Source organism: Adiantum capillus-veneris, unplaced genomic scaffold (assembly GCF_014529385.1).
Source record: "Adiantum capillus-veneris isolate H3 unplaced genomic scaffold, ASM1452938v2 Hic_scaffold_325, whole genome shotgun sequence".
In the NCBI taxonomy this organism is placed as follows: Eukaryota; Viridiplantae; Streptophyta; class Polypodiopsida; order Polypodiales; family Pteridaceae; genus Adiantum; species Adiantum capillus-veneris.
This window is the reverse complement of record NW_028221436.1, coordinates 4,333,782-4,405,870: the sequence shown is the minus strand read 5'-3', so window position 1 is coordinate 4,405,870 and position 72,089 is coordinate 4,333,782. Positions and strand designations below refer to the sequence as shown.

The window sequence follows — 72,089 nt, the reverse complement described above, 5'->3', positions numbered from 1 at the left end:
GCATTCCCCGGCTCTGAAGAGCATTTAATATCATCATTTTCAAGAGCTTGGTCTACTTCACATTGATCAACTCCAACTTCCATTTCAACCGCTCCAACTGCAAAGAAAACCGGTGTTTGGTCCTCTAATATTGGGTCAGTTTTAGGGATTTGGTTTCCAGTGGTGGAAACTGGCATGACTTCCTCATCACCGGTCATTGTCAAAGTTATTTTATGGTTGTCGACAAAACTATCTTCTGCATCTAAAACTCTTGGAGTTGAAATAGATAGTAGATGTTGAATAATTAATGCACGGTACCTTTGTAAATATTCCAAGGTATAATCTTCCTTAGCATTCTGCAAAACTAGGTTAACTTATGGTCAATACTTCAATTAATAATAGCACCAAGTTGGTCTAAACCATAGCATGGAAATACCTTAGACATAAATGGATTCAAAGCAAAACAAATCTGTAGTATGTACTCTGCGTAGAGAAGACATCTCGAACCACAAGAATTTAGATCTGTTTGATTAGGCACTTCGACAACTTTAAAGGCTGCCTTGTAGAGTTCATGATTTCCACAAAGCCTTCCATAGACTTGAAGTAATCTTTTTACACATCTATGAACAATGAAAGTTATTTGTTATTAACAATATTGAGGTCATCATCCATAGCCCAAATAAACACTCAAGGTTATATCAACACTCACACTCTTATCTTTGAATGTGTTCCTCGTATGGAGTTGATAGTCCATACCACTTGTTTGTACAGTTCAATGCATACAAGGTTCCAATGATTATTTGGTTCGTATGGAAACACCAGAGTTGTGACCTAAAGCATTGGACATTGGACAAACCATCTCTCCAATGTGCCATGTGGGGTGTTTTTTATTTGGAGTGGCACAGACAACTGTGGATCTAAAACATGTCTTTCAGTATGGGTTTGTTGAGGGAGTTGGCTCTTTATTAAGCTACAATTAGTAACAAGGATTTCATTAGTGACCAAATACAAAAGTAAAGGATCTTAAAGGTAGAGAAGGGCACTTACTTTAGGCATAAATAAACAATAGAGTCTGTAATTTGTGAATTGGGATCTTTCAAAATCCCAATATCAACAGAATCCAAAGCTAATTGCCGAGTATCATCAGCAAGGGGAATGGTTGCTAGCAGTCCTTCTTTCATGGAAAGTAAAATATCGGTGTTTCTTTTATTTAGATCTGTGGTAACTAGCCCATAATTTCTCCTCTGTGCCTCTTCATCAAGCAGCAGTCTATATCTTCTTTAATTTCTCTGCTTTCAGGTAACGTCTTTCTTCTTACTCAGCTCTAGCTCTAGTGTTCACATCATGAGTAACCTCATGAATCTTAACCCCATGCTCCCGTTGGCCTGGGGGTATTAGCAATATATCCTTCATTTTACCGTCAAGAAACTCATTAGGGATGAGGAGCTTATCGTATCTCCAACGTACTCTCTTGAGCGTCTCATTGTCCTTGTCCATTATTGTGACCCGATGAGCATGAGCAGCAACAATGGTGATATCATTAAAGTACTATAGTAAAAAATCTTCTATCACTTCTTGAAGACAGAGTAGGGCAACAACCTTCCATCTCATTGTACCAGCACATGCTTCCTCGCAAATTTGCCTTACTGCTCTTTAAAAAGGAAATTTAGGGACACAAAGCTCAATACATTTCTGAGCTTTTCTGATCTCTCTAAATAAACCCATGTTTCTCTAAATATTCTTCATTCTTGGTCCCTTCAATATCTTCATTGGTTTACCTGGTCTTTTCTTCTTACTAGCAGACCTTCACATGCTTTCTTTGCAAGCCCTGGTCCTTTCCCTGCCTTCCTTGCTGTTGCCTTTGTTCTTGCCAGTCCACTATAAGAGAGAAATGTAAGGGATCTCTCTCTCTCTCTCTCTCTCTCTCTCTCTCTCTCTCTCTCTCTCTCTCTCTCTCTCTCTCTCTCTCTCTCTCTCTCTCTGTGTGTGTGTGTGTGTGTGTGTGTGTGTGTGTGTGTGTGTGTGTGTGTGTGTGTGTGTGTGTGTGTGTGTGTGTGTGGATCACGGCGTGCGGGGTCAAAATTGAGAAGGGAACATAGCCTATCGTGCACCGTGTTCCAATTTGTGCTCTCTCTCTCTCTCTCTCTCTCTCTCTCTCTCTCTCTCTCTCTCTCTCTCTCTCTCTCTCTCTCTCTCTCTCTCTCTGGGTGGATCACGACGCGCGGGGTCAAATTTGAGAAGTGAACATAGCCTATCGTGCGTTGTGTTCCAATTGGTGTCTCTCTCTCTCTCTCTCTCTCTCTCTCTCTCTCTCTCTCTCTCTCTCTCTCTCTCTCTCTCTCTCTCTCTCTCTCTCTCTCTCTCTCTCTCTCTCCCCTAAATCACACTCTGGGAATACCTCTCTTGGTGGATAGAAGCGGTTTGAAATGAGTATACGAGGCGGATTCCCCTAAGTGATGCCTTCAATGGGTTGAAAACGCTTGAAGGAGTTTTTTTTACCTTTGTAGGTCTTCACTCTGTGTCTTCGTCAATATCAATTGTGCGCCTTGGTTGCAAAGATCGTCTCGAATGATGCAAATCTCTTTGGTTAGGTCTCTCTCTCTCTCTCTCTCTCTCTCTCTCTCTCTCTCTCTCTCTCTCTCTCTCTCTCTCTCATCATGAATCCAAGTGTGCATTTGTTACCATAAATAGTACCCCTTTTTGTTGGTTGTAGAAAAATCATTATTGTGGTCGTACCATCCATTTATTGCATGTCTTGCTAACACGTGTAGGATATTATTCGGTGTGCTTCATGAATACCGCTAAAAGTAATGTCTATTATTGTATGAAAAGGAGAGAGAGAGAGAGAGAGAGGGGGGGGGGGGGGGGGGGGGGGGGGGGGGGGGGGGGGGGGGGAGAGCTACTACCTCAGCCCGTTCCTGGACCAACGACCAAATACAGCTATCGAGAGAGATTTAGAGGCTAGAGAGAGAGAGAGAGAGAGAGAGAGAGAGTTAAAAAGGACATTGCCTCCTTCAAAGTGCAAGAATCAAAAGCGTGAAGACCAAGAGCAACATTCCCAGCCCTGAATCTCTATTCCAAGAGCAATGTCTCGTCTTGGCAAAGGTAAATGCAATCTCTTTACACCTATTTGGTCAATAGCTTAGTTGTGTCTAGGATTTGTGCTACAAAATGTGAAAGGCAATTTAATATTGAACCTAACAAAATTGGATCACGGCGTGCCATTAGTTTTATCGAGTTTCGTTTATGTACTCTGCGCGCCGTGATCCACTTTTTAAAGTGTACAAGGTTTTTTTTTCTAGAGTATAAAATTCTTTGATGTTTTGGTAGCTATTACTATGTAAAAAGTAGGTATTGTATTATAAATATGTATATGATTATTAATTACTGCTTGCTTTTGGTGCTTTCCTTCAATTGATGTTTCTAGATCAGGCATGAAAATTGCAGGAGACCTTACCTTGCCTGAATGATTGGCTTTTGATCTTTACAACTATAGAGCAATTTTTCATTTGATCAATCATTATGCAGGTCAAAAGTTTAGGGGCCCTTCACACAAACCATCAAAAGATGCACATATGCTAATCACAGCATGCCAGCAGTTTTGTGGAGTTTTTTTTATGTACTCTGCGCATCGTGATCCACTTGATTGGCTTTTGTTATTCACAACTATAGAGAAATTTTGCATTTGATCAATCATTATGCAGGGAAAAAGTTTGGTGTCCCTTCACACAACCATCAAAAGGTGCACATATGCTAATCATCTTGTGTTATTGTCTATATGATCAGTAGGAAATAATTGTGAGATACCTAGCTATTGTTTGTGTTGAAAACTTATATGATCATGTGGTGCTCTTCTTTTTATTTATTTTTGAAGAAACTTATATTTCTCGGTATGAAATAAATGGAAGGATTAAGATCTCTTAGGAGGAAGAGGCAGAAAATAGATCTTGAGCGCATCGTTGTCCAAGGAAACGTTCCGAGAAGACTTCCAGAGCTGTTAAAAACTTCAATGAAGAGGAATGTAGACTTCACATAACCCATTGATAGATCTGGTGCAGAGCCTGGAGGAGCCTGATACTCATCCATTTGTCAAAATGGAGTCCCCTTCTAATCCAAATTTACTTTATTGAACTCACTTAAGAGAGAGGTGGATTTTTCAACACCTACTTTGGAGAGTGCCGAATGTGTTGCAACAATCCCAAAGGAAAAGGAGACAATTATTTAGGAACACCCTACAGTGATTGATGAAAGGATTTTAGATTTTGGAGTTTCTTTTGGGAATGGTGATAAGTTTGACTTGGTCTCCTGCATTTTTAATGCTCCATTTAATCTTGATGTGTTTATAGTTGAACACAATGAGCACTTGAATCTGGAACGAGAGAAGTTTGAGCTTCATACTCAAAAGGACAGGGTTAATGTTGGTGAATGGTGGTAGTCCATTTAAAAGATTGTGATCCTAAATGACAGCCTTACAAGAAGTATAATCAACTGCCTCTTATGTACAGACCCCATTGGTGCAGCTTACATGAACGGGAGTGCAAGCTGGTGAGAGGCGGAAGTGAAAAATAGACCCAGTGGCCTCTACACCAAGACTATGCACAATGGCCTCATCATGGGGGATACACAATAGGGGCACCACCTAGCAAGATATGCGGCTAGGACGCATACATATACACAATGAAGCATGCCATGGAAAACAATTTCAAGATCCACGCCCAAATATGGAATGGGGTGGTCGGAGAATAAGGTGAGAGGAGTGGTGAATGAGTGAGAATGGGCTTGCTACTCGTGCATGTTAGTAAGGAAGATAATGAGGTAGAGGAAACTTGCGACTATGCTCACTTATCATACAAGAGGTGGCGAATCCGCACACCTCAAGATGGAAGTAGCAAGATGATAGGAATATGAGAGGGAGAGAGAGAGTGTGTGTGTATGGTGGTGAATCCGTACACCTTTACATAAGCAGAAAAAAAAAGGCAAGGAACAAGCATATACCATACTCACAATGAGATGTATCCAAAGCGACACAAACTATGACACCAAGATGGAGTGTGTTGATTGCTTGCAAAAGATGAATACAATAGGTACAATATTGCAAGAAAATGAGAAGGGGACAAGATCATAGGAGGCATAATGGAGAGATGGGAGTTGATGGTGAGGAATATCATGAGTGTGTCCACCCTTCTTCTTCTTGAAATTGTGCCTTCAACCCTTAATTACAAGTGGTGTGGAGGTGTGGTGCTCATCTTTTTTGCATGGTGATGGTGATGATGATGGTGTTGTGATTATGTGATTAGGGTTCATGCTACAAGCATGTAGCACAAGAGTGTGTATGGATAGGTGTGTGTGTGTGTGTGTGTGTGTGTGTGTGTGAGAGAGAGAGAGAGAGAGCTCTCATGGCCTCCTTATATAGGGAAGGAGGGAAGGTTTTAGCAATATTTCTAATATAGGTGAGTGTCCCACTCTGGTGACTAGGAAAATGGGGTGCATGTGACTGTGGCTCCCATCTTGTCTCCTCATTATTTAAAATACCAGAGTCAATAGAGAGAGAAGAAGAGAGAATGTGGGTAGTATGTAGAGGATAGGAGATATTTACAATAGTCTAGCTTTGGCTAGACATAAGCTTATTAGGTAGAAAAGAGAGAGGTAAGAAATTTACAAGAGAGGTTGTCGAAGGTGGATAGTTGTTGATGAGGATGGATCCTCCAAAAATGGTGATAGAATCACTCTAGACTTACCAAGACCTCATTAAAAGAGCCTTGTCTCTTGTAATCATGCTTGAAGACTTGTAGAACCATAGCCATTCTAGAGGGAAGAAAATTGGGGATGGCTTGTGTCACCATTACACGAGAAAACTGGGGTCCACTACAAAAATCATATCGCCGTGTTCATAACTCTAAAAATTCTGAAAAAAATTGAGCTAAAAGTTGAGATCATGAGCTACATCTTTTATGTTGAACGCTCCTTGAGATTCGGGGTTCTTCTTTACTTAAAAAATTCAGCCAAATAATGTATTATTTGTGGCTGCAAAAGTCTTTTGGTGGTCCCCTTTGAGTGGACTTCTCTCTTTCCTTCAAGTGTAAGCTCCTTCATGTGTATGAAAACATGACCTAGAGTTTTGAAAAGATTGGCAATCATCTAGATGGAGGTATTATTGAAATTTGAAAGTGGGGTTGAGGTTTGAAAATGAAAACTAGTGAATAAAATATTTGGTAGGGTGGAATAATATACATACATGAAAAATATATTAGAAAATACTAAAATATATAATGTAATTTAGAATATATATATTTAATATTTAAGGTCAAAAGAGAGATCAACAAAGAAAGCTTACTTATTTATGCTACATCGTGATTGATTAGCATAAGTCTTATTTATTCAATAAAGGCTAAAACGTTTGTGAAAAAGGAAGAAAAAATCAAAAGTAACTTATATAATAGGAAATATTTTGGTAAAAGGGCAAAGATATCTGGGGGGTTTCCCATGCATGGAAAAGCTTGCCTCATTAGCCCTCCCCCGGAGGCTAGAGGTATTCATGCCTCTAGCTCTATACTTGAGCATGTTGAAATAGAGTAAGATTTCTCCTTGGTGGCTGGTAGATCCTTGTAGGGAATAATGGATCCCTTTGAAGCATGAGGCTCCCCAAAGTTCTTTTCGGTGTCCACCTGGGTCCCACACTAAGCGTAAATCCGTTGTATGCAATAATGTCCTCTTCAGAAGATCACACTTATAATGATTCTTGAGTCCACAAGCTGCACAAGAACTCTTGCATAAGTGATAGAAGGTATGGAAAGAACTTGATCAGTCCTTGAAGGTATTCCAAAGCGGGACCATGCATGGCTTCCTCGTCCAGACACATAGCCAAAAGGGAGTAAGAAACCATAATCCTCATATCTTGCTTGTTTTCCTTCTTCATGCCAAATTGATAGAGACCTATTGCCCACATGGATAGATTGCATGGTTGATGCCTATTGCACAAGAGAGCCCACCATGTACAAAAGATAAACTTCAAACCACATTTTGAAAAATGACTCCATGTTACCACCAGTATGCAAAACCATTCTTCCTTGATTGGTGTGTCCTAGATTGATTCCAGTGGTTGTTGATATCAATCCTTCCACTCTTGTCGCAACCCAACTTAAAGAGCTTCCCAAATTAATGTTACACACAATGTTCACAGTTAGAAAGGAAAACCTAAAGTGCCAGTAGACCTCAATTGCATTTCTCTGCATTAGTCTTTCACCAATCTCGTGCCATAGGGGTAGTTGAAGTGTCTTCACCACTTTCACATGTGGTTGCAAATTTGAAGGGTCCACCTTGTTGTGGTTGAATGTGAGGCCCATTACCTCAATGGAGCTATCACTTCCTTCACTCCCTGTTGACTCCTCTAAAGTGGTTGAAGAGTCACCACTAGAAAACTCATTCATAGAGGTTTCTAGATCCATGTCGTATTGGCGACCTGTCTTCATGTCATAAAGTATTGGCTTCCTTTTTGCATCCTTCATCTGGATTATGCCGGTGTCCCAGTCCTGCTTAGCTCTCATAGCCATAAGCCAAGGCCTCCCTAGAATGATAGGATAGCCCTCCCCTTTGTGTGGCATGACAAAGATGTCCACATCTACCTCGGTGTTGAATGCCTTTATCCTAACTGCATTTATGACACCAACACATTGAAATTTTAAATTATTTGCCATTTTGGCTCGGCATGGTGCCGGCCGACTCACCTCTAAACCCACATGGTGCATCATTTTTTCACTCATGACGCATATTTGTGCGCCACCATTGATGTAGATATTGGAGATGTGTTGACCTTTGATGTAAGCATCCATCACTGGTAGTATGTCATCTAGATTCCTCCCAAAGATAGCCCCAGCTATCTTTGGCTTTGATCGTCTCGTGCTAACCATCTTTGTCCATTGTCTCCTCACCCTAGGTGCTAGGTGGAGTAACTGGGGCCAGGTGATTTTTGGGCCCTGCACAGAAACATCTTGAACCAAATCATATGGTTTAGAACATTCACCCAAAGAGAAATCTACAATGTCAATTTTACATCACGGATTTTTGCTAGATTCCCCTTTAGTCTTCATCTTTTCTTCCTTTTGGGAAGATTCACCATGCCTAGCGCATTTTACCCCTATGGAATCTACTCCTTTAAACTTGGTATTACCTTTTGCCACTCCCTTGATATCCTCCTCCACTTTCTCCTTTCCTTTACCTTCAAGACTGATTACGCTTACTGTTTGATTGCCAACTGGTGGTGGGGGTAAGGGTGGAATGAGAGGTTGTGGTGGTGGTGGTGGTTGTGGTTGAATGGGTGGTTGTAGGATTTGCACGGGTGGTGTTTGTTGTGGTGCCCTCGGTGGTGGTGGTCTTGCTCTCGATGGTGAAACCTGGTTTTGCCTGGCTCCTCTGTTGAAATTTTGCCTCCTTGGGTGTGGACAGTAGTACATGCCATGACCATCCTCCCCACAATTGTAGCAGTGGTATTCTTGGTTTTGCCTTTGTTGTCCTCTTCCTTGCTCTTGGTTGCAATTGTGTGCATGCCCTTGTTGTATCAAATGGACTCAGAGATTCTCAAGTTGATTGGTGATTCGATTGAGCAGGTCTTGCTGATCTTCAATTGGTTCTTGTGGTTGAATCCTCTGGGTGGCTATTGTAGGTGGTGCTAGAGGCGATCGGGTCCTGAAGGCTTCCTCTTCATCGATATTCCTGGCTTGTAGGCACAACTTCTTGTCTTTAAGGTGGGCCACTTCAACTGCTATCTCATACGTAGCAGGACACCTTCCCTTCACCTTCTCTTTAAGAGTTGGCCATAACCCAGCCACAAACTGCTCCTTCTTTAGGAAATCAGGTGCCCCCTCATCCTCTCTTAGCGATGCAACCCATCGCCCCCATAAATCTACAAACTTTGACTCATATGATGCATATTCTAGCATACTGCCCTGCTTCAACTCTTTCAACAATTGCCATAGCTTCTCTGATGTTGTGCCCTCTCCAAAACGCTTGACAAAGGCTGCTCTTAATAAGTCCCACCATTCCTTGGTTGCTTGTGCCAAGGCATTGTACCATGATCTTGCCTCCACCTTCGTTAGAAGTGGGAAGATGCGCAAGCGCGAAGCATCATCATCTCTCGTAGAGATGACACATGCTATTTCCAAGTTGTCTAGAAAGTCTACAGCATCCTCACCCACCTTACCAGTAAAGGTTGGAAATGCTACACTTGCCATTGTGAGAGTGAGAAAATTAACTTGACTTAGAAATATTTTTTTTAAAAAAAAATAGAGATTCAATACATGGGTGCTCGGTAGATGGAAAACATACTATACAAGGATGAAAATAACTACATCAAAAGACACTTCATGATTAATCATAGGGAGGATAAAGGGTAGAGAAGAGGTGTTTATCTCTTGCAGTCGTTCTCTACCAAACATGGTTGTAATGATCTGCTGATAAAACATCTTGTGGTCCAAGATTACTTTGATTGATTGAATTCGTTGTGGTGCATAAGTTTGGTTCCTTGCAAAAGGTTGATGTGCTGGGTCCATCACATGATAATTCGGAAAGGCTCTCTCCTTTGTGGTGGAAGGTTATAGTCGGAGGTGTAGAGCTCTTGGTAGTCGAGGTCAAATTTATAGTACCACAGGACAAGGTTGTCTTCGTCTTCTAGCTCTAGGACTGCCCCTCTAGCAAGCTCTTGGAAAAGCTTGAACTCTCTCTCTTCGAGCAACTTCACTTTCCTGCAAGATAGAGTGCCATCTAGTGTATACACAGGTGTGATGAGGTAGGTGGTGAGTCTTACCACTTGTATTAATCCAAGTTGGATGGATACATAGCAAGCTGTAAAGTCGTCATCATAGCCTTGATTTACAAGCAACACCCCTTGAAGGTGGAGGGTCTTGTCTTTCCGCCAAGCAAAACCAGTGTCAAAGACTTTTTCGATGACAAGCTCCGCCACTTCACTCGGTAGACGACGTAGAATCCATGCTACTATTTCTAGTTCCTGGCTCATGAGATGAGAGTGAGGTATAGAAAGGCTTTGGAGGATTTACCCTTTTGTTTTGGAGACGGGGTGATTGTCGGCGCTGGAAAACCCTTGAATCTTTTGGTGCAAGGGAGAGGGAGGGACCACGCATTCGTAGTAGCTTCCTCAAGTTGTGAAGGCTTGTTGTGGGCGTAGGTGGAATAGGTGGCAAAGATGTGGACGTAGATGTAGAGAAGCCTGGTGCTACTTGAAAGCCTAGTGATGTGAGAACGCCTGTGCGGATGTCGAGGGAGAAAATGATGGACTTTTCTTCACTTTGGGTTGCACTCATGTCGAAGGTGTGGTTTTTGGCTACAATGTGAGCATGATGCAGCTTGTGCCTTGCTTTTACTCTTGCGGAGATGATGAGAAATGTAAACAATCTAAGTAGGGAAAGAGGGTCTTACCACTTCTTCTATGCTAACAATACAACACCCTGGCAAGAGTGTCTTGATGACTTGTGTCAAACCTGCTTGAAGCTCCTCCTCTTCGGTGGTCCAATTAGAGAATTCAAGAAGCCACTCGTCCATGAAGAGAAGTAAACATGTCAGCCTTGTAAGCTGAAGGTTTCAAGAGCCCTCCTCCGTGGGGGCACCAAATGAGAGGTGGAAGTGAAAAATAGACCCGGTGGCCTCTACACCAAAACTATGCACAATGGCCTCATCATGGGGGATACACAATAGGGACACCACCTAGCAAGATATGCGGCTAGGACGCATACATATACACAATGAAGCATGCCATGGAAAACAATTTCAAGATCCACGCCCAAATGTGGAATGGGGTGGTCGGAGAATAAGATGAGAGGAGTGGTGAATGAGTGAGAATGGGCTTGCTACTCGTGCATGTTAGTAAGGAAGATAATGAGGTAGGGGAAACTTGCGACTATGCTCACTTATCATACAAGAGGTGGCGAATCCGCACACCTCAAGATGGAAGTAGCAAGATGATAGGAATATGAGAGGGAGAGAGAGAGAGTGTGTGTGTATGGTGTCGAATCCGCACACCTTTACATAGGCAGAAAAAAAAAGGCAAGGAACAAGCATATACCATACTCACAATGAGATGTATCCAAAGCGACACAAAGTATGACACCAAGATGGAGTGTGTTGATTGCTTGCAAAAGATGAATACAATAGGTAGCGTATGGCAGGAAAATGAGAAGGGGACAAGATCGTAGGAGGCATAATGGAGAGATGGGAGTTGATGGCGAGGAATATCATGAGTGTGTCCACCCTTCTTCTTCTTGAAATTGTGCCTTCAACCCTTAATTACAAGTGGTGTGGAGGTGTGGTGCTCATCTTTTTTGCATGGTGATGGTGATGATGATGGTGTTGTGATTATGTGATTAGGGTTCATGCTACAAGCATGTAGCACAAGAGTGTGTATGGATAGGTGTGTGTGTGTGTGTGTGTGAGAGAGAGAGAGAGAGAGAGCTCTCATGGCCTCCTTATATAGGGAAGGAGGGAAGGTTTTAGCAATATTTCTAATTGAGGTGAGTGTCCCACTCTGGTGACTAGGAAAATGGGGTGCATGTGACTGTGGCTCCCATCTTGTCTCCTCATTATTTAAAATACCAGAGTCAATAGAGAGAGAAGAAGAGAGAATGTGGGTAGGATGTAGAGGATAGGAGATATTTACAATAGTCTAGCTTTGGCTAGACATAAGCTTATTAGGGAGAAAAGAGAGAGGTAAGAAATTCACAAGAGAGGTTGTCGAAGGTGGATAGTTGTTGATGAGGATGGATCCTCCAAAAATGGTGATAGAATCACTCTAGACTTACCAAGACCTCATTAAAAGAGCCTTGTCTCTTGTAATCATGCTTGAAGACTTGTAGAACCATAGCCATTCTAGAGGGAAGAAAATTGGGGATGGCTTGTGTCACCATTACACGAGAAAATTGGGGTCCACTACAAAAATCATATCGCCGTGTTCATAACTCTAAAAATTCTGAAAAAAATTGAGCTAAAATTTGAGATCATGAGCTACATCTTTTATGTTGAACGCTCCTTGAGATTCGGGGTTCTTCTTTACTTAAAAAATTCAGCCAAATAATGTATTATTTGTGGCTGCAAAAGTCTTTTGGTGGTCCCCTTTGAGTGGACTTCTGTCTTTCCTTCAAGTGTAAGCTCCTTCATGTGTATGAAAACATGACCTAGAGTTTTGAAAAGATTGGCAATCATCTAGATGGAGGTGTTATTGAAATTTTAAAGTGGGGTTGAGGTTTGAAAATGAAAACTAGTGAATAAAATATTTGGTAGGGTGGAATAATATACATACATGAAAAATATATTAGAAAATACTAAAATATATAATGTAATTTAGAATATATATATTTAATATTTAAGGTCAAAAGAGAGATCAACAAAGAAAGCTTACTTATTTATGCTACATCGTGATTGATTAGCATAAGTCTTATTTATTTAATAAAGGCTAAAACGTTTGTGAAAAAGGAAGAAAAAATCAAAAGTAACTTATATAATAGGAAATATTTTGGTAAAAGGGCAAAGATATATGGGGGGGTTCCCATGCATGGAAAAGCTTGCCTCACTGGTTCAAGAATCCTTTGGATTTCAAATATTTCTAAATGGATTAATTACAAGTCTTATAAAAGATCCTAAGGAGGTCATGGAGGAACACGACTTACCAGCAGATGAAACAGAGGGAAAGGATGAGGAATACATTGAAGTGGCAGAGATAGAGGAGTCCATTGACCTTGAAGAAGAAGCAAAAGAGGTGGAACGAAGCAAACTTCTCTCTGGGAAAACCTCAGATATCAAGCTACCTCTAGATTCGTCAGGTTTCAATGAGTGGCAAGCCACCTTAATGCTACCAGGAGTGCCAGATATTTCCACTTATATACTCCCTTGAAGGGATCTGTGTATGTTTGGGACACAGGTTTTTCATGAACCATTATGAAGGCATGCTATTAGTAGCAGGCTATTGTAAGCAAAAAGCATTATACAAGACTACTAGAAATCTAAAGAAAATGAAAGTCATGTTTACAACCTTGGTAAGGTTTCATCCTCATTTGTGGGAAGAAATTCTCCAATTGCATCACAATGTGCTACTATCTAATGTCGTTAGAACTACCACTCTAAGAGTTATCTACTTCTCCCTAAAAAAGTCTCACTTTCAGTGTTGAATACCTCACTCCCTTAGCTACTATGTAACAATTGCAAGTACTACCCTTCCCTTTCCAACTTTTGCTAGAGAATAGCGTCCCATGGATAGACATATCTCTATCCTTGGTCCTCTTCTTGGCTATAGTTGTGCATTGATGTTAGACATTGTAGAATACTTGAGATCAAGGTTATTCTTACAAAAAACATTTTGATCCCATTGCAGACCATACATCTTTGCATCCATTGACGTTTTGGAAGCACACGTGAAGTTTGGAGGCTAAAAACATAGATAATGGAGAGAATGCACAGGTGAAGTTGGAGGCATATAAATAGATGATGGAGAGGATGCTGTCTTACTTAATCATGACCTACATCAATTCTACAACATGGATATTATTAAGGTGATTTTCCAGATATTTCTCAATTTTGTGTTCGCTCGGAATGGCTTGCTCAGAGTTTGGGATTCCTCTTTGGTTACTTGCCAAGATATATTGGAGGTTGTGCAGCATATAACTACACATACATAGCAATGGCATTATCTTTAGGGAAAGAAAACCCTATTGAGCTCTTAGAGTATGGTCAACATTTAATGATCAGATACAAGGGTGAGGTTCCAGATGATATTTGCAAACCATCAAAAGTTTCAAATAATTGTGGTACATATTGAATTTAATTCTACACGCATTTGTGGTACATCCGATCATCTAAACTGTAATTCTCTTGTTCCACCGATGATTGGCATATTGCATTGTCTCCCTCCACCTCGTTGGACTTTCAAGAGCACTTGAGTTGTTGAATGCGTCTGCTTGCTTTCTTTTTTGAATTTGCAAATGTCCGATTGCCTGTACGGTTGCTGAAGAGGCCAATACTTGCTTTTGTTTCATGCGGTGAATGATTCTGCAATAAAACCACGGAAATAACTCTGATGGGGGCTTTTCACAAGCCAAGCTCCCATACCCCTCTTCTCTCGTCCCCACCCCATGAAAACCCCTTCTTAGGGAGGGAGTGATAAAAGGCATTGGAAAAAGTAAGAAAAAATAAAGTATCATTATGTAAATATATGAGAAAGGTCAAATTGGCCACCTCACGCCTACGGGGCAGCCCATCCCCACCTTGCCTCCTTTTCTTCATTGTTGCCCCGCTGTGTGTCCCTTTTCCTCTCCTCCACTCAAAAGGTCAACCCCCTCTCTCTTCCCCTTGTCCTCTCTCCTTTCTCTCTCCCCTCAAGCTACCCCACCTCTCACCAATAATGCATTCTAACTCACCAATAATGCACCCTAACTCACATGCAACTTATGCTATCTTCCAAAATAGTATACCCCACCCCCCCTTTCTCTCTCCTATCATATCCCATGACCCAAATATCCCCTCTCTCTCTAAAGGGCGCCATGTCTCTTGTCTTGTAGCTAAATAACCTCCCTCACACTCACACACACTCAGTTTCACTGAAAAAGGTGCCCACAGACCCATCCCCACCCGATGGTTACCTGATTTTTCTTGTGTCCACACACATCTGCACACAGATTCACCTCTGAACACACTCCCCTCTCTCCCCTCTTGTAATTACTTTATTCTCCATGTCACCTCTCACTTTTTTTTCAACCCATCTCTCTCTCTTAGTCTCTCTCTCATGAGACTGCTGTTATGGCACATATACACACAGCCAGACAAGTGGGGCCCACAGTCACATGGCCTATGTAGATAATGATTTCTTTATTTCTAAATTCTTGAATTCCTCCCCCGTCCTCCCCTATATAAAGAGGGGTCACCATCACACTAAAGACACACACACCATCACCAAAGAGTACACTATGCACTGTGTGTGCCTAGTGCACACACACACACACCCACACCATCACCATCACCGCAATCACCATGCTCGTCTTGAGCATGACTTGTACACCCTTGGGCTATGGAAGATGAAGGGAAACTAAATGAAGGATGATGGCCATAACATTCTTGCGAGTCTTCGCCATCAACTCCCACCTATCCGCCATGTGCTCTACCACGCTCTCCCTTCTCATTCCCCTACCCTATGCTCCCCATTTCATCGCCTTATTCTCTAAATAAAGCTTGAGGTTTTGTGAGTATGTTTTCTTGCAATTTTTTTTAAATGTGAGGTGTGCGGAATCGCCACCTAGTCTTGTGTTTGGAGTGAGCTTGTGTATGTGTGAAGGGTGTGCGGATTCGCCATCCTTTTGTGGTGCCTAAGTACTAAGCCGCTATACCCCCTCCCTCTCTCTCTCCCTCTCTCTCTCTCTCTCTCTCTCTCTCTCTCTCTCTCTCTCTCTCTCTGTGTCTCTCTCTCACTTGATCTCATTCCCTTTCCTCTTCATCATTACTCCCAAGCATCCATCTCTCTTGGATGAAAACTTTGTTATGGTGGTGTGTTGTTTGCGTCCTAGCTGCTGAAGCTAGGTGGTGCCCTCTGTTTGCTTTACCATGACAGGCTCGGGGCGCGCCATTCGGTCTCTGGTGTTTTAGAGGCCTTTGAGGTTCGGGGTTCGCTTTGCTCCCGTCATTTGGTGCCCCCACAGAGGAGGGCTTTCTAAGACCCTTCAGTTTACAATGCTGAAAGTGACGCCCACTATGAATCATGGACGAATGGCTGAAGGAATTTTTTAACTGGAGGACGGAAGAAGAGGAGACAAAGGAGGCACTAGCCGCCTTCATTGAGGTGCTACTGCCAGACTGCAGTGTCATCAGCATTCAAGAGGTAAATTCTCCATCTCGTGTCGCTCGTTCTAACTATAAATTGAGAGCATCAGGTGGGAGGTCGGTGAAGTGCCATCACTGTTGTCAACCAAGGCACAATGTCAATGAGTGCCAGCAATGAAGGCAGGGAAAGGGCTGAAGTCATCTACATTGACATTCATCGCAAAGAAGTCATTCACATCAAGGAAGGGAAGCAAACGGTGAGACCTCTTTTCCCTAAAGAAACTACAGTCAAAGTTATAACTCCAAAGTGGCCTAAAGGGGCTGCTCGAGACAAAGGCAAGGAGAAGATAATCCAGTCTGGAAACACATGACCCCGAAGGGAGAAGCATCTAGCCAAGCAAGTACTTCAAGCTCAAAAAGCCGGGTTGTACCCAGTTTGCCAAAGAGGAAGTCATCCGAAGCTAAGCGGCGAAAGGTCGCCTACGGATTTGCACGACGCATGCGAGTGCTACCAATCCACTTCGACAATCCGGAAGAAGAAGTGGTAAGAAGATTCCCATGTCCTAGAGAAGAGTGGTTCGGCTACTGCTCTCGCTGTTTTGGAAAGAGAGTGGAGGATCTTCCTCCTCTCCCTGTACAACTTATCCTGAAGAAGCTCTCTACCACGGGAGAAACCCAGTGGGCTGGGAACGAGTTGCAACTGAATGGAGTAGAATTCATGCAACACGCCGACTACGGAAATTACCTGCAATTGTTGTTAGCCAAGAGGCTGGGAGTGGTCAGACGCGTCGCCATCACCGCGTACGTGCTGAGCAACAAAGGAAAGGTAGAGCCCATGAAAGGCGACGACCTCTTGTGGATGTGCCGACTCATCAACACTGGCACGATAAGAGTATAAGTAAGTATTTCATCCTCTGTGCATGATGGAAAACGGGCCAACGGCATTCCCGTTCAGATTCTTGCAGCATATGCATGTGAATATCTATGTAGATAGGAAAGTCTTCTACCAACAGAAGATCGTACACCTATTCGGTGTGACGGTACTAGGAGAAATCCTCAATTACCCGAACCCTATCATTCTCCCCATATTAGATTACCATCAATCCTTTAATGTTTCTATCTTTATCTTGTTTTAACCTATCCACCCACCCCTGTAAAAAGCTGTTATGAGCCACTACTGTTAATGTAATGTTAAAAAAAAAGAAAAAAAAAGAGGTTTGTAATTTCCTGAGTCACTACCATGGCAAGTGTTTCTTTCCCCATGTTCAGTGGAAAGAAGGGAGAGGATCTCACCACCGACTTTTTGGATGATTTCGACGTTGCTTGTATCGTCTCCAACAAAGATGACGACGCTTCACGACTTAGAATTTTTCCTCTACTGATGAAAGTAGAGGCCAAGTCCTGGTATAATGCATTGCCCCAGGCCACCAAGAATGCATGGGATGTGTTAATGGCTACTTTTGTAAAGAGGTTTGGTGGAGGCACAACCTTGGAGAGGCTATGGCAGTTACTAACAGAATTAAAGCAGGGAGGCCTGCTGGAGTATGCCACCTACGAGTCTAAATTTGTGGACTTATGGGAGAGATGGGTTGCCTCGCTGGAGGAAGGTGAAGGAGCGCCTAGTTTCCTAAAGAAGGACCGTTTCATTGCCAGTCTATGGTCGCCGCTTAGAGAGAAGGTGAAGGGAAGGTTTCCTGCAACATATGAGTTGGCAGTCGAAGTAGCCCGCCTTAAAGACAAGAAGCTACGCATGCAAGCAAGAGTAAACGAGTCAGAGGAAACAAGCTCGGCCCAACCAACCCCAGTGACTGCAACAGCCAATCATAGATTCCAACCACAGGAGGCATCAGAAGAGCAAGACCTGCTGAGTCGCATCACCACCCAACTAGAGAGTTTATATGTGCATCTGGTGCAGCAAGGGCATACACCTGGAAGGAACCCAAAACAAGGAAGAGGACAACGAAGGCACAACCTAGAGTACCATTGTTACAACTACGGGGAAGATGGCCATGGAACGTACTACTGCCCACACCCGAGGAGGCAGAATTTCAATAGAGGGGGGAGACAAAATCAGATCTCTCCACCAAGAACACCACCGCCACTCAGGCAACCAATCCCACCTGTTCAAATCCCACCACCAGCGGTGCAACCACAGCTAGCCACACCAGTTCAACGCCAGTCACCAATGCAACCACCGCCACAATCACCACTTAAAATCATCCTACTCCCACCATCAATTGGTACCCGCACACCAAGTATCATTGGTCTTGCAGAAGAGGTCAAGATGAAGGTAACCGAAGAAGGATCAAGCGAGAAGTTTATTCAAAGAACTGAAGCAGTGGAACAAGAGGTTAAAGAATCAAAAGATGCTACCCAGGTGGGGGAGGTAAGTCAAGAAAATTGTGTTACAAATGTGAGTACATCTTTAACCTTGAATGAAATAGGCACCAAAGCGATCAATCGACAGCATTGGGTAGTAAGCGTAAGAAGGTGTAAAGTGTTGATTAGGCCTCGTCAGAGTAAGAGGAATGCAAAGGGCATGAAAGATACAAGAGAAGAGGAAGACCAGCCTGCTAGCAAGGCTTTGTAGAAGGTGGGCAACATATCAAGAAAAGGGGAGGGCTTTGAGAACGGAAGCCTGTGCACCACCATGGACCCAGGACAGTGTAGCAAGCTAAAGGAATCTTGCATCAAGGCAGTTTCACTAGAGGACCATAACGAAGAGGTAAGTATGACTGAAGGTTTGGAGTTGGATATTGCTCCAGAGGCTTGGCAATCGAGCAAGACTTTATTGTGTAGTGTTATAGACTTAGAGATGGGTAATGCCTCTAGTCTACTGAAGGGTGTTATAAACTTGGAGATGGGTAATGCCTCCAGTCTATGTGAGGGTGTTCAGAGTAAGTTTGATGTTCAACATGTTGCCAACCTTTTAAGGATGTTCCAAAATCCTCCACAACATAGCATTGTGTTTGCATGGGATGCATCAGACCTATGGCTATGGCTAGCTGCTCTAACATATAGAGAGAAGATCAGCATGGAGATAAGAGCAAAGGAGCCATGGGATAGACAAAAGCCTGATAGAATGTAAGAATGAAGACCTCCTTCGCAATTTGGTACAATTTTTTACAAATAGTGCATCCTCTCTTTGGAGAAAGGTAAGTGGATTACGCTTGTATTTAAGCCTCAAGGTAGGTGGCTTGCTATTAGCATCAGTAAAGGAAGCTGACATGTTTGAGCACACCCAAAAGAAGCATGATATGCTTGCAGTTTTTCTAGTCATGGCAGTAAGCAGGACTCTGAAGACAACTTGAGCTCACCACACCAACAAGGCAGCCATATATGGTGGATTCTTGGTACACTCTTGGGAATCATAATTTTCGGTTCTGTCTTTGCAGGAGCCACGATGCTCATTTCCCCTCTCGCTACTGGTGGTTACAAATTTGGTCCAATTTGGCATGCAAATTTTATTGTTCGGACACTGCAGACAATGATCCTATTTTTCACTTGGGATCCAGGAGGACACTGGCACAAAGTTCTGGAAGCCATGGGCTTCCCCTTTAATCAACCGACACTATTCCAAGGAACAAGCTATCACCCGGACTTGTTACAGATTCATGAATATCCCAGAAATCTCACCAATGGACAAATGGAATGGCTAGTTCAAAAGGCAACTAGATATCGGATCCTACAGCTAAGCGGAAGAAGAAGATGAGCTAGAGACATGAATGCCTCTAGCCAAAAGGGGAGGGCTAATGATGGGGGCTTTTCACAAGCCAAGCTCCCATACCCCTCTTCTCTCGTCCCCACCCCATGAAAACCCCCTCTTAGGGAGGGAGTGATAAAAGGCATTGGAAAAAGTAAGAAAAAATAAATTATGATTATGTAAATATATGAGAAAGGTCAAATTGGCCACCTCACGCCTGCGGGGCAGCCCATCCCCACCTTGCCTCCTTTTTCTTCATTGTTTCCCCGCCGTGTGTCCCTTTTCCTCTCCTCCACTCAAAAGAACAACCCCCTCTCTCTTCCCCTTGTCCTTTCTCCTTTCTCTCTCCCCTCAAGCTACCCCACCTCTCACCAATAATGCATTCTAACTCACCAATAATGCACCCTAACTCACATGCAACTTATGCTATCTTCCAAAATAGTATACCCCACCCCCCCTTTCTCTCTTCTATCATATCCCATGACCCAAATACCCCCCTCTCTCTCTAAAGGGCGCCATGTCTCTTGTCTTGTAGCTAAATAACCTCCCCCACACTCACACACACTCAATTTCACTGAAAAAGGTGCCCACAGACCCATCCCCACCCGATGGTTACCTGATTTCTCTTGTGTCCACACACATCTGCACACAAATTCACCTCTGAACACACTCCCCTCTTGTAATTACTTTATTCTCCATGTCACCTCTCACTTTTTTTTCAACCCATCTCTCTCTCTTAGTCTCTCTCTCATGAGACTGCTGTTATGGCACATATACACACAGCCAGACAAGTGGGGCCCACAGTCACATGGCCTATGTAGATAATGATTTCTTTATTTCTAAATTCTTGAATTCCTCCCCCCTCCTCCCCTATATAAAGAGGGGTCACCATCACACTAAAGACACACACACCATCACCAAAGAGTACACTATGCACTGTGTGTGCCTAGTGCACACACACACACCCACACCATCACCATCACCGCAATCACCATGCTCGTCTTGAGCATGACCTGTACACCCTTGGGCTATGGAAGATGAAGGGAAACTAAATGAAGGATGATGGCCATAACCCTCGTGCGAGTCTTCGCCATCAACTCCCACCTATCCGCCATGTGCTCTACCACGCTCTCCCTTCTCATTCCCCTACCCTATGCTCCCCATTTCATCGCCTTATTCTCTAAATAAAGCTTGAGGTTTTGTGAGTATGTTTTGTTGCAATGTTTTGCCCATGTGAGGTGTGCGGAATCGCCACCTAGTCTTGTGTTTGGAGTGAGCTTGTGTATGTGTGAAGGGTGTGCGGATTCGCCATCCTTTTGTGGTGCCTAAGTACTAAGCCGCTATACCCCCTCCCTCACTCTCTCTCTCTCTCTCTCTCTCTCTCTCTCTCTCTCTCTCTCTCTCTCTCTCTCTCTCACTTGATCTCATTCCCTTTCCTCTTCATCATTACTCCTAAGCATCCATCTCTCTTGGATGAAAACTTTGTTATGGTGGTGTGTTGTTTGCGTCCTAGCTGCTAAAGCTAGGTGGTGCCCTCTGTTTGCTTTACCATGACAGGCTCGGGGCGCGCCATTCGGTCCCCGGTTTCTTAGAGGCCGTCGGGGTTCGGGGTTCACTTTGCTCCCGTCAACTCCTTCAAATTGTTTGCCTTATTTTGAGAGCCTCCATGATGTGGTCTAAAGTAGCCAATTCTAGCCATATAATGAGACTTCCCAAGCCCTGGGTGTTCCACATACCTGGATTCCCATACTTTTGGATGAACTATGGCAAATGATTAAAAATAATGTGCTACAAAACAAGAAATTTATTTAGAAATTTAAACACAAACTTAGTACTTTGACTATCTGAGATGCTTTGAATTTACCATGTATTGAGTGTCAGTCCATGCTGTCTTGACGGATTTTTTCAGTAGTTGAAGGTTCTATTTAAACTTTTGCTGAGATTATCTTGCGACCAGTCATCATTCTCACACATTTGAAATAATGTGTCAATGGAACGCCACACATCACCCTTTGCATTGTGAGTTGTTTGCTCTTGGTCTTTCACTGCTTAAATAAAGTTTTTTCCAGTGCATATACTCAACTTTGCTAATGTAGGTAAGTGATATACTCTCCCTCGCTTTGTTAGCTTCACATATTTCATACCTTGAGGTTTAGATAGAAAACGGCGTGCCTTGACCCCACCTATGGATGGTTTACAGGGTACATCTTTCTCATTGCTTGACCTTTTTTCGTCCCGCTGGATTTTCACAATGCCCCCATGTAGATCAATATCTGACAAAACTAGTTCCAAAGCCTCTAGAGTGACCTGTCGTTCAGTTGACTTTTTGATTTTCCAAGCAAACCCAATGTACAGACATACCAACTTCTCTACACTTTGGCAAAGACCATGCATTGTACAAATATGGACGTTAGCAAGTGGTATATCCAGAACTAGTCCGAAATTAGAGTTTATATTGTGACGAGTAGGAGCCTTTCTCCACCACTTTGGGTCCATCACCTTCGCAGGCTCCATGAAATACAAGCATGGAGACTTTGCCATGGCACCCATTCCACAATTATACAGACACTTCAGTGTTTTGAGGTCACCTGCAAGATGCCATAGAACTTGAAAGTCTCATCTCCCATCTATAGCCAGTACCTCTCCTCCATTCATTTGCCTATCAATGATATCTGGAATAGGGGTTTGATGGAACACCCAAAATAAAATGTCATGGTCTTCTTTCTTTACCTGCAAGATTAATCCTTATGAGATGCAAAAAATAAATCTAAAATTTAGGTACAATAGAGGGCTTGCTAGAGCTGCAAATTTGGAAATAAGTGGATTACCTGAAATGCACCAAGCTACCATATGTTTGTTTTTATTGAACAGTGAAGTATGAAGGATCATCAATGGGACATTTGGAAAGATCCCTATTCATTAATGTGATTGTAACTTGCTCTAGCTTCTTCTCTTTAAGAATTTCACACTCATCTAGCTTCAAAACAAAATGTACAATGCCACCTGTCTCTTCAAATGTGATTTGTAGAACTCTACCATTCTATTTTTCAACAAAGTCAAGTTTATGAAGATATTGTTGTACTCATCATAAGTGACAGTAGTTCCCTGTGAGCTATAAATATCTTGAATATGAAATGGACGTCCAATAGAGCCGGTTTGTTCATTATTGAGTTGGAGTATTTCCCTCCAAACACTTGCAACTGTTGGTAAAATCTTAGACTTTATTCCCTTCTTCACAAACATGGAAGAGATAGATTGTTGAATAGCTGAGGAACTTCTTTTACTAACGCCAAGGGAGTCCAATGTACCCTGTATTTTCTTGGGAGACACTGCATTCTTTGAAATGAATCTGTCAACAACATCCCATTGCAAAACCTTAAACTTGTTTTCATGCATTATATCCTTTGCAAGGCCACTAGTTATCAAAGGCTTTAATTGCTTTCCTACATTGGCCTTCGGCTCTATGTTTTCTTTGTCTGGATATGTAGGATCTCTACAAAGAAATCATAACTAACATAAGCAAAAACTGAGATTAGTTTAAATTAATTAGACAGTTTACAATATTCACATCAATGCTTGGATTCTTTTCTTAAGGCCGCCAGAGCCTACCTTCAACGTTTGAAGATTCTGTAGTTTCTTCTTTTGCACACGAGTGCCTAACATTGTCTCTTTGTTTTGTAATGTCCTTACCTTTGTTCGCGAGACCTGGGATTCTTGTGTGCACTGCATATTATTATAGTCTTTTGGTCCTCATAATGCAAGTTAGAAAGTCTCTCAATCTCATCTGCTTGGTGCTTCACGATGTCTTTATAATTTTCTGATAGACTGTTTAGAGCTTTACAATAGCCAAGCAATCCTTTCTCTCCATTACCTGCAAAGGTCAACAGGTTAGTGGGATTTGAAAATGCAAGGAAAGCATTGGTCATGGGTTTCAATGGATAGAGTGAGCCTTTTGTCCAAATATCTAAGTGTTTTGCTCCCTCTGCTTTGCATCTCTCTGTCATGATTGGTGTCACTTTGATGTTAGTTTTGCCTTGCTTACATAGTGGCTTATATTGGGGATCCATGTCAATATGTAGATGATAGAGGGGTCTTTTAAGGAGGACATTTGTGGGGGTGGAAGAAGAATCCATGTATGCAACAATGAAAGAAAGGGAGGATTTCTTTGAGTTCAATGCACAAACAGTGAGAGAGTAAGGAGAGAGCATGTTTGGAAGGACGGCGTCTTTTTCTCTTTAGTCATACATTCCACGTACAAGAAACTCCCTCCAATTCTATGACGTTCATTAAATGCAATTGAAAATGATTTATTCTTCAATCATCACGGACATTATGGCGATGTGGCAAGAATCTACTTGTAAGTACACTTTTTGAATGGTTATTCCAAGTTTACAATTTCTTTTACCACACCTATTTTCTAGAGAGAGAAAGTCAAAATTCTATTTTTCTTAGAAGGCCCTCCAAATGACCTCCAAAATTTCCTAATGGGGGAATGTTAGCAGCGGCGGCTAACACAGGCTACACCGAATATGCATCAAGCGAAGATATGCTATGGTTGTGCATAATATTTCCAACTCACTTTTTATAAGTCTTGGGCTCATTGGGAGTTCCAAAGTTGTATATGCTAGCTAGAGGGCTCAAACTTAAACCCATATTAGAAGGGATTGTGGTGAAATCCTTTATGCAAGGAGGCTTCATTCTTGAGTATCCACTCTTGAGGATCCACTTTTGAGAGCTCTCTCTCTCTCTTGAGTGTTCACTCTATGGATGGCCTAGCCTTGAGATTAATGCCCGTGCTTAAGAGGCTAGTGCTAATCCATTGTAATTAGAGAAGCTTTGATTAATCTAATCCCTATTTTACTCATTAGTCGTATCTTCTCTACATTTCATTATGTCATGAAGTAGTTTTATACTCTCATAATTCTAGATTTGAGAGAGGTAATTACTTCTTGCTTTGATCTTAACTCTCTTCTTCCATAAGTATTTCAATTAGTTAATGACTTCTCTAATTCTCTTTATTAGTGTAGTGTGTGTGAACTCTTGGTCATGTCATTAGAGTTTGTGCCTAATTGTGTGCTTAAGTGTGTGAAGGTTTAAGAGCCTTGAGCTCAATGCCACTTTTGTGTGATGTGATTAGAGTACCTCGGTTGGCATGTGATGATTTGGAAAGCCAACTTCAATGCAATTAGTGTGTGCTTTGATCATGGATGCTTGTGTTCACTGTGTTCTTGTCACTCCATAAGATTGTCAAGTCGGACTTTGGTGGGGTTGATGTGTGTAGGAGTTGATTGATTAGTGATTAGAGTATGATTAGGATTATTCTTGCCATGGCTAATCTCTACTTGCATTGGTGACGTATTCTCTTGAATCCTTTATTTGATGCATCATGTGATGCTCGTGCCTCAAAGCCCTAGCCGGGTTGCCGATCCACGGATTGATAATTTTGTGTGGGTTATGATTAGATCGTTGCTACAACGCCTCCCAACAGAGAGAAAAAGGAAAAGATAAAGTAGATGATGCAAAACCTATAAAGCAGCCAAGACCTATAATAGCAGTAAAGGAACCAGCCCAAAAAGCAACAAGAGAGTGGGAAGAGAGATAATGTCTTTTGAGCTTGAGAGAGGACTTAGAGGGGACTTTGAGGAGAAATGGAACCCATCTCCTAAGAGGGTCAAAATTCAAACCAAATAACCCATGTACGACCATGAAGGACGATCCTATGGCGGGCTTAGATCATCTCTATCAACAAGAAGAATGTCAACGAGAGCAGTCCAAGGCACAAGAAAAAGAGAATATATCACCTAGGGAGTACTCACCAAGAGAACAAGCAAACACTGATGAAGGGGCTCCACATTTCACTCCTCTAAGAGGGCAACAACAACTAGAGGAGACAATTCCCATTGCTAGCAATATAGGAAAAGAATCCAAAACACCCAGAGAAGCTACAAATGAGGAAGTGGATGAACCAACCATCCCAACAGAGACTTCAAGCACACAAGCAAACCAACTAGATGACCCAATCACAACCGAATCTCATGACACGTCAACGGATCAACTTCAAGCGAGCAGCTCAAGAAGATTGGAGATTATGGAAGACATAGATGAATACGCCTAGTATGCACATGATGTGGTGAACAGAATGAGAGACAAGATCTACGCTCGCCGCCGCCAACAACTCCACAATGTGTATCAATGGTTGTGGCACGCAAATAGAAGGATCAACATGGCCAACATTTGTAATGAATCATACAAAGAAGCATGAAATTCAAAGACAAGGAAATGGTTGAATTAACTACAAATTTCACACCAGACTTGGAAGCTCTCCAAACAAGGAATTAATAGCAAGAACATCAGTTCAAAGAGGCCATCTCTGCTTTACAAGAGTGAAATTTCACAATAAGCCGACTATAGATTCAGCTAAATATTGCAAAATCTCATTTGGCATAGTCAGAAGCTTGATTCCAAGAGAAAAATACATTGCTAAATTAGCTCAAAGACAACCCTACAGTCTCCATGCTACAAGGCATAGATGAGGCATATAAAGTAATGGAACATAAGGTTAAGACCTTGAGATGGAGCTAAAGCTAGAGAAAATGCAAAGAAGAGAACTCTACATCCGGTTTATGCAGTAAGAGGAACTATATCGAAAAGACATTGACCAACTTAAAGCGGAATTGAGCAAAGCACAAGAGGCTTCCACGACACATGCAAAACCACACTGGGGGAAGAAACAATAGATTTTGCAATGGGAGATAAAGACACCCTGCAATTTATGGCTTTTGAAGTAGCTACCATCGAGGAGGCCAGTATCCTAGAGCTGGATTTTTCTCATGATGAAGCGGGACCCTCAACTCTACCGAAAAGCTTGACTGTTGAGGAAAAAAAGGCATTAAAGAAGCAAGCGGAAGCGGAGACCGAGACAATCTAGAAAGAAGCCATGAAATGGGAAGAGGGGATATTTCACTCCATCAATGTCAACCTCCGCACACCGTCCACTATCAATGAGGCATGGCATCGGCAAGCTCTCCCCTTCCTGCTCATAAATTTTGAAGTACTCCAAATCAAAGAAAGACTACTCAAGGACTTACAAGCCTACCCAACACTGATACATCCAAAATGGTGGGAGATCTGGATAAACCAACACCCAAGGTATCTTATTTTGTATAAAAATTCACCATTACATATCAAACAAGATCCTGTGCAGTACCCGTTACTAAGAGTCAAAAGCTGGCAGCAACATTCTATCATCCAACAAAAGAGGCCCACTTGGCTTAACTACTGCAGGTTTTGACCACCCCAAAATAACCAACCCATAGAAACATATATGGTGGAAAAATTATCCTCAACCATTCATCTATTTCAAGGGATTCCGGAGTTAGCATGCTTCATTTTGGTAAAGATTGCTAAAATGCTCCTAACCTGCTTGCAAACCTTTCACCACGCAAAGAAAATAGATGTAGCATGGATGTCATTCCTTGAAGGCGCCAAGGGCTTATGCTATGATTTATCTGGCCAACCTTCAAAGGAATTTCTCCATGGATTCTATGAAAGGATGATGTTTCTACCATCCTACTATATGCAGACATTTGAAGAAGCATTCTACACACGCTTCTTCACTTATAGATCCAAGATCTTTGGACCTGTCATCACCACCTGTGGGCAAGATTTGTCAGTTACTCCACAATTTGAGCAAAGAAACAAAATAAACATGTAGATTATGTCAATTGAAGACAAAGAACTCCACCTCAGGTACCAGTAAGGTCTCAAGCAGCATGCACAAAGGATTGCAACAAGGAAGCCCGACCACTACTTAGCACCCTAAGTAGCTGTGTCGCGAACGACACAAGGCAAGGAGGGTGGGAATGTTAGTTGCTCAGCTAACAAGAGCCAGAAAAAGAGCATCAAAAGAGATATTACTCATTCTTAAAGTCAATTGATTGTATTAAACCCCTTTGTATTTACTAAGAAATCCCGCAAAGTCCAAAGCCATTGTAATATTTTTTTATTTTTGCCAATGAGTCTAAAGGGGTTGAGGGCCTCCAAGTTCGTAATTGTATGAAGTTTTTAATCTTTGAATTGAGCCCAAATAGCTAGGAATCCAGTCTTCAAACCTTGGCTAAGGTATAAAAGAAAACTTTTGTAAATATAAACCTAGGTTTTGGTATGAAAGTAAGCATTTTTTAAAGAAGCTCAACGTGACTCTACTATTTTTTCAATTCCTCGTGTCTCTCTCATACAATATTGCATTGTTATTCAGCACATGCCAATGTGTTTGCATGTGAAATCTCTTCCATTTAACATAAGTTTCTTGTGATAAAAGTGTGTTTCTTTTCCTTCCTATGCACTATACATGGAGTCTTACCATGAGACGAGAGACTCTTTTTGAGCAAGCAACTATTCCGAGCGAACACACACACACATAGGGGGGGGGGGGGGGTCACAGTAGGAAACATGGGTAAAGACATAAGTTATTGTACAGTGTTAGATGGCATGAAAATAATGAAACTTTTGTGAATTTCTTAGATATGAAAACGTGCTGGTACAAGTTCTAGTCATAATTTGTTTCAAAAGGATCTAACATTTTTTTTTTCACAAACCACTCTTTCATTTCAAAATGACTAACCATAAATTGATTAAGTGGACATAAGTCATTGCATACATGCAATCATGGAACTAGGTGACCAATCACACTTCCCAAAATCTTAGAGGATTGAAAGGCATAAAGTTAAAAGACCATAGACATTTTTTCTAGGCTCAATCATGTGGAGAGAGAGAGAGAGAGAGAGAGAGAGAGAGAGAGAGAGCTAATTTGAAACCTTACGTTAGATTTACAAGTTACTGACTCTAAAACTTCTAACCTCACACATTCCCCAACACATGCAGGATACTACTCCTCTATTGTGGTTATGATTGCCACTAGCCAATAAGGTCTCTCAAACCTACCACACAAACTACCTCACTCAATCTGTACTTCATATTTCTCCTTGGAACCCTCCACTTTTGAAGCTTGAATTTTCAAGAAATTGTCCTTAATTTTTGCCTTGATTCCATTAACATCGACATTTTTTTCTAACTTAAGGGCCTTATGTGGTACACACCTCGTCATCCTTCTTGGATTCATACTCGGCTCTCACCACGAATCACAATCTTCCAACATTATCTTCACATCTTTCTTACTCATGCCAATCAGGTCCATTCTAAATTTAAAGCACTTGTCATCCTCCATCACACCCCATGGCATGCGCCTTTCACACTAGTGGATGAAGTGGGCACATCAAGCGATGAGAAGAAAACGTCACCATGCCCATCATCTGCATGAGGGATGTGTGGTGCATGAAAGAGGCAGTAACGTTGAACAGGGGAAAAAAGAGTCTTGGAACAAAGTTCGTTATCCATCCTCAGTTGGCAATTTCTCTCTCCCTGCCACCTTGTGGTTGCTTATTAGCTATTGCTCTTTCAAGACTCATTTCAAGATGACCCTTGTTGGAGGCAAAATATCAAGCAGTGATCACAAACTCCTGACCAAAGGAAGAGCAAATCTTTAATGGAAGCTCAGAAATGACCTTGTGTGCAACCATGTGAGCATCCATGTTAAAAGACAGGGAAAGTGGTACAGAGATGAGTTGAGATTTTGGGAGAACAATTTAGCTCAGGGGGTTCACCTCCTAGACAGTGTAAGTTACCACGTGAGTTCAAATGAATGGGTTTTTTAATTGCAAAAAAATTTAAAATTTTAGCAAGATCATAATAACAAAAGGGGTTTTTTAATTGATTTTAGAGAAAACTCGTAAGTTTTGGAAGAAAAAGGGGTCATTTTACTACCTTAAGCATGTAAGTAAAGGGATTTTTTTTAATACCCTTTGAACGCACGTTAGAGTAGTTTCTTAAAGGTCCACCCCTAAGAAATTTAGTGGGGATGGAGAGAACATCATGTATATGATGACAATGGGGAAACATTGAGAGAGAGAGAGAGAGAGAGAGAGAGAGAGAGAGAGAGAGAGGAGAGAGAGAGAGAGAGAGATGCAATTATTGCTACCAGTATCCAACAGTTGATTCCCTCTCTGGTACTATTGGGTAGCATGTTAAAGCAGAGCATTGGGGTCGTCATCCTCAGGGGGTCACTTAATAATTATGTGAATATCACGTGAGTGTAGTAGGAGTTATTAAATTTTAATTTTTCTCACATTTTCACATGTTAAAGGGTATCATAAATGGATTCGAGAAAAAAAAATATAGATTTATTAGAAAAAGGGTGTATTTCATTTGTAAAAAATTCACAGATAAGAAGTTTTAAAAATAGTCCTTGAACGCCTGTGATAAACACAATCTATGCATAGTGAACCCCCCAACCCATCATCTTGTGCATTGTGTTTACTCCAAGCTTCAAGTTTCAATCGAAAGACACATGTGTCATGCTTGGTGAGGGACGAGAGTTGTAGAGAGTGAAGGGAAGAGGTCTCAATTGCTTGGTACCTTGAAAAGCCAATCGCCATTGTAGGCCAATTATGTGAGAGATAGATAGATAGGTTTATTATTGTCTTCCTAGGGTCGTATTCACGGGGTCAAATATGTTCCATAGAAACATGTGATACACTCTATATGGAACTGATAAGTGATTCTCGATAATCCATCATTGTGGTGATAAGAGTCATAATTGAGAGCCCACACTATGGTTGGGAGAGGAAACTGTGTCGGTCTAAGTCATGGGGAGGGAAGCAAGTTTGGATGTAAGAAATCAGATGTGAGCAAAAGTTGAGCATTCTAATCGTGTGTGGTACACAGACTCTCAAACTTGAAATGAGCATAATTTGCAGAGTCAATTTGACTCTTCTTCATTGCCTAAGTGGGAGCTAAGCCAAATGGATGTGATAGTGCACATAGCACCGACAAGAAAATAGACTCAAGCATATAAGGGTAAGTACGATTTCCGCTTTTGGCAAAGAACATAGTTTTGTAGTCAAGGGTGATATGTGTGGTGTAATGTATGAAGCACGGCCCAACAGATTCCTCCCAAACGGAATTACATTGCTTCGTTCACTTGGTGTAATGCATCCCATCTCTGAAACCACTTCTTTACTTCTTGCATCCATCTCATGCTCAAGATCTTGCTTTTATGTGCCTTTTCAACTTTTTGCTTGCTTCCCATGCAATTGTAGGAAGTCGATGTAAGGGGTTTTGACACAACTTTATCATGTACTCTACAACCCTTTCCATGCCCATAACCTCCATTAAGATCTTGACTCAAGGTGTAGGTTCATATATTGGGGTGGGGGAAGAGAGAGAGAGAGAGAGAGAGAGAGAGATTGTATTATCGTCCACGGAGGTCAGATATGACCTATGGGACCAAAAACAAAACATTACAAATGTGAGGGGATTGTGGGATACATCTTAGTTAAGGAGGACTGAGGGTCCAAAAAGAAAGTTAAGATAAGACAAGATGAACAAAATCTATGCAGAAGGAGGTGAGGAGGGAACCGGTTTGGGAGTTCAAAACTCTTGAATAATGGCTCTACCTCCTTGGTAGACTGCCCATTTTCCTGCTATGCGCGCTTCTCGCATCTTCTGTAGTTCTGCCTTATTTTGCTTGAGTTGAGCGGGTGTAAGATCTTCTGCAAACCACACTTTGGTGTCCTTTAGAAGTCTTGATTGCTCAAGAAATTTGATCCGGTCCCTCTTGGTTTTGAAAGTGTAGATTGCATGATTGGTGCGATTCTCGTGTGCAAGAGAAGTGATTGTTGTTGGATCACACTGTACCATAGGGATTGCGGATTGGATGCGGGCAAATGACTCGCTAAACTTGGGATCCCCCTCCCCTTTCCAATCGCTTGGAAGCCCACCAATGCGAACGTTGAGGGCGATATCCTCCTGTCATTGCCGTTCACGTAGTGTGAAAGCCACACAATCTTCGACCCTGCGAGAGATTACCTCTTGAACTTGAGTTTTGACCTCCTTTGTGACGGTCGTCTCTACTTCTTCTTTTGCCTTTGTGAGTTTGATTTTGATCTGTTTTAGCTCCTCCTCCTTGCGATTCTCTATTGTGGCTAGTCGAGCCTCGAAAGCTGCAAGCCTTTGTTTCAACTCGTCATTCTCCTTGCGGAGGCTTTCGACTTCCGTTTGAAGGCGGGTGATGTTTTCTACCTTCGGAGGTGTTTCCACGACTCCGGCAAAACTAAGCTTACTTCGAGACGCAGCCCGGGTAGCCATGAATGCAATGAGCTGCTTAGGTCAGAGTAGTAAAGACCGAACTTCTTGAAAAATCCGGCCTTCTTGAGGTCGCAGTGCAGAGACAAGACCTTAGGAATGCCAACCTTCTTGAAATTGTTTGAAGTCGCTCGGGTGAATCTCAAGCAGTGAACCAGGCCGAAATCAGACTGTCAGGCGATGGTGAATCTCACGCAGCAAACCAGGCCGACAGATCGAAATTAGCTAAACCTCTTCGAGGGGCCGAACCAGGTTGTCACATGTACGAACATTCTCGCAGGGCACTTTGTCGCTCGCAGGGTTACACAGACGACTCTATCTCGAGAGAGAGAGAGAGAGAGAGAGAGAGAGAGAGAGAGAGAGAGAGAGAGAGAGAGAGAGAGAGAGAGAGAGAGAGAGAGAGAGAGAGAGTTAGAAGAACTTTGAGACATTGTAGTATGCCATTTTTCCCTCCAAGCATTTTTTTGCTGAGAAACTCCAAATACTAGTTAGCTAGTGTGATTGGAGGTGGGGGATCCCCATGTGTCTCATGCAGGGGGATTGCCAGCCTGCCAATAACTACACTTAACTAGGTATATTGGTGTGCCTTCATTATAGAATCTAATGATGTGGTGGAAAGTTATAATGTGAGAATTATTGTTGGACTTGGCCTCAAGCTTGTTTATTACTAGTCCTCAAGAGTTTAGAGGGTGAGTTCCATCAAAAGCCTATCACCAAGGCACAAAACTTGAGAGAGAGAGAGAGAGAGAGAGAGAGAGAGAGAGAGAGAGAGAGAGAGAGAGAGATCATTCATTTGTGTCTACTCTGCTTCTAGAATTTGGTCTAGAGCTTCAAAGATCCCTTGCCTTCATTTTTTATTTCACCTCAAGCTTGGCTCCTGCATCCTTCAATTCTTCATTTGTTTTTGAGTTTCAATGCAGCACGACACAATGCAATTAGAATTTGTGCTTGAATAAATGTGAACAATATTTTTATAGATACAATTTCCTACCTCCAATGAAATTGAAATAGCTATGATCCATAAAGAACAATGCAGCAAGGTAAGACCAGATTGTGTCATATAAGTATGTGACCCTCCATGGATTGATGGTAACCACATGGCACATGGAACATTCAAAACAAACCGAACATTTTGTTGATAAAATTTTCTTGATCAATAGGTGTTACTTGTTTTGCAATGGACTCACTCATATGTGAATCATTGTGCTGAGAGGCTCTGTCATCCTCTTGACTATTATAATCCTTTTCTTTATATTTCTCACAGTTATCCACCAGATAAAGAGCTTCTTTGATCAATTTATTTAGCGTCTTGCTCCTTACCATAGGTAGATCCTTCCAAAGATCCGCATGTCTAATTCCCTAGATAAAGATCAACATTAACTGTGCTTGCGTAGGAAGTTCCACTCTTGACAGAACTCTACATATCTCTTGAGCCATAATGCCGCTTTGCATACTGATTCACCCTCTTTTGGTTTGAATCTGTGGATTTTTGAGACCGTATTGTGAGCTATGCCTTTCTGCAAGAATTCTTCGATGAATTCCTCAAACAGCTCATCTAGAGTCTCAAAATCCTGTCTTTCCACTGAGTCGAACCATGTACCTACGTCCTCTTCCAAAGTCAATCCAAATCCCCCAAACTGTGTCGCAAAATTTAAAACTTCCTCTGCTCTAATTACTCTTCTAAAAGTCGCTACGTGATCTCTCAGATCTTTATCTCCGACATATTTCTTGTTTACCCATTTCTGGATCTAGGATGGTCTAACTCGCCGATTGTCTACAAGTCTAACCATAGACTCTACCAATGCTTCTCTCGCTTCAGGTCTCCTACTATGCCTAGGTTCTTCTTCAAAGGGATTAGTCATTCTTCTAGAAATTTTCCTTGAGAAAGCATGTCTGTCATCTTTGTGATCACTTCATCTCTCATTATTGCTTCAGGTCTTCTACTATGCTTAGGTTCTTCTTCGAAGGGATTAGTTGTTCTTTTGGAAATTGGTCCTTGAGAAAGCATGCCTCCCATCTTTGTGATCACTTCATCTCTTGTTATTGCTCTAGAAGGGAATCCAGATGGCTCCCTTTTTGGAATTTGTGTAGGAATTCTTGTGTTCGGTGGGGTAATCTGTGGTCCTTCATTGACCAAATCTCCACACATTTTTAATGCAGTGCGTTGGTTTGTGCTTTCTACAGCTCTATATTCTCATCCATACTTGTCAACAACTATAGACTTCCACTGATAGGAGTTAGACCATCCCAGATCCAGAAATGGGTAAAAAAGAAATATGCCGATTGTCTACAAGTCTAACCATAGACTCTCCCAGTCCTTCTCTTGCTTCATGTCTTCTACTATTCCTAGGTTCTTCTTCAAAGGGATTATTCATTCTTCTGGAAATTGGTCCTTGAGAAAGCATGTCTGCCATCTCTGTGATCACTTGATATCTCGTTATCGCTCTAGAAGGGAATCTAGGTGGCTCCCTTTTTGGAATTCTTGTAGGAATTTTAGTGTTTGATGGGGGTATCTGTGGTCCTTCATTGACCAATGTCCACCCATTTTTAATGCAGTGTGTTGCTTTGTGATTTCTACAACTCTGTATTCTTGTCCATACTTGTCAACAACTATAGAGTTCCATTGATAGTCGACTCCGTATGTATAGACATATAAGATCTTGTAACATGTCAGCTCTTTTGGGTATGGCTCTGAGCACCTATAAAGGTTGACATCATTCTTGTAGATATGTCTATACAATCCTTCACTATCAATGCCTATCATCCAAAATCTCTCAACAAAATTGGTCTTTATCCACTGCAATTTTGGAAGATCCATTGAGGGCGGATGCTCCTCTATTGTTGGGATCTCAAAGCTCGTGTAAGAGTTGAGTTTGAATCTAAAGTGTACATTATTTCTAGGCTTAAGTGCTCTATCTTGATGTAAGTAGACTTAGTCCACTGAATTCAGTGCTTTGGTCAAGGAAAGGTTGAAACTATGTCCAAAACCTTGACCATTTTCTCACAATTCTCTCAAATTGTCAGTTGTAGACACCCCTAACTTTCGGATGAATTTTGAGGCCTTAAACGACGTTTTTTCGGGTGCTATTACTTAGGGTTTACATAGAAAGTTGTGGAGCTACTCTAAAGCTTCGTTTTGATTTTTAAAAAAAAGTTTTTGAATCCGATATCGGAAGCTCAAGATATGGCCAAAATATTTTCTTTTTTACTCAGCCTATGCCTGGAGATACCGAAAGCTCAAGCTATGGCCAAAATCTTATTTTTTTTACTTAGCCTATGCCTGGAGACTTTACGTGAATAATGTCTTCTGACTCAGATTTGCTCCAAACTTAAATTGTAGACTCCCCTTGATGTCTTCTACCCGCTGCAAGTCTCAGTTTGTGATTATGACCTTTATTTTGACATTTGAGACATTCTACGTGTAAAATGTCTTTTGTGGAAGAATGAGGTGACTTTTATCCCAATGATTCCTTATCACTCAAGCAACTCTCAACAACTTTCAGAATTCAATTTGGAAATCTTTTGGGCAAGTTATGATCAATACAAGCATGAATCTATCCAGATCTGTCTTCTGGCCTTTACAAGCTCAAATGAGCTCCAAATGCAATGAAATTTTTAACTAAGGACTTCTTTTATGCTCTAGGACATTGAGGTATGCCCAAATGTTTGTTTTGACCAAGATCTGGTCCCGAACAGATTCGCAGTTGGGCCGAAAGGGAGTTACCTAATGGAGATGTCATTGGACAAGTCGATTAACCTTACACATCGCACTATAAGACTCACAAACTAGAGAGAGATGGGTCATCTTGCGAAAGAATATTTGGGCCTACAAAAAGTGGAGTCTGTGCTTGCGGAAACTGCCGATCTGTCAATGACGAAGGAGAGTCTTCCAGATTTTGCAAGCATTGCGGAGTCGAGTTTACTGACTCTCGAGTTCGTAGATATCGGATGGGATACATCAAACTCGCGTGTCCAGTAACTCACGTATGGTTTCTTAAACGAATCCCTAGTTATATTGCAAACCGTATAATGTCTTTTGGCTCAGAATGACATGAAATTTTGTAAACATGCTCAAAACATCATTTCCAACCCTCTTATGTGGTCAAAAGTGAAATTTGACTTCCAGATCTTGGCATGAGACATTATACGCGTATAATGTCTATGTGCTAAGATTTTGACAAAATTTGGTCTGTGAGCTTGTCTTGTGGTGCTTAACACCCTGGTATGCTCAGATCTCAATTTTGGTCTCTAAAAGTTTCCTTTAGACATTATACGTGTATAATATCTAGCTGGTCAGATGAAGCAAATTTCACTCCAAAGGTTCCTCTTCATACTAGCAACTCACAGCAAGTTTCAAAATTCTATTTGAACATTTTTCGTGCAAGTTGTGATCAATTCAAGCAATCACTTGCCTAGATGCATCTTATGGCCTTTGCAAGCCCAAAAATGCTTCAAATTTGATGAAATTTGGCATATATGCTTCCTACATGTTGTAGATCACAACGGTGTACTCAGTTGTAACTTTTGACCTTAGATCTAGCCTCTAAGACATCATACGCGTAAGATGTCTAGGTGGTCAGAATTCAGTTATGTTTCTACCAAAGGTGCCCCTTGGTGTGTACAACAAGAATATGTACTCACAACAATTTTTGGACATCAAAGATACACAAAATCATCACTTTTTGACAAGGGAATCCCCTGAAACAGTAAAATCCCCTTAAATCTCAATCTATAAGCCCAAATGAAACGAAATTTGGTGTATGTGCTCAACACAACATGAAAAAGATGGGTATAATGTCAAAAGTTTATCATACGCGTATGACTGCTGATGAATTTTTGGACAAAATTCATTCACAGGCATCCCCAAGTCTCTAGCACTAGTTTTCAAGCACTTCTACCAATTTTCATGCAAAAAAAGTGCTCAGAATCTGTAAGGTCTCTACCACCCTTGGAAAGGGGATTCCCATGTAATGGAATACATATCAGGCCATTTTGGTCATAAACAAAAAGTTACTATTTTTGGCAGTTTTTGTTACCATATACATGTGGTAGTGATGTGTGTGAACACACTAGGACCGCCCGGGCATTTTTTCCCTCTTTAGGAGGTTTTTTCCCCCGAGCATTGTATATACGCCCATCCCTCTAGGGCTATCAATCTTTCCATTGCACACTAAGTAACACACTCTCTATTGTGTGCCTTGAGCTTCCTTCGTCTTCTCCAACCTGTGTGTGTTTCTATGCAACCCTAATTCCAACAATTGGTATCAGATCAGGTCATGTCCTCCCCGCTTAGTCGCCAGCTACTCCAGCACACACCTGTTCACTTTCTCCGATTTCAGTGAGCTTTGGCGAGCGTTCGCAGGTCGACAAAAATTTTGGGAAAACTCAAAGAGCTTGGTCTGCTCAGAATTTTGATTTGGGCTCATTTCGGCCTCCGTTTCCACTACAGGCAGTACTGCACAGGCTATTTTTTGTGCACAATTTCTTATTTGTGCAGAATTTCTATCAGTGTCGTTTTCTACATAACAGGTGCCTTATAGTCTTCTACGGTTTTTGCTATATAGCACAGGTTGTTCCCGCTCCGTTTCTCCTATTTTTGGGCAGTTTTCACATCAGGTGCAGCATTTACCATGACTGACAACAACAACACAGATGTGTTCAAGATGTTTGTTGTTGAGGACAGGTTGGATGGAGACAACTACCCTATGTGGGCTTATATGATGCAACATGTTCTTGTGTCAAAAGGTGTCTAGAACATTGTGCAGGGCATTGATGTACGTCCTGGTTCTGAGGATGTAGGCGATGTTGAGGATGTTGCAGGTCTTGCTGCAAGGATTGCAGCTGTTAGAGTTGTTTTGCCTATGGCAGAACAAGCTCGTTGGGATGTTAAGGATGCGCAGGCTCATGCATTGATTGCGTTGTCTGTGAAGCGCACCATTGTTCCTCACATCCGTTCAGCAAAATCTTCAAAACAGGCTTGGGATATTCTAGCAGGTCTTTATACAAGCCGCAATGAGGCTAAAATTGCTTTGCTTCGTAAAGAGCTGGAGTCAAATATTATGCATGAGGAAGATGATATGGACACTTTCCTTGCTAGTGTCAAGGATATCAATGAGCAGCTTATTTCTGCAGGTGAAGTCATTTCAGACAGTTCCCTTGTGCAGACTGTTCTTGATGCCTTACCAAATTCCTACCAGACTTTTGCTAGTAATTGGAGACTGATGACCCAAGGAAATCCTGAAGTTGTCAAGTTTGATGCATTATGCACATTGCTGTTGCAAGAGTCACTTTCTAGAAAAAACAGGACTAGGCAGTGCAGTTGAACAGGATTTTATTGCTTCTCAAAGAAAGGGTGGTAACAGCAATGCAGCCACTTCTTATGGTTCTACTACGAGTGGCAAAAATTCTGTTCCTAATGCTTCTGCTGGCAGCACTTCGTCTGGCAACAGCAATATGCATAATGCTGGTTGCAACTTGTGCATAGTGATGTTTGTGGGCACAAGAAGGTTGCAGCTTGTGCATAGTGATGTTTGTGGGACCATGCAAACTCCGTCCTTGGGCAATTACCTCTACTTCGTGACTTTCATTGATGATTACTCCAGGCATGCATGGGTATTTCCGCTTAAAGCGAAGTCCGAAGTTTTTATGTGCTTCAAACCTTTTCTGGCTATGGCTGAAAATGTCTCGAAATGTACTATGGGCACCCTCCGTTCTGATCGAGGGGGGGAGTATATGTCTCATGAATTTAATGCATTTCTGGCTAGTCGTGGGATAAAACGCCAATGTACAGTGCCTTATACACCTCAGCAAAATGGTGTTGCTGAGAGGAAAAACAGGTCACTGACGGAAATGGCACGATGTATGGTCAAAAGTCAAGCTTTGCCGCATTCTTTTTGGCTTGAGGCCATTATGTGTGCCACTTATGTACTTAACAGGTGTCCTACGAAAGCTTTGCAGTCTATTACTCCATATGAAGCATGGCATGATAGAAAACCTTCTATTGAGCACATGCGTGTTTTTGGTTGTTTTGCATATGCTTTGGTGCCACAAGTGCAGCGCAGAAAATTGGATGATAAGGCTGTCAAATGTATTTTTGTTGGTTATAGTGTTGAAATCAAAGGTTACAGGTTGTATCATCCGCAAACAAAACGTATTCTGGTTTCACGGGATGTAGTGTTTGTGGAAGATTCTGTTCAGCCCTTGCTATCATGTACTAGAGACAGTAATGTAAGCTCACAAGACATTTATGACACTTTGTTGCCTCTTTTCAATCGTGGAAATACGAATGTAAGTTCCAATGAGGCAAATGTACAACCTATGGGGGTTTCTGAAAATGTTTTAGATCAGCCTATTACTAATGCAGATGTACATGATGTACTTGATGAGGAAAGGGCTGAAAATGAGCAGGCTAGAGGTATGCCAAAATGGTTGGTGCACACTTTGCGTGACAGTAAATTGGATGCACCTTTGTCTAGTCGTACTCGTTCAGGCTCTCGCCATGCATCTTATGCATCAGATTGTTATGCTTTGGTTGTGTCTAGCTTACATGATGTTGAGGAGCCTCTGTCTTTTGATGAAGCACAGAATTCAGAAAATTGGATGGCTGCCATGCAAAAAGTATGATGCATTAAAAAAATGACACATGATCTGATGATTGTGGCGCCATGGACAATCAGAATGATGCACTTATAGTGACACATGGTATATTTGCCTCCTGCAAAAAGGCCATTGGTACAAGTGGGTTTACAAGTTGAAACGCAAGCCGGATGGTGAGATCGATCGCCATAAGGCTCGACTTGTTGCAAAGGGTTATGCACAGCAAAAAGGCATAGATTATGAAGAGACTTTTGCTCCCACTTGTCGTATGACTACTGTGCGTTTTCTATGTGCATCGGTAGCTCATTTTGGTTGGGATGTACATCAATCAGACATTGTTACTGCTTTCTTGAATGGTGACATATTTGAGGAAGTTTATGTAACACAGCCTCGCGGTTTTGTCATAAAAGGACAATAGGACAAAGTGTGCAAACGTAACAAGGCTTTGTATGGGTTGAAGCAATCTCCTCGTGCTTGGTATGAGAAATCTGACACTCATTTGGTCAAACAACGCTTTCGTAACAGTCCAACAGAAAGCACATTGTATGTAAGCGAGAGGGTGATGTACTTCTCATTGTGGTTCTTTATGTTGATGATTTGCTGATCACTGGACCAAATGAGAGACATATTTATGAATTTAAGGCTGATTTGAATGCTACTTTCAAGATGAAAGATTTGGGGCTGTTGCATCATTATTTGGGTATACAGTTTAAGCAGTGTGATGGTGGTATTGCCTTGTGTCAGAAAAGTTACATAGAGACATTGCTATGTAAGTTTGGACTTGAGGATTGCAAACCTATTGCCACTCCCATGAAAACAAGTTTGAAGTTGAGTCTACATGATGCTTGTGATCCTGCTGATGTCACTCTTTACCAAACTGCTGTTGGCTACCTCATTTATGTATGCAGCACGAGGCCAGATATTCAGTTTGCAGTCTCACAGGTCAGCAGATTTATGCATAGCCCAGGGTCTAAGCATTGGCAGGCTGTCAAGAGGATTTTCCGCTACCTTAGTGGCACTTTACATCTTGGCTTGTTTTATCCCAAGGGGGGATCATTGCCGCCAGACTTACATGCGTTTTCGGACTCAGATTGGGCTGGTTGTTTTGACACGCGAGTGTCCACAAGTGGTTTTTGTTTCATGCTTGGCAGTTCATGTATATCATGGTTGAGCAAGAAGCAACCTACTGTGGCCACTTCGAGTTGTGAGGCTGAGTACAGGGCAGTCTTCACAGCTACGGTTGAGTGTGTATGGCTCAGACGCCTTATGGCTGATTTGGGTGTTGGACAGGACATTGCCAACACTATCTACATTGACAGTCAGATCGCATTGGCAGTTGCGAGGAACCCAGTTTTTCATGCTCGCACAAAGCACATTGAGGTGCATTACCACTATGTCAGGGAGAGGCTCTCAGCAGGAGAGATCAGCTTGGCTTATGTTCCAAAACAGGAAACCTTGCAGATCTTTTCACAAAGGCATTGTCTCATGAGAAGCTTGAAGCTTTCCGCAAAGCTTTGGGCTTACTCCCCTTTGTGGAATGATCCTGTCCTCAGGGCATGGCACTTCCCTTTACTCATGTGCCAGCTCTCGTTCACCGCATCACTCCAGGGGGGATTTGTTACCATATACATGTGGTAGTGATGTGTGTGAACACACTAGGACCGCCGGGGCATTTTTTCCCTCTTTAGGAGGTTTTTTCCCCCGAGCATTGTATATACGCCCATCTCTCTAGGGCTATCAATCTTTCCATTGCACACTAAGTAACACACTCTCTATTGTGTGCCTTGAGCTTCCTTCGTCTTCTCCAAGCTGTGTGTGTTTCTCTGCAACCCTAATTCCAACAGTTTTTCCAGCTTTGATGAGCCAATGTTAAATATATTATTGTAAGATTTTCAAAAACAAAATTTTTAATTGTTTATCAGTTTATCCAAAAATAGAAAGTTTTGAGGTGCTTACACCCACCTAGACACGACCGTCTCGTCTAAATCTATCCCGCCTTGAATTTCCATAAAAGTAGTTGTCTATCTCGAAAACTATTGAATATAGCAGGTGTGCATCTGACCCCTTAGTCTGTCATCCTCAAGCTCGTCTTTTAATAGCAAGTTTCAAAATTGAATTCTGACAAGCCAAGCTCACTTAGACAATTAAATTTCATCCTAATGTTAATAAATTAAATCTTAAGCCTAAGGTATGCATATGTATGCATGTGCATCAGCATGTATGTGCATGTGTATGTATGGGTATGTGTATGTATGACCATAAATGACCCATGGCCATAGCCCATCTCTTATGGTATACCCTAAGCATGGGTAAGTACATGAGGTGTATCACTCAATTGGGAAAAGGGGACGCCTCTAGTGGTAAGTGAGAGGCTTGTGACACCTCTAATCCTTCATTTGGCAAGAGGGGGCGAGCAAGGGATTTATGGGCATGCCTTGGACCTCAAGCAACCTCCAAACCCCTATATAAATTCCATTCACACTCAATTTTAAACACTTGAACACACTTGGAGAAGGGAGCTCTGCTGCTGTGGCAATTAACCTGGTGGTTTCTACATCAAATCTTTGAGAGATCAATACCTCCAAATCACATTGGGTAATGTAAATCTATTGTTTAATCAAGCTATTATCAATATCTTCTCTCAATTGGAATCCTTTCCAATTGCTACTCTAATATCAAATGCTATACTCTTATTTACCTATCCTCAATTGGAAATCAACAATCATTACATCTATTTTATGGTAATTCTCTACAAAGTAATGCAGGTCTCACCGCTCGATCACTTAATTGATTGTGTTGGATGCACAAATTCTTCATCAATGTAACCTAAATATTTTCATGAACTAGCTAAGCATATTCAAGAATTGTCCAACTAAAATGATGGATTGTTCTTGCAAGTATATATAAGTGATTAATCATGAGATTAGTGCATAAATGGATAGTGTGAATGAGTATTGTCTATTAGACCTTACATAAAATTTATTGCCTACCATAAGCATAAATCATTGGAATAGAAGTGTAAGAATAGAGGAAATTAACATCCCATCAACCTTATTATCAAATTGGTTTTTGCACAATTAGTTCTTACACATTTTCAAGTTAGTTAGAGACAAGATGGACCCAAAAAGGATCTGTGTTAGTGAGACTCACAATGATGAGGATGGCACTAGCCGAGAAGCTAATAAAGGAAAAATAATTTCCTTGGAGGATGTGCCACCAAACTCTCTAGGCAATGGTCCTACATTAGAGAAGGTTGGAATTAATTTTTAAGTATTTGCATTCATTGCATAGACGATAGAGTAGAAAAAGGGAAAACAATCTCTATGGATCATAAAACCATCACAAACTACGGCATATGTTTTGTATAATTTTGTTTGAAGAGTGAAAGATTATTTGGAAATTAATCTGTATGCTTGTAGGAAAGAAATTTTTGCCTAGTAGAAGAACTCTCGAACCTTCTTCATTCAAAATCCTATACTGATATAGTCAAAACTCCCTTTTGATATCCAAGGAAGAGAGCTTAGCGGAGTGAACGCTAAAGCAGTTCATATGGTTGCACACATCTTGCGGGTTAGTGCCAAGAATGCAAGATGGTACTTGCGGGTTGTTGCCCAGATTGCAAGTTAGTCACTGCGGGTTGGTGCCCAGATTGCAGGACAATTTAGTTGTATGGGCAACTAAAGACACCGAGAGCAATAAACTCTCGCCAAGAGGAGTGAACTCTTGGGGTTGGGATATTTTAATGAAGAAGGATCGTATGTTGTTTTTCTTCTAGAAGGATTTTCTTGGTGCCGATTTGAAATTGGTTGAAGGGCTGTCTTAATGAACTTGTGATGGAAACCCAAAAAAGGAACTTTGTGTATGAACAATCATGTGGTAGTAATTAGAAAACAATTAGAACAAAGTGTGAGTGTAGGGGTGGAAAGTGGGGACTCCCTCAGGTTGCTAGTCAAGGATGGGTGGTCTCGATTAGTCGAGAAACTCTCCTTTCCCTCTTGTAAAAGAGTGAATTAGAGACTCATTGTGCCAAGAGTTGAGAATTCCAACTGTACGTGCATCTAAAAGTATGGGGAAAAAGGAAATTGGGGTTTCTCTCTCTCGGAAGGTGAGAATTAGGAACGTCATAGTATTGTAACAGTTCACGTCGCTTTTCCTACGAGACAGGGCTAGGAATCCTTTTTAATGATTCGGACTCAAGTTACTCAGTGACGAGAGTCTGTCCATTAGAATCTTGTCTATATTGACTATGTTTTCTCGATCGAATAGGGCCTAGCGACCTGTCAGGTGCCCTCTTGTTGCCAAAAGGTTATGGTATCGGGGTGGGGACCTCACATAATCACAAGTTTCTCTTTTTCCTGTTTTTGACACTCCGTCTTTTGTCTTTTGGGTGTCAAGAGTTGCTCAAAACTTTACTCTCAATGTGTACCTAGGGTAAAACCCCACACTCTAGTGCAGTCAAATTTTTCAAATTTGGTCTCAAGATGCCCCTTGAGACATCATACGTGTATGATGTCCAAGTTTACAGAATTTCATATTTTCCTCACATAACCCTTGCACATGCCCTCTTATATGCTCAACATCAATCAGTCATGAAATATTATCCACGAAAGCTTGTTTATTGCATTTTTACCTTCAAAAGTAGACTTTTTTGTGATTCCAAATGCAAACAAGCACTTCAACAAATAAATTAGTGATGAATAACTCTAGAATCTAATCATTTACCTAAAGCTACTCCTACACATTATATGGGATTTTGCATCTATGGTAGAAAAACGCTTCACTGCCACACACATACTAGCAAACACTTTTAGCACCTCACAAGTCACTCAGCCACCAACAACTACTCTAATCTACAACTAATACTAAAAATCCTAACTAAATCTGCCTAGTTGCATACCCTCGGCAAGACACATGCTTCCTAGCTATCCACTTGATTTTGGAATAACCTCTTCCGGATCTACTTAAGAAAGATTCTTTCTTTAGCCAAAACTAAATCAAGCAACCATCACACGAGTGCTAGTAGGAATACTTACCTAAGTCCTTATGTCCCCAGGCAATGGCGCCAATGTTGCGGGAGCAAATCACACCACCTATAAAGTGCATGCAACACAACCTAGATCAACATAATGTCAATTGAGGACACAGATGACATGATAGGCGCACGGAGGCAATCTCTTTATCTTATCAGGCTGAGACCATCCTACACATACAACACTATGAAAGGCCAACTAAACCACAATCTAGAATCTCACTGCTCCCAACTACACCACGTACCCATATACACACAACGGAAGGAAACCCATCAAACCATGCCAAAATCATACAAAACTTAAGGAACACCATCCCCTCACTAGGATACACCTGTCCCAAAGCCTCTACACTCAACCCCTCACTCTAAACCCATCTGTGAAAAATACGTATAAAGATAGAGCAGAATTCTGAAATGCCCAAAACTAAAATCTGTGAGTACCTATGCATAGCTTATGTTTCCATGATTCTAATGACTACTTGCATGCAAAAAACTAACATCATTAGATATACTTACGACCACAAATAGCTCGTAGATGTGCGAGCAAGTTCGCTCCATTCTGTGAGGAATGCTTGGCATTGTCGTGTAGCTCTCGTGGAGCCTAGCATGATGGTATTGTCGATTCTCTAATGTGAAGAATGAGCAGGAGTAGCTCCAAGATGAAGCTCAAGCTCTCTCTCTTCCCCTCTCACACATTGTCAACAGCAGCTTAAAACTTAGATTATGATAAAAGTTCTCTATACAAAATGACCAAGATACCTTATATACTAAGGCTACCATAGGTTAAACCTAAAATAGAGTTCAAGGGGTAAAATGGCTTTGTATTTACAATCTGGGAGTGCCCTTCCACCCCGGCTTCTACAACTAGACTAGCTACTTATTACAAATGATGTTTATAACCATAATCCTCAGCATTCCATAACTCTCAGAAAATAAGGCCTTGTTGAGCTATGTTGTGTTGTTGACCCAATGGTCAACACTCCCCCCCTCCAATTTCATGTCATCCCTGACATGACCTAGTTGTCGATGTCAGTGCGGTCTTTGTTGTTGTTTTGCTGATGTAAAGAAAGTATAGGCTATAGCCTTTGCATGAGCTCGTCTTGTTTGTCCAATCCGACGTACATATTCTTCACATGATTCAAGAAAATCATAAGTTATGACAAATGTATGTCAATTTTGTGTCTTTCTCATTGTCAGAAACAACCTTTACAATTTGTAGAATTGAATGATTAGCTTTTAGATCTTGTGAACCAATGACAACTTTGTAAGGATTCTGTAGAAATTGTATGGATAAACCTTCAACTTCTTTAGGCCAAGTTGCACTCCAATGCAAAGTTTGTCTGTCAAGCCGAATCTAGGAGATAATTTTTTTGATTTGAGGTTCAAGACCCATGTCCAGCATTCGATTTGCTTTATCAAGGACAAGATATGTAACCCTGTGGAGGTTGGTTTGTCTACCACTTGTGTGTGCTCTTCTTTGTTGGTGACTCTTTCCTGTATCAAGGTGATCAAAGTTGCAACTTGCCACTGTTATCTTTTGTGCATTTTGTAAATCATTATACTACTTCTAGTTCATACATGACTTAATTAAAGCCTGGCAAACCCCAGTTAATTCCCCAATTTAGTAACTTGATTCAAAAAAGGGATTTTGGTGATGATTGAGAACCTACGGTGATGGGAGGTCGTGGCCAATGGTTGGCGATGCCGCTCGCATGAGGGTGATGATGATGTGGCATGCTAATAGGTGGTGTTCTTGCGAGAATGCAGGGGGGGCGCTCACACACAGCCCAGTCCTTTTATTGAGATATAAGAGGCTCCCTTAGGGTTTTCATGGCACCGTTACAACCAAAGTGGGTCCTTTGAGGTGCTTCACATGCGAGTGGGAGCTAGAGACTTGATGAGGTGTCACCATCCTATCAAGCATACTGAAAATGCAAGGACGAGTGCATGTAATGTGGGTCAAATGTCAAAAACGAGCTACAGGAGCCAATCAAAACCCTTTTCTTTTTTTTTTGAAGAGAGGACTCCATATAAGAGATTTTTTTGTAAAATTAAAGGAGGCTTTTTGAAGTCGGGTCTTTTGGGAAGCTGCCATTTCAAATCCAAGGCTTGGGGAGCCTTTTGAAGGTGAAGAAGAAGTGGCACAGGAGGATTGTGCCCTTCTCAGCATGATGGTGCTATTGTATAGAGGTTTTGTGAAATGTAAAGCTTGTCATTGCCCCATTTCTTGCGTTGGTTCCCCGTTCCCCTTTCCCGTTTTTGTTGTTTCTTTTCTTTTGTTGCCAGTTGCGACGTGGTTGGGTGCAACCCCAAACTGAGGTCCGTGTATGCAAACTGAGAGAGAAAGAGAGGATTATGTGTGCTAGGTGGTGTGGAACAAGGGTTGTGTGGGTGTGGAATGTGCTTCAACTTTTTAAAAAGTCTTCTGTATGCATTGGTACACCGAGAAGGGTGTGTGTAGCTGAGATTGTGAGGATTTTGAAGGTGAATCCCAGTGGATTTGGGGGTTTGTGTGTATCATGGGCTATAGAGAGACAATATGTTGTGTGTTGTATGTGTACCCCTTTCTTCCTTTCCATCTTCTAGTGTCCCCCATGGAGGAGCACGTTGATTGATCCCCGGTGTTGAGTTTGTGATCAAAGATGTGGCAAAGTGTTGGTCCAATTTTCAACGGTGTTGAAGATGTGGACAATGGCGATAGACTTTCAAGTTGTTCATGATGTCACTGCAAATGTGAGTGATGAAGAATTGATGAAGAGAAGGTGAAAACGGTGCCATTGGTATTGCAAGGTAAAGCAAAGGCATGTTTTGATGGTCTAGAAGGTACAGATAAGCAATATTGGATTGCTTTTTTGAGATCAATTTCTACACAACTTTTGCAAAGTGGTATTGACTGCTGAAGTGGATGCAAAGATCAAAGGGCTATGACAAGAAGTAAGTGAAAATTTTGATGCTTTTGTGGGTAAGTTTGAAACAAGCTAGAAGGATATGGTGTATGTTACCCAAGTGGTCAATGCAGATTGTTTCAAGCTAGAAAATTCCTAGTTTGCATGCATCCTTGTGTTCAAGAGAAGGTTGGTTATGAGAAGAACTAAGAAGCTATGCCAAGGCTATCAAAGTTGTCAGGGTGAAGAGCAAGAAAGTGAAAATAAAGCTGGAGTTAGGCTTGTTCAAGCCTATAGATTGTATGCATGTTGTAGCAGTAGGGTGTTCTGTAGACCAGTAAGGATGGTGCCAAGTGTGCAAAGTGTGGAGTTTGCTAGGGTAAGGCCTTTGATTAGTTATGTTCCTTTGGAGTTGCCTTTTTGTGAGGTCTCTATGTTGATTGTGGAGGATCTTGTCAACAAAGATGAGCATTTGTTAGCGGGTCACCGCGATGAACGTCGACGGCAACATAGCTTTTTTGTACTAACATAATGTCAATATGCAAGGAAGTGACTAGGGATGGGGACGGAGACTTGATGAGAGTGTTAATCTCACCAAAGTGAACTCAGAGGGCTACTCATACTACGACAAAAGGAAATCAACCTCTTCATAGTCAGAGAATCATTCTGCGTCCAATCTCACCGCTCTAGGTCATCACGCCTTTTCGACATCCAAACGAATTCGAAATGCAACGAAACTTAAGGAGAGGTATTACAACGCCTAGGGACACAATCTTACCAAGTTCTACAACCATCTGGGAAGGCACATAAATCACGGTCCATCACAAAAAATGTGCAAAAAACTAAAACAAAATATACGAAAAGGTCCCCCCTAAGCATAGAAACACTTATCCGTGGTCAAAACATCAAAAAACAACCATTTAAGACCTCAAATCAATGCATTTAGCTCACAAACAATGCATCGTGAGCCCCATCAGAATTGAGAATGGTTCACTCAAATTGTAGAGCAAGAGACAAGGAACACAATGTGTATTTGGAAATGAATTCTGATTACGAGTCCAGGAGAAAAATGGATTATAATTTGTAGTAGCAAGAGGCTTCTCACAGTGAACGTTCAAACTCTTCCCACCTAATGGTCCTGTGTTTTCTCAAAACTAAGGGTTTTGACTTAAGAGCTAAGGGAATTTTCCGCGGCCATTCGTCCACTTACAAGGGGTGTAGACTCAAAGAGGCTAAGAGGGCATGACAAAATATATTACAATTACGAATCCTCATTAGCTGAATTACATCACTTGTTTTGAAAAAATGAGTGAGTACTACAAGGTTTGGTGTACATCCGCTTTTTATGTGTTAGTCCACTGTGTCCACCAAACATTCCCCCCTTCCTATTTATTGCACGTCCTCATGCAATCTGTCTCTGAGTGTCCTCTACCGTCTTTTCTCTAGCATTGCAGTGAGTGTCTGAACTTTTGCGCTCTTGCCTTGATCTCCACTTTTGCTGCCAGCTCTTTGAAAGGATAATTGCTGAGAGTGCTCTGATATGCTACATGTCGGGCTGGCAGATCTTTGGTCATGGGATTGAATATGGAGGAGTCTACCTCAAAGAACCCGATCGTGAACACCTCCTCAAAAGTCTACATGTAGTGGGAGGGCCAGAACGTGACTCTTGTATAGAATCCCATGATGATGTTTTTGCTTGGGATTTTCGTCTCCATATTCCAACAGAGCCCTCTTGTGCCTTCCACAAAAATCTGCCAGGGATGCTCTACTGCCTCTATATCATTGAAAGCTATTATGCAGGTGATTAGCATCTTGGAAATTTTCATGAGCATTTGGCATGCGAGATTGGGGATCTCCTTCATCATGTTTATGACCCCTCTGAGCGTCTGAACCATATACTTCTCTGATGGGGGAGTTGTTATTGATTGGCTTTGTTATAGCTGGGTAGTTCAATACCGCTTTGCCAAGAGTAAAAACTGTCCCAAGATCGTTGTCTGTTGATGGGACAATAAGTTGGGTCAATCCTGAGGTGTTGCGAAGCATTCTTGTAGTATGTTTCGTCTATTGGTCGCTGCTCAAACCATTTCTTTTGCCAGAGGAGTGGATTGTCAATGATAGTCTGAATTTGTATTGCTATTGTTGTGAGAAGAACATCTCTATAATCCCCTCTACTGTTTGGTTCAAGGTTAGGTAGCATTCTTTGTTTCCATAATCTAGCCTCCTACTGCATCAGTGACAGGCCAATTATCTCATGCCCGAGGTTTTTTATCACCTCATCTGGAGTGATCATGAGCAGGGCAGCCAATTCAAGTACTTTCAATCCATACTGCAGATATTCTTTGTGCGAGGGGTCTTTGACTTCTGAGATCCAGCGTTGAATTTCTTCCTTGGCCGAATCCGAGATGGATGTTGTCTGGATCTTCACATTCCTACGTTGTTTTGCATGTGCTTGTCGTTGGCACATCTATGTGGTGAGCTTCAAGAGTGGATCGCTCAAATCCTCCTGTTTGCTCAATTTCCACTGGGGCTATTTGTTGAGGCTTTGCTTGTGTTTCTCTTGGAGTCTCCAAGTCCCCCCGTGCCTCTGCCAACTGCTTCCTCAATTTCCTGGTATTTGGCTTTTTGGAGTGCTTTATGTCCTGCTGCCATGATTTGTCTGTCATACTTTTCTTGGGCAAGGACCTCTTTTAGATCTTGAACCTCTTTGTTTAGCGAGGTTGATTTAGCAATCATGGTTGAGTAGGTTGGAGTTTCTTGTAGGGCTAAAAGCTGGCTCAGCGTCTTGCTCACCACCACATAAGACTCTTGTAGCTTTTCACTCTGCTCTCTTTCTCTGGATAGCTCCTCCTCTAGTCGTTGCTGCTCAATTTGCTGAGTAGAGTTGGCCTCATTAAATTATTGGACTTCTTTGTAGTAATAGGTAGCATTTTCCTGTTCTCTTTGCAACTCTGCTTGGAGTTGTAGCTGAACTTTTTGCAGCTCCTCTATTTTGTCTTTTAACTGCAGAGTGTTTTTAGCTACTTTAGAAGCCTCCTTTTTGGTATCTTCTAGCTCTAGCTTGCGCAAGTTGTAGAGAGCTCTTTGGCATTGGAACTGGAGCTTGATTTGCTCTAAATAAGCATCAATGTCGAATGATTTGATCATTTCTGTTCCCTTCTCTACTACCACTTGTGAACGAGGTGATCTTGGTTTTTGTTGGCTTCCTTGGCCCTTTTTTGATGTCCCAGCCTCTTCAGTCATTTTTTCTTTCATTTTCAGTACTTCAATAGCAATGAAATTGTAGTAGTCTTTGGTTGTGCTGTCTTTGTTGCTTGATCTGTCTTTTCTTTCAATAACACCTTCTCTGGTCCTTATTCAGGGAGGTCTATAGCTTCTTCTCCTTTTGTTGCTCCATCCTTCAAAGGTATATCTTTGTCCTTTGGAGATTCAAATCTCTGACCCTACTGGTCGAGCGTGTCCTGCTCTCTCTTCTCTTATTGGTTATCATATTTTTCCTTGGTCTTACTCGATTCGTCAGATGGTTCAAGATCATCGATGCATGTCCGATTTGCCTCTTCTCTTTCTCTTTGCTCCATCTTTCGTTTGAGCTCATTCTGAATCCGTTGCCACATGGTATTGGCAATATTTAGATTCTTTTCCGCTTCCTATCTATTTTGTTGTTTCATCCTTTCCAAAGCTGATCTTTGCCTACGTAGTAATGGAACATCTTCTTCTTTTTCTTCTTCCTCCTTTTTATCGTCCGCTTCTGTTCCTTTACTTAGTTTCTCTTCGTGCTTCTGCTGACAGATTCTTTTTCTCAACGCATGCGCTTCCTCCATTTTTCTCTTGGCTTGGGTAATTGGGATGGCCTCCGCCATATGGCCTGTTCTCTTCTTCAATCTTGTATAACTGAGGGAGAACTCACTCCCATGCTCCTCTTCTGAAGACTGGTATTCCGAAGGGGTAACTCTTTGTTGAGACCCAGCTTCCCCGCTACTTGGAGCATGCGACTTTGTCTTTTCACTCTCAGTGTCCGTTCTTGTGGCGCTTTGCCTTGTTTGTTTAACTTCTGGTTTTGGCCTTGTGGATGATCCGGCCACCGTTTTTATTGCTCTTTTACATTGTGTATCCAATCTATATACTCTTCTGCAAGTGGTAAATCATTAATTATCCCCAATGCCTGGTAGGCTATTTGTGTCAGCACTGGTCCAGCGTTCATGTAGGTTTTTCTCTTTTGGCTCCCCTTAAGATTTGCTTCAACGATGTTGTTGAGGAGGTAATTTCCAAAGTCGCAGCTGACCACTCTTCCTTCTGTGAAGCCCATTGCCATTACCACTGCCATGTACAATAGTGGTTCCAAGTATCTTGGTGGCTTCTGTACTTTGAAGTGTTGCGATATGAGGGGCAACATCAATTTGGTTTTTGAGTAGATCCTTGATATGCTAGCTTGTGTCCTCTTTGCTTCAGGAAGTCTTTGTTGTTGTCTATTGCTTTTGTTTTTTGCAATAGATTTTGCATCCCTTGCTGCAGATGGAGGGCTTCATTGATTGTTTCTATTGTGATCTTAACCTTGACTGTTGCTCGATGTTTGTCAATCAGGGTGGTTTCCCCATTGTACTGAATCGAGCTTATGAGTTCATGAGTTCTTCTGAAGTCCGTTCCCCAACTATAGGCACCTTCCCCCTGCTTGCACTTGTGGCTTTTGGTGTAGTGTCCACATTTCCCTTGGGAAGATGGTGGTCTTCACTATCTCTCCGTCCGCGGCTTGAAATCTTCCGACGAATATGTTAGCCGGTATTGCTTTGAGCACCTATTCTGTGATATGGGTCTTCTCATTCGAGGATATATCGGCTATCTCATATGGTGTTGTTTCCCACTCCCTTTATGCTTTCTTTTGAGGCATCTTGTGGTCAGTTTTAATTTGGAAACAGGGTTTAGCAGTTGATCAAAACTGTTGAAAAGTTGAAGAAAATGCAAACTTTGGCCATAAATTAAAAATGAGCATAACTTGGTCAAAACTACCCCAAATTTGACTAAATTTCACCAGTGCATCTAGGATTACTATAGGCACAAGGGCGTAGGGTAAAATATAAATTTTGGCAAAAAGGTACATGGATCGCAATCCATGTTGGGAAGCATTTCCAAAATCCAACTAGGGGAGGTTATTCCTGGGCATATGAAGTGCTACTGTGCAAATTCCTTTGGTTTTAGGGTTTGAGGAACATGGATCGCAACATATTGAAGATCTGATGATACCATCTAGTAGGGTTCATCAAGATGGTGCCTTAGTCCAAGAATTTTGGGATTTGGATCATTGATTTGTTAAGTAGGCTAATTTTTGGAAATATTCTTCAGACTTAGAGAAATTTGGCATTTTGATATGGATTTTGGAATCCAAATGGCTTGAAACTTCATGGCTTGACTTTTTTGAACATACTGGGCCAAATGGTATAAATTTTCCTTTGGTTGGGCAAAAAGGTATATGGATTGCGGTCCATGTTGGGAAGGATTTTGATATAGCCTTGTGCACACATGCTCCTATAGGTCTTCCTAGCACACTGGTGAAATATTTTCAGATTTGTACATGTTTTTCCTTAGTTTACTCAATTTCCTAGTTTATAGCCATGTTTTTTCCGTCTTGACCATATTGGTTTTTTTGAACCACTTTTGGGCACATCCTTTGACTGATATCTGTTATTGCCTCGATTCTAGATGATTTGTGCTTGTAAATCACAGCTTTCCCTATCTCCATACCAAATTCCACCAGAATTTGAATCCATCTGAGGGGGAAATTGATCCAGCAAATTGCACAACTTTATAGGTAACCTTTTGCTTAGTAGAATCAACCTCTTCTGATTGTCCATCAGTTTGTGGATGAAACGAAGACAAGAACGTGAACGTAGTGCCCATGTTCTCAAACAATCCTCTCGAGAAGGCATCCACATCTCTCCTCAAGGTAGGCCAATAGAAGAATGTCTACCTCTTTAACTGTCACATCAATACCACGAGCCCTACATATGGTGGGACATGACTCTCTTCCATGACTTTATGTCGAAATGGCCTAGTGACACAAAGTTTGCCATGCATCATCATAAAATCATCTCTGAGGAGGTAGTGCTCAAGATGTTGCCCTCCTTGCAACTGTTCAAAAATCCTTGCAAAATCTTAATCTGTAGCATACTGTTCCTTTATGTCATCAAGCTCATGATGATAAGAAATTGACACAGCTGAAATTTGTGGCTTCCTTGATAATGCATCAGCCACAACATTCTTCTTGCCTTCCACGTGCATAATCTGGAAGTGGAACATAGAAAGAATGTTTGCCCAACTCATATGCTTTTCAGATAACTTTGACTGCGTCAAGAACTATCGCAAGGTCTGATGGTCTCTTTGGACAACAAAATCACCACCTAAGAGATAGTGCTTGCAGCTAGAGAGAGCATGAACTACCGCCAAGAGCTCTTTCTCATAGACTTGCATAGTCTTCTCTGGACCTTGCTAAATTCGGCTTTCATAAGCTACTACTCATCCATCTTGCATTAGCATTGCACCAATGCTACTGCCACACGCGTCACACTGGGCCACAAATGACTTCCTGAGATCTGGCAAAACAATTACTGGATATGAAGTTAACTTCTCCCTTAAGAGACTAAAAGCTGAAATCTCTTTTTCGGTCCATCTGAAAGTGACCTCTTTCTTTTGCAAAGCGTGAAGAGCTGATGCTTTCTTTGCAAAATTCCTGATAAACCTTCTATAGTAGGAACACAATCCCAAGAAGCTTCTAACGTCGTGCACAGTCTTCAAGTCTCGCCATGTCTTAATAGCTTCAACCTTTGCGGGATCCATTCTGACACCATCCTTTGAGACTATGTGGCCAAGATAGTGGATCTCTTCTAAGAAGAATTCACTTTTCTTAGGATTGACAAGTAGCCTGTAACTGCACAGCTCTTTGAACACAATGGTCAAGTGATGCCTATGCTCCTCTTCATTCTTCAAATAGACTATCATGTCATCGAAGAACGTCCCAACAAACTGTTGATGCGAGCGGAAAATCCGGTCCATCATTCTGTTGAACGTGACAGGCGCATTTCTTAGCCCAAACAGCATCACTAGGAACTCATAAAGACCAAATGTCGTTCTAAACGCAGTCTTGTGCATATCCTCTGGCCTTATAGGAATCTGATGGTACCCACTCTTAAGGTCTATCCTGCTGAAAATTGCAGCACCCTCTAAACAATCGAGAATATCATCAATTCGAGGAATAGGAAACCTATTCTTGATGGTATTCTTATTCAACCCACGGTAATCAATACACATGCGCCATGAGCCATCCTTTTCTCCACTAGGAGCATTGGGGCGCAAAAGGGTGAAGAACTAGTCTTTTTATACCTTTTACCCTCAGTTCGGATGCATACTCTTGGAGCGGTCAACAGCAGTACCTTCTGCAAATGCTGGTTGTGCGACTTGTGAGTCGGTTGGCTTGAGGAGATTCTTGATAGAGCTAGATTTACTTTTAGCGGACAACATTATTTTTCTTGGATGTCTTTTGGGGGTAGTGGTTGGATGATACAACGGTCGTGTATTGGTTCGACCTTAGAGTTCTTATAGCAGATATCCTCGTCCACGAAACCCTCTCTTTACAATTGGAGATTGCTCACTCTAGCCCCTTGGACTCGTTCCTGTCCAGGATCTGAGAGGGGTTGTTAGAGTTCATTTTCCTGTCTCGTGGTAGCTCTGGTATCTCCCAGGAGAAGATTAGGGAGTGGGGGCTGCTTTGTGGCTGTGCCCGCCAGTGTGAGGTAGGTCTCTGATGTCGGGTCGTGTCTAGCCATGTTTAGCTCGGGTTTTGGCTCAGTTCCATAGCCAAGTAGGCTCCTTCTGCCGGAGAGTATTCACCCCCTTTGCAGTCCATTGACTTCCCAGGACCCTAGAGGCATTCAGTCCCTCCTTTGCTATTTAACCCAGCATGAGGCCTTTTTATGGCAGGTCGTGGAGGGCTGATCCCTGGGTCGGCAGCCCTTGGGCTGGTCCTATATATGTGGGCAGGGGGGGACACCCTTTGGTCATGCAGTACAGACCCTCCATTTGGGTGTCCCAGAGGGGCAGCCCAGCGTTTTTGGCAGAGGGTCCATCCTAGGCGGGCGCCCCTGAGGGCAGCCCCTTCCCTTGTGCAACCAGCCTGGAGGAGGTTCATTTGCTTGCGTTTTCAGCAGGTGCAGCCTAGCATTTTTTGGCATGCAGCAGGTCAGTGTTTTTGGCCTATGCAAAGGGCAGCTACCATGATGATGTGCAGCAGATGCATTGCTTGGCTATCACCTCTACGGTGTAGTGGTTTCTCACCGCGGCCTTCCGCAGGCCTTGTGATCATGCAGTGAAGGGATTTCGTCCGAGATCTAGATCCTTATCTTGATCTAGCCAGGAGGAGATGCACCAAATCTATGATCTTAGAGCATGTCAGAGGTGATGCACATGTTGAGACCGTGGCAGTGGTCTTGTGTGCAGTAGCAGTCGTAGTCGCAGTCGCAGTTGTGTGTCCTCTCGGGTCTATCCATTCTGCATGTCAGTTCTACCCCCCTTGGTCACTTGTATGAGCAGATTGTTATCAACATGGAGAGCCTTTCCCAGATCTCTCTCTCTCTCTCTCTCTCTCTCTCTCTCTCTCTCTCTCTCCTCTCTCTCTCTCTCTCTCCTCTCTCTCTCTCTCTCTCTCTCTCTCTCTCTCTCTCTCTCTCTCTCTCTCTCTCTCTCTCTTCCTCTTCTTTTTGTACCCAGACATGGTATCAGATTCACAATTTTGTAACAGTTTGGTCTCATAGATCATTTTGGCCTTTTGAAGACGTTAATATAACATTTCATTTCATTTCTCTCTCATTCTCAATTTTCTTGTCTCTCTCTACCTCAGTGATCTCTCTTCTCCACAGGTGTGCCTTGTTCATGTGTTTGGCAGTGCAGGCGTTCTAGATCGGAGTCGAGGTACCCACCGGTTCATGAGCCTGTTCTGTTCTTCATTGCATCTTTCGCTGCCACCTTCGACAACAAGAACTTATGGAGCACCGGCCGTGAGGCCTAAACCCAAAAGTATCAAAAGCTTGCACTCTAGGCTGATTTCTGTAAATCGCACTGGCTGCCACATGGCACATCTGTATGGATGGCAATTTTGCATGAGCTTTTGGTAGCAGACGCTTTTGGGGAAAGTGCTTTTGGATCTGATGCTTTTGGGCAACCCTTTTACTACTTATAATAGACCTTGGGGCCTCACTCTGCAAAGCTTTTCGACGTAGAGTCTGAGAGCAAAGAACCCTCAGAGAGTTGTACTTTGCATGCATAATAATAAAGAAATATCTCTGGGTGCCAACCTTTGGGGCTAGTGCATTTGGGTGCAGAACTCCGCCGTGTTGTCTCGACTCTCTCTCTCTCTCTCTCTCTCTCTCTCTCTCTCTCTCTCTCTCTCTCTCTCTCTCTCTCTCTCTCTCTCTCTCTCTCTCTCTCTCTCTCTCTCTCTCTCTCTCTCTCTCTCTCTCTCTCTCTCTCTCTCTCTCTCTCTCTCTCTCTCTCTCTCTCTCTCTCTCTCTCTCTCTCAAAGTTCAACGATTTTGCAATTTCTAATCGTGTGCTGCTATTGATTTCTCGCTTGGAGTGTCCAAGCCTCTAACAACAGTCCTCTCTCTAAGGCTGGCTGTCATGGAATGGGGTGTGGGTGGGTTCCTATTTTCTCTCCGTATAGCTTATGGCCCTCTGTTGCACATCGCAGGGATTTTTACCAAACACAAAGTAGAGAGGCCAGAGGTTGTCACCTTGGCATAACCTCGGGCCCTTTTAACTCGACTTGCCTAGTGCTCTAGTTTGAAGGCACCCTGTCTCTTGAACTCTCCCCTCTGCAGGGGTTCATTTTAGTATTGTTTCTGGTCAAGGATTAGTAGTATCAGTGAACCAAAATAGAAGACGTTCTAGAATTTCATATTGATGTTCAAAGAGTAATAAACTGTCTCTTTTTCAGCTGATGAGGAGAGCTGGGAAGGTTTGATAAGGAGTGGCCTTGTCTATGGAGGTGGCCAGATTGAGCTAGAAGAGCTGTTCAAGGTCATGAAAAAGAGGGTGGAGCGAGTTGACATGCGCACGGTGAGTTTTCTCTACGTTTCATAAGAAATCAAGACATATTTTTGAATGGATTCACACAGCACGGGTTGTGCATCCCAGAGACTTGAACATGATTCCATCCTATTGTGATGATGCGTAAAATGTTTACTCAGTTGAATACATTCATCACTTGGCAGTAAACCCATTTCTTGTGCATTTTATGTTTGTTATGCAGGAGAGTGGATCATACCAACAACGGGTTGTGTTAGAGTATCTGAAGGAGATAGAAGAAAGAGCACAAGCTGTCATAGAGGCCTTTCAGACCTCCAGAACATGAGGCGTATGATTATGGCCTTAATAGCATGGCTGATAGTTGTGAAGGGGCTGAGGAATATTATGATCGAGCCAGCTAATTTAACCTGGAGTGGGCTGTTGTATATATTAGTGCCTGGAGTGGGCTGTTGCATATATTAGTGCAAACACAGACTTCCCGTTGCTGGCCTCTTCCAGTATCATTTGTATGACTAGGAAGGACCAGTGGTCGATTCTCTCAACCGTCAGTCAATTTTTGCTCGTAATATCTTGCCTGTACTCATTGAGTGTAAAGTCAGTATCTTCAGCCTTTTTTGGAATGAACTTAGGGTGCGCAATGTCAAGTTTTGAAGCTTTACAATTTGATTTAGTATCATGTAATCCTTACTGTGAAACCTTCTGACCATGTTCCTCTGTAGATCATTTCTCTGCTAGCCAGACAAAACTATGTATTGCGCTCTCTCTCTGTGTGTGTAAGCATTGCAAGTTCTTTGATGATTCATGACTAAGTGTCTACGAGCTATATCTTCAATTTTGAGTGCTTAAAGCTTCACTTTATGTCATTTTGACTAGAGAAAAGTGTTATTAGACCAGTTTAGATAGTTCTGTTGCAATCTTAATGATTTGGTTAATGATAGATCGTGATTTTTGTATTTTGTTGGAATGCTGTCAGACTTGTCCCCTTAGATCTTCAAGGTCTCTCGGAATAGTTTCCTACGACGTTAAGACTCTCTTTTTCATAGTATTTATATTTCATCATTTTGTCATTTCATTTTGTTATTCTGACTTTGTATCAGATCCACATTACATTGAAACGATCTTGTCTCATAGGTCATTTTGGCCTTTTGAAGACGTTAATATATCATTTCATTTCATTTTATTTCATTTGAAGACAGAGTGCCTACGTTGGAGGACATTGAATCTCTATAGCCTTTTGGATACTGATGTATATTTATATGATGCTTCGACTGTCAGAGAACTCCATTGTATCAGCTCACCCTTTCTATTCCCTTTGTATCAAGCTTTCACCCCACCCCTACCCACTATTTTCTTTTCAATTCTTTGTACTTTTTGTGATTAGATTCACCATATGTAACCTTTTGGTCTCATAGGTCATTTTGGCCTTTTGAAGACGTTAATATTACATTTCATTTCATTCTCTCTCTCTCTCTCTCTCTCTCTCTCTCTCTCTCTCTCTCTCTCTTCTCCTCTCTCTCTCTCTCTCTCTCTCTCTCTCTCTCTCTCTCTCTCTCTCTCTCTTCTCTCCTCTCTCTCTCTCTCTCTCTCTCTCCTCTCTCTCAATATCAACACTTTATTGAAATCATACCAGAGCGAACATGCGCTGAAGGACTACTATGCCTGAAACATAAGCGTCCGAGTAACAACGGAACATAGTGCGAGTGCCACCATTGAGAACCACGTTTTTCCTGAAGCAGTAAGGCATTACCATTGATAGGAGAAAAGGGAATCACCCAGCACAGACGAACAATGTTATCTACTGCTCAAGGCATCTGTGTGCTTTCCTACTACTACTACTAGTTCACATGTAGAAGCTCGCTTCGCTTCTCTAGTCTCTTAAGCACCCAACTCTCTTAGTCTCTGCTCATAATAAATTGAATAGTCAAGAGAAGGTGTGTGCCAAGTAGTTGGACTTGCTTTGTGTGCATATCCTTTGTTTGCTTTATAGAGCAAGAAAGGACACATACTGAAGAAGGAATTGCGAAGTTGAGCTCAAGAAGAAGGTGAACAGAAGCTTGTTTTGCTATAATTCCTTCGCATAGAGCCGAAGTAGGGTAAGCCAACTTCTGTTTTTTGAACTAATGATAGCGGTGAACATAAATCATAATTGGGCTTGTGAAATTATGAGCAGCCATAGTACGAGTTTGTGCAATCTTTCAAAAATGTGTCAAGAAGAAGAGGGTGGAGAAGAGGACTTGCAATAACCAAGAGACACCTTCAAGGAGGGAAGAGGAGAGCCTACATTACCACCGAAGTGTAAGTTTGTAAGAAGTCAGAAGTCCTCCCCATGCCTCTCATCTGAGCAAGAAGGTTAAGATTATTCATGTAACGTTTGTCATATCTGCGGATCAAGCTAGTGGTCATGTGTTGATTTATATTCATATCTCGGGATCAAGCTAGTGAAGTCTTGCCTAGATTACTTTTTTATTCTTAGGATATCAACTATTGTGAGCCCTAATGATTTGGGTGATTCAGGATTATTCCCATGCTGATACATTTAGGAGACAAATGCTGAAATTCCTATTTGACAGTTTCATGAGATCCTCTCGAGGCTCCACCTCAACAACAGCTTGAATGCAATCTTCTTCATGTCTTGCACACAACTAAGAAGTAGAGCATTTAACAATAGCATCAAGAAACTTCATGAAAACCAAACACTAATATAGAGTCCCTCAAAGATTGGAGGGCAGTCGTCGCTTCAAAAGCAATTTGACAAGCCCACTTCACTCATAAACATAGCCCAAAAGCTCAACATAAAAGCGCCTACACCTATGATCATATCAAAACGATAGCCTTCCCCTCCTTTTCGAAGAAGCTCCACAACTTGGAAAAGACTTCTCTCAATTTACACTTCCACAATAGTAGCATCCACTTTGACAATATCTTCTCCAAATCCATTATAGCAATACATTAGGAAAAACTAGTCTTGCTTAGAGAAATGGAGAAAACTTAATTGAAATATTGACTTGGTAATTGAGTAGGCATCCTGTACGACAGTGCAAGGCAAAGAACATTGTTTTTCAAACTACAAAAAACCTTGTGACTAGTTAAACGTCTCTTCATGCATGCAATGAGGAAATGACGCAAACTAAAGACCATATAGTGAAGTCATGCAAAACAGAAGTGGCCATACATAACTATGGTGGAGGGTCGGCACTGTGTCTCCTTGGAAATTACAAGAAACACAAGTTGTGCCTTTGCCCCGTAGTTTGGTTGTGTGATCCAAGCAAATGCATATGAATCCAAATAACGAACCTTTACAACTTGTTGACATAGGGTTTTGTCTGTCAATTTGTAGAAGCTCCCATTGTCGATTTACAAATTTTATCATGAATAGAGTTGAAGCATGTTGTAGCACAAAGGGCAAGAGGTCGGCACATCTGTTGTGGACCAATCTGCGATGACACATAGGCACCTAAAGTATAGAGTTGTTCCATAGCCGATATTAGAGCATGTAGACTGTGGAGGCCGTAGATCCAAAAAAATTGAAAGTCAATGAATCAGTAATACACAGCCTTCAGATGCAAAGTTGTATTGCCAGATTTATTCTTTGAATTTCAGGCACAGTTCGTTGTAACATCTTATTTCATTCTTGTGCATGCTCTCAGCGTACAAGAGACAACACTTTCCTGGACTTGTTCTGCCTGCTTGGGGCTTTGCTTTGTAGAGGCTTGAGAAATGGGTATAATGAGAAGTGAATCTAACCCAAGCTTGGGATTATAGACATTTGGCTTAGCAAAACCTGGATCTAAAAGGGACATTAGATTCCATTGATGATTAAAAATGCCTTTCCAATGTTGGTTGGAGCCACACTTTCCTTGTTGGTGCTCGATCAAAAAGTTCTCGTCTATATTTCACTAGGAAAGGCACTATAAACTGGGAGTATAAGCAACTCTGGAACATTGGGACCCAACCCCTTTATTCTCTCATACAAAATCTGGTACACTATACTTCTTCTTGTCCTCTTCAGTTGAAAAGAGAAGGATATCACCTTCTGGCTCAATTAAATGTATCCGCGTAATAGTAATAGGTGCAACATCTAGAAAAGTGCCCAGAAATCTTCTCAGCATCCAAGTGTAGCTGAGGTGACTAAAGGACGCAAACCTTTATGCCATGTTACTAGGTCCTTCGGCAGCCCATAGAGTCCATCAGTGTGTATTGTCCTTTCATGTGCTTCATCAAGCATGATGACAAAATGCGCGAAGAGTTGGCTATCCACGAGCAATATTCTGAGAAGTATTCCATCTGTCATATACTTGATTACTGTCTCGGGGCCCGTTCTTGAACAAGGATGCACCCAAATTCTTTTGAAACCCTCTTGACCACAGACATTGTGGCCACTCTTTGAGATTGTGTGCAGCCAATCTTTCGTTTTGTTGTGCACCCCTGCTTTTGCTAGATATTGTGTAGTCTCTATTGTTTTCTTTGAATTGGTTTCTCCAATCACAACTTAAACCTGGTTCTCATGGACTGCTCCAACTGGGGTAATACCTCACATCCAAGACCCCTGACACTAGTAGTTGCTTAGCTTCTCATCTCTCAAGCAAAACTCGTTCTCTTTAGTGGTTGCCTAGAAGGGCCATTTTCATTCTAATCTGTGATGATAATCCCAAAAAGCCCTTTGATCATGTTGAAGGCTGAATCATACAAGAGGGATTAGATTCCTCATCCAAAGAGCTTCTTTTCATCATTAGAATATCTTGCCCTATCTTTTGGTGCACCTCCCTCATGGAAGGGCTAATTTTATTCCCATCATGGAAACAACCTTAACCCATACCTCTTGATCATATTTGTGGTAATTTGCAACACATGCACAATCCATTCCTTTTGATCACAAAAGCCTAGAAGCTACATAAAGTAGCCGTATTCCATGACATTTGAAACCCTACCTCAGTAAACATTGCATAGCTTAAGTTCTTGTGGTTGATGCCCTTTTGAAGAGCTAGGGTTTCTATCATCTTGATCCCTCATGATCCGGTCGCTGCGTTTATCATCATTGTCATTGCTTGTATCTATCCTTGCGATCATCATGATCTCTTGAGTCCTTCGATCACCATCCTGGTGGCTATGATCCCTTCTTTATTCATCCTCTCTATCATGGTCTCTTTGTCTTTCGTACCTTATCTCATCTAGATCATGTCCATCGCGATCTCCATTTTCATGTTGATCATGTCTACTGTAATCTTCATCATTATCTCTTCTGTGATTTTTGCCATCGTGTTGACTATCACATTCACTTTTGCTATCATGTCTACCATCACCACTACTTCTGTGTTGTTCCTCTTCTTTCATCTTAGCCTCATGCTCCAAGCTCGTTTTACAAATGTTTGATCCTCCCTCTGTCACGAGGGTCAGAAAGCCCAAAGAAGGCTGAATCTGAATGCTTACTTTTAGCTTTTAGGAGGAAGAACAACATAAATGCTAGTGAGCAAACTTTTAATGAAGTGCTTAGGAAGCTTTGCAAATGCCAAGCTTGCAAACCAACACAAGCAATTATGGCCAACCCTTGACAAAAAGATGGCTTTCTTATTAGCACCACAAAGGAGCATTATAAACAATATTTCCAGTGCTCATGGAGTTCAGAAAGGCATTCACTCTATCTTGGGAGGAGAGCAACATCACACTTTACATGGTGAGTAACAACACACATTACATGCTTTAAAAGTATTATTCATTTCTTGATTATGGTCACATTGTATCTTATTTGTGCATCGAGCATTTTTTATTGAAAAATATGGATCACTCAAAAATTTCAGCACCTAGGGCATGGAGAACTCCCATTGCCGAGCTACAGGGTGCATTTTAAAAATACCCATCATGATGGGGGTGTTGTGTAGTCCAAATATTTTAAAGGAGGCATTCAACTAGATACCACATGGGGTTTGCTTGTTAGTTCGCCATGGAGAGTGCGTGATTGTCTAACATTGCGAAGGAAGTAAGAACATTGGATCATGGAGAGGCATCAAGCTCCATTTGTTGCATAGCTATGACATAGAAGATTGCATACAAGCCATTAATTTAGATGCTGCATAGTAACCTACTAACGCACACCTATAGGTCTACTAGAGGATACTAAATTTTTGTCCATCCATGCCAAGAGAGTGACTATCCAGCCTGAGGGGACAAATATGGCATGTAGATCGAGGCAAGGGTTTGAGCAATTATAAGTTGCATCTTCTTTGTGATTGACCGCCCTATGTTTTGTACCCTTACATGATGTAAACGATTAGTGCCCGTTTATAGTGCAATTTCATTTTCCAAAACTCACACAGTTAGGCATTCATGTTAGTCTTGGTGTGAGATGGTTTTTTTTTTTTTGGGGGGGGGGGGGGGGGGACATGATGGCTTAACACCAAAATCTCTCGGCCAGACATGTTGTAAGAGGTTCTTCATGGCCCCAATATGTCTTCATGCTTCTTCAATGCTACCACCACTTGAATCCGCTCATCAAAGAAGTACCCATCTCACCAGAAATTTCTTGAAAGCAAGTTATTCTCTTTGAATATGGGCAATATCCTTGGTGAATAAAACTTAAAAATTCTATGACACCCAAATCCTTGTGTGTGGTGGAATAGCTACCACATACTTGAAGATGTGCTCCTCCGTGCATGCCACAATTTTGAGAAATTTGTTGCTCTTGAGGTCAATGATAGAGCCAAGTTCAGGGACACAAGTGAAGAAAGCATTACCACCCATACACTAAAACCCCCCCCCCCCCCCCCCCCCCCCCACACACACACACACACACACCATTCTCAATGTGTTTAGGAAGAGGGTGCATTGTGATAGAGGGGTGGGTGTGAGTGGAGAGACGCTTGCAAAGGCTACGGATGTGGCCATGTTCAGAGTGTGTAAAAGCAAGCACTAAATGAGCTCAAAAGAAGTGTAGGTGAAAAAGAGGTAGGTGGCTACCTTTTATAACGTCCCTCTTTCCAAAAAAGGGCTAGCCTCTTCTCTCCTCATAGCCTCCTTGAGTCCTTGTAGTCTCATAGCCTCCTTGAGTCCTTGTAGTGCACATTCTTGCACATAAACGTTGTGGTAGTTTCAAAAGAAGCAAGTTTTTTTTAGCACATGCACAAAACAATGAATAGGAAAGCACCAAGTCAAGGTTACAAATCAAGAAGCTCTTATCATATTTCAAGGAGCTTTGGACATCTCATACCATCTTTTGCTTCAAAGATGCTACCGACTGCAATTCTGGCTCATGCCACTCCACACTTAACAAAGACAAGACTTGGATAGGTTCAAGTCTACCATAATTATATGTAGTAGTGGGGATGACATATGCGGGTGAGTGAAAGAAAACTATCGCTCTAAAATCTGTATGTAGTGCTTTGAATGTTCTCAAGGCTATGAAGTGGTTGCTCTTTCACCACCAATCTAGATGAAAAAAATGACTACACAAGCAAGTAGAAACACAATTGTAGGTATGAAAGACCCTTGTGACACCAAAAGAAACCCCTCATTGCCAGGAAGGTATTCAATGTGGTGGAAATGCCTTTCGAGTAGGTTGTTGCAATGCATCCTTTTGAGATTGAGAAAACAATAGCTACAATCCCCTTGTCCTTGAAATTCTTGGAACCATGAAGCCTCCCCTCTAATGGTGGTTTAAATTTCCACTAGTTGACATGGTAGGGACTATCATAAATGGTTGCATGTATACCCAAGCACCTTTGGTGAACTCTTGTGGCACCCATTCACGATCTAGCGACATGCAAGATTTACATAACAATTTCTAGATGAATCACATCTGCATGCATGTATTGATAAGAGAGAGAGAGAGAGAGAGAGAGAGAGAGAGAGAGAACACCAATTGAGGGCTACCCCTCCAAAAGAAACTATATTTATGACTCTTCTATATAAGACTAGAATTGAGTTCTCCAAGCTTGAAAGAGCATCAAATTCCTCTAGCATCTCATACTAATTATATTTAGAGTTTGATGACTCAATTGGGAAGTATCTCTCTCAAGGTGGATGAGGACATTACCACACTAATGCGGGAACTTTGCATGCTGGGTTCTCGTTTTCCATGTTTTTGAAGCTTCTTTAGACCGAAGGCTAGCCATTGATGATACAACTTTTGGAGGCACGCAGAGACACATTGAAGCTTTATGATCTAGGGCTCAAATTTGAAGGCGCGAGGCAGCTTTAATCTCCGCCGTCTGATCATAAAGTAAACTAGGGGTGAACTGGGGATGAGTGAACTAGGGGTGAACTGAGGGTGAACTAGGGGCGGATAAGCTAGGGGTGGGTGAACTAGGGGTGCTTAAACTAGGGTGTGATCATGTGTCATGCCAACATGGACATCGACGCGCGCTAGCGTGGTGATAGAGCATTTGTGTGACAACCGAGACGTTCGAGGTTCGACCCACGCCCCGCGAGGCAGGTGAACTAGGGGTGAACTAGGCGGGGGTGAACTAGGAGTGAACTTGGGGCGCCATTTTTGCCCCGAGTTCACCCCTAGTTCACCCCCAGTTCACTGCGTGATCCGACGGCCGAGATTAAAGCCACCTCACGTCCTCAAACTTGGGCCCTAGATCCCCTCTGGCCTAGAACCGTGCCATATAGTGACGAGGGTATGTATGCGGTGCCTCTTGAGCAAAAGCTCATGATGTTATGCATTGTATGAAAAACAGTGAGAAAGACCGTTTTCCTACATGAGAAAATATTTAAATCTTCTTGTGATATAATTACGGAAGAACAACTCTCCTACTTCAGTTGTTTCCTAGCTGTGGGTATGACCAATTAGGGTATTAGGGGACAATGATTAGTTAAATGATGTATGACAACCTTCCCAAACCAAGGCACAAGAAGATTCATAAATTTTCATATGTAGGAAAACGGAGTCTTTTACAATGTTTTTCATACAATGCACAACGTCATGAGCTTCTGCTCGAGAGGCACTGCATACCTAGCTAGGTACGATTGGGGGTAGGGAGGTCGGGGACCCCCCCCCCCCAAAACAGGCCAACGGTCCCCTGTCCCCTGTCCCCAATCGTATTAAGCTAGGTATGCAGTGCCTCGATCCCTCACCGAAGCTCATGATGTTGAGGTAAGTCACATTGTAGGAATTATTGCGAGAATTTGTCCAAAACTTCTCATGAGGGTCACACGCCCCAAATCTCTAGTGCCATCGCCTAGACATTTACTGGCCATCATGGATGTAATTGAAGCTCACTAATTTATCTAGTTGTAGTTGAAACTTATTAATTGATCGCTCACAAATACTACTAGGACGTTCTCAAATTTATTAGGAAGCAAAGACATAACATTTTTTTAGCTTCTAGTCCACAAACAGAAAAGGCTTATGTGAAGCTAAACTGAGTTTAATTGGAGTCAAGGCATCATGTACAACGTGTACAATGAGGGTGCCAAGTTGCAGAGTTCAATCTACATTAGAGACAAGACTACAATGTTTTACTAGATGCCTTTGCCTCTTTGTACAGAGGCATTTTCATGTTTGATTGTAGTCAGAAGCATCGTGTGCAATGTTGAATGTGTAAGTTGTAGCATTCAATCCATATTGAAGCAGTGTTCGGGAAAAATCATTTTTCCAAACATACAAATTTCCTTTCCTTGAGTTTGCCAAGATGAAGTTTTAGAAAATTAGTGGTATTTTTTGGGGTTTTACACTATTTTTCTCTATTTTGGGCCAGAATTTTTCCTTTTCCCCTTGCCATCAACCGGCATTATTGAAATTGAAAATGGCACGATATTAAGCTGAGACACATTTTTCCCGAACACTGCATCGAGGCATTATACAATGAGGATGTCAAGATCAATGCTTTTTTATGCTAGTTGGTGGACAATTAGTTTTTCAACCATGCACAAGCATAAAGCATGCAAAAAAATTTAACGGCATTAAATAGGTTAATACTCTGAGTTTGACAACTCTAAATTTAACGGCATTAAATAGGTTAATACTCTGAGTTTAATTGCCCGAGCACATGAGGCACCCTACCAACTAAATCTATCAAATCACATACATTAGACCTTGGCCATGAGAAAATCTTTGCTTGGGAATTTTATTCTAATGTATTTATTATTTTTACTATATTCATTCACATGTATTTACTATTTTTAGTGTGTTTACAACATTTCAAATCTGTGAAAACTTAAATCCACAAATTAATTATATATTAGTGCAAGTTTTTTATTTTGGTATAGAACATAACACAAATTAATAATTATGTGAGGATATCTTTACAAGTTTTAGGAAACAACCTCACCCCTAAGTGGGTTTGTGGTTATATTCAAACACTCTCCAAATTACATTACATTAAATGCAGTTATGAAAGCTATTGTGCATAAATGATTAATTTGCACAAAAATCAAAGAGTACATTCAAGCTAGCATGTTTATTGTCATGCCGTCAGCACTAAGTAACACCCACATTTATTAAGGAGCGGTAAAGGGATCCACAATGGGGAAGTTCACGCACGAAAGCCAAGGTGATTGCAACCACACAAACTATTTAAAATCTAAACTCGGACACGAATTAAACCTCAAAAACCTTGGTAGCCTGCGTTAACTCACAATATAACCTCATAAAAACGTGAGGGGTTACACAACGTGCACGTGGGTGAGTTGGTCAGCCTTGTGACACAAAACCCGATGCGCGACGTCATGGTTCAAATTTGGGTCGTGAGAGGGTAGTGGAGTTTCCATGCCGCCTTGATTTTTGCGCTCGCCAGGTTTAGTGTGCCTCGAGGTCGTCCTTCACTTTCCGCTTGTCGATCCCTTAACCCCCCCTAATAAATGCACGGTCCCACTTAGTGTCAAGGTTGTCCACTTGAGTCTTGAGCCAATTCAGTATACTAGGTGAGGAAACTACAATGATGTATCATGTATTGCAAGAACATACTGGGTCTACCCGAGCGTTCATTAATTAATTATACGCTCAATCCCTACTCCCACTCTTCTCAAACTAAAGCCACAGTTTCTGCCTCCGAATTTGCGTCGGTTCCCATGCACGACCTCTCCTGCTTCGCTAGTGCCACTCTTGTTCCCGTCCCAGATAGAATCCTAATTATCAACCTACTCTTAAGACTTTCTCACCCTAGTATCTGCAAAATTTAGTTAGGTTTTTCAAATTCTATAAAAACTTGGTAAGGTCCATGCACTCTAACAATAGGTCCAAAAAGGGAGCTTCTTTTACATCCCAATAGAGGGAAGCTGATCCCATGGCTTCCCTCTCGCATGCACACCCATACACGTGAACTTGGAAAGGGTGTCCATGGTGCTCGCTTCCTTATCTTACTTGAAGGCAAATTGCATAGACATGACATTTGCTTCAAGTTAAAGAAGAAGATGATGCCCTGCTGTCACCATGCTTGCACTCAACTCAACAATCATCAATGTGGAGTCATGACGTTACAAGAGAGAGTGAGCAACCTCCTTCGCACCAATAGTATCGCCAATCCCTAAGGACTAAAGCATATGTGACATTATCATACAAAAATTTAGTATCGAATGATACGAATACTCTTGTGCATCAAAGACATTCAAGACCAAAATTTTCTCTTGGATATGATCATACGGGACTAAAGCATATGTGGGCATTATCATACAAAAATTTAGTATCCAATGATACGAATACTCTTGTGCATCAAAGACATTCAAGACCATGAAAGACCAAAATTTTCTCTTAGATATGGTCATACTCCTATAGTATTAGAGAAGATAATTTGGTGATGTTCCATACAAACTATTTTAATAATAATAACTTTGGACATTAACCCAAATAGTCATGTGAATGAATTGTATATGGGAGTAGAATATCATAATGTTGGCTTGAAAGTTTTTGGTAGAATTCACAAACGCACTCTCTTTTTTACATGTGTCAAAGTATATGTTGTGTTACCAAGATTAGCATATATACATAATGTCTATAGAGAACCTATTGTTAAGTGAAACCGCAAGACCATACAAAGCTTCTATCCAAGTTCATCCCAAGAAAGTACTTGATAGTTATCCATAAATATTTTCTTCAACAAAGAAAATAACGTCCTGGAGGGGAGGTTTTATGTAATCATGTTAATGTATAATGTGAGTTTGAAAGGAGGGGCTTTGAAATGTAAAAAATTCAGGTAATTTAACAGAGATACATTAAAATAATGGGTTTTTATTCAATTTTAAAAAAAAAATCTAAAATAAAAAATCATTTTATTCATTCAAACATATTAAAAGAGAGATTATTTTAATACCCCGTGAACGCACATTATATAAGGGGTATTGAATGATGAACCTCCGGAGATAACGCCATAGCCACATTAGAGCTAGGTGTAGACATACCAAATGTAAGTATGCTTTTAAGGTGACTTTGATTCACCAAGGGATCTAGGAAAGGGTTGAGACAAAGGAGACAATGGAGATGGCCTAGTTTAATTAAGCATTAGGTATGAAGGCTACCTTGTAAATTCTCTCAACATAAAAATCACTCCTTAAATTAGCCTATATCACATATGTTCAAGAGATTATTAATACCTTTGAATCATGCTTAATTTACACGATGGGTGCACTCTTTCAAGAAACCTTACCCAATTTGATACATACACAAATAAAATAGATACAATCCTTTCCCATTAACCCACTTGATCTAGTACAAATTTGTGGAAATGATACCCTGATATTAAAGCTCTACATGATGAAAAACAACTATATCTTATAGAGTCTTCCTCTTTCAGAAAGATTACAATGAAGTCATAGCTTGATAATTTAAGGCTTACCCAAAGATAAATTTTAAGGTATATTCTATCTTCAAAATTTAATTAATAAATATATCTATTCACCCATTTTAAATAATTACAAGTCCTAAAAAGTATCGTATAAAAATACCAATTTTCAATTTTGATTCTTATCTGATATAAAGGGGAGATCAGATTGAATCTTTCATGGATGCTTTGATTCTAGAATAGTAACTTATAAATTGCATGGTGTACAATGAACAATTAGAAGCACTAAGATGACTAAAAAAGCCACAATTCATAGTATCGAAGATAACTACAATTTACATTCATAGTCATAGGAATCATGTGGTTGAATTAGCTTGGAATGGTAGTTTATCAAACCAAAAAAAGAAACATATCTCAAAAAATGCAAAATAACGTAGCATGGAAACTTAGAAAAAAATAAACTCTTACTAAAATAAAATTTTCTTATCATTAACTTGAAAATAGAAAAGGTAACAAATTTTGAAATGTACAGTGCTTAAAATCCAAGAAATTAATTACTTTAAAATACTACAAGCAAGTCAACTTGACGATCTCAATTGTGGGAGAAAAAGAGAATCAAATGTCAAGTTTATTTATGCTTTAACTTTGTTTAGAGCAACAGTGAAACCATTTTGATAGAGCCACATGTCATTCAAAAATTTAATTTTCCTAGATTCAATTTTTGTTTCTAGCGTGTTTACTTCATTCACATTTTCTTTAGTATTCAATAACTTATCATTTATTTATTTGATGGTTCATGAGTCAAAATTTGTGTGTGTGTGTGTGTGTGTGTGTGTGTGTGTGTGTGTGTGAGAGAGAGAGAGAGAGAGAGAGAGAGAGGACCTAACACCAATTGAGGGCTACCCCTCCAAAAGAAACTATATTTATGACTCTTCTATATAAGACTAGAATTGAGTTCTCCAAGCTTGAAAGAGCATCAAATTCCTCTAGCATCTCATACTAATTATATTTAGAGTTTGATGACTCAATTGGGAAGCATCTCTCTCAAGGTGGATGAGGACATTACCACACTAATGCGGGAACTTTGCATGCTGGGTTCTCGTTTTCCATGTTTTTGAAGCTTCTTTAGACCGAAGGCTAGCCATTGATGATACAACTTTTGGAGGCACGCAGAGACACATTGAAGCTTTATGGTCTCTCAAAAGTCTTCATCTTCAAAAGCATAATTAAAGTGGCATAAAATTGAGGACCTTGCCAATGTCACCAAAGGTCCTATCATGGGAGAAAAAGGGTATTTGCCTTCCTCCATCCTTGAAATTCTTTAGATGACGAGCTCTCTTCCAAGCAATGTAAGAATGACGATGCCCTCTACACTTTCTTTGAAAGACAATTTACATATGTATGAATCACCGTCTGAGCTTTACCTTGGATGTCACGGAACTATCCTTGTCATCTACAAGAGAGAGTGCCAATCTTGCTCAAAAGAGTTTCCTTGTTTAGTAATTGGAGGATAATTTAATGATTCAAGGAGTCTCTTCCTACCACTGGATCACTAGAATTGACCGTGAGTCTCTTCCTACCACTGGATCACTAGAATTGACCGTGATTCTTGTAGATGTGGACTTATTTGCATCCCAAAGCACACAAAATCTATTGGAATTAGTGCCCAAGTTGGGGGGACATATCACTTATCCTAAATGAACAACCAAAGAGGTAGGAAGTGTTTCCATGTGCGTGAAGATCCCATTATTTGCATCCAAACTGGACACCTATGGCGAATCAAACTATGGTAATCTTTAGTAAGTGCTCATGGCAATACATGTGTCAGTCTCTCTCTCTCTCTCTCTCTCTCTCTCTCTCTCACACACACACACACACACACACACACACACTTTTTTGTAAATCAATTTGATTTAACTTTCTGTGGGAAACCACAAAGAGAGGAAAACCCACCAAAAAGATGTACAAGGAAAGTCTCTCTCTCTCTCACACACACACACATTCAAGCCAGTTTTTCACCATCCGCACTCCTTTAGGTACAATTTCTTTAAGGGCCAAGAGGAGAAATGTACACACACACACACACACACACAAATTTATCAGAGCGCTTG

At 41.5% G+C, this 72,089-nt stretch overlaps 1 protein-coding gene and 3 pseudogenes across 1 annotated transcript; 1 reads left to right on the top strand and 3 right to left on the bottom strand.

Annotated features, from left to right (window-relative positions):
• Positions 1 to 28,442: 28,442 nt before the first annotated feature.
• LOC147417132 (small heat shock protein, chloroplastic-like) lies at positions 28,443 to 28,953 on the bottom strand (annotated as a pseudogene).
• A 27,909-nt stretch (positions 28,954 to 56,862) lies between these two features.
• LOC147417131 (uncharacterized) lies at positions 56,863 to 58,010 on the top strand. The gene is made up of 3 exons (XM_086507864.1): positions 56,863 to 56,962; positions 57,174 to 57,295; positions 57,489 to 58,010. Exons 1-3 carry the CDS (start codon positions 56,863 to 56,865, stop codon positions 57,588 to 57,590), a joined length of 324 nt encoding a protein of 107 aa, XP_086363990.1. The 3' UTR covers positions 57,591 to 58,010.
• Positions 58,011 to 60,804: 2,794 nt separating this feature from the next.
• Positions 60,805 to 61,781, bottom strand: LOC147417130 (putative pre-mRNA-splicing factor ATP-dependent RNA helicase DEAH5 pseudogene; annotated as a pseudogene).
• Position 61,782: 1 nt separating this feature from the next.
• LOC147417129 (uncharacterized) lies at positions 61,783 to 62,853 on the bottom strand (annotated as a pseudogene).
• Positions 62,854 to 72,089: the final 9,236 nt, after the last annotated feature.

Coding starts and splice junctions, on each gene's coding strand:
- LOC147417131 (XM_086507864.1), top strand. CDS start 56,863: ATGGGGTGTGGGTGGGTTCCTATTTTCTCTCCGTATAGCTTATGGCCC. Junction 56,963..57,173: donor ACAAAGTAGAGAGGCCAGAG/GTTGTCACCTTG, acceptor TCTCTTTTTCAG/CTGATGAGGAGAGCTGGGAA. Junction 57,296..57,488: donor AGCGAGTTGACATGCGCACG/GTGAGTTTTCTC, acceptor TTTGTTATGCAG/GAGAGTGGATCATACCAACA.